We start from the raw sequence: 72,089 nt of genomic DNA, 5'->3' as shown, positions 1-72,089 counted from the left end.
TCAAGTCCTACTTTCAACAGAAACCTCCCCAAGACACCAGATGGCTTTGCCTTCTTCTGGAAGCTGGCTCTATAGGAGCCAACTCATTCTTTCTCATGTCATTTCTCATATTCCTTCTAACTCTAAGTTGATCATCTCCAACTTGGGGAGTGTCTCTGTATGGGCACTGGCACTGCTGTGTTGACAAACTGGCTCTTTCAAAATAAAGTCCTAATTTGTAGCATTTGTCTATTTTCATGGTAGAAATATTACTTTTGTGGCCAATTTCAAGTTAAAAATGATGTAACAACCTGCTTGAGAACTTCCTGAATTTTTAACAACCTGTTCTCATGAGGCAACATGAGCTTATTCCAACACACCACTGGCCCAACAGAGATTGTAAGTAAGAATCTTTTATTTCTTTTATCAATCCATGTCACTACATTGCAGTGTGCAGAGCAGGAACACAAGTGAGCCCTTGATTGACCGAGCCTCATCATGACTTGATAATCTTCTATCCCCAAATTCACATGTTGAAACCTAATCCCAATATGACAGTATTTGGAGGTGGAATCTTTGAGAGGGAACGAGGTCATAAGGGTGGAGTCCTCATGATTGGGCCTAGTGCTCTTACAGAAGAGACCCCAGAAAGCTCTCTCATCCCTTTCTGTCATGTAAGGACACAGTGAGAAGGTAACCAGCCATCTATGAACCAGGAAGGGGCCTGTTCAAGTCTGCTGTGCTTGATTGTGCTACTTTGATTTTTAATGCACACATACATACCCATGAAAATATAATCAACTTTAACCTTCCATGTTAGCATTTTAGAAAGCAGAAGATACTCCTAAAGCTAAACTTTAAGCAGCATGAATTCCATCTCAAACGGGAGTTTTCCTGTGGCCTGTGGCCCATGTCCCATGGCCCATGGCCCATGCCCATCTGTGATTTACTCAAGGATTCCTTCTCAAAATACTATTCATGGTGATCTCTGGGAATTGACCATTAGGTCAGAGGAAGATTTTAGAGACCGATCTATTATTAGCAAGTCAGATATGAACTTCACAAAGCTTTAATAAATTAAAGAACCTCCTCTGTTGGGCTCTTTCTCTTTTTAGTTGTCTTGCTTACCTTTCCCCTTTGTTGTGTAAGCTTGCTTTGCAGGGCCATGCCAGTGGTGGCTCTGGGACAAAATGTTCCTTTTCTAGGCAGAGATGTTTCATCTGGAGCCAGATGTGACTTTCCTTTCAACCATAATGTAAGCATGAAAGTATGAAAATTAAAAGCACAAATAAAGTTTTATAGCTTTCTCTAGCAGCATCAAAAGCCAGGAAGGGCAATATCAGAATGTAATCATTCATTCTCCTTTCCTATTAACTTGATTTCAATTTCTCGTCCAGAATAAACATTTGACACATTTCTTCATTAGTGTGGAGCTGGAGAAAGTGCAATAACTTTGGCTCAGATGGGTTAATATTGCTTTACCCTGACAATTCTGGCTTGGGGAGTTTGGTGTTGGGTTTATGATTCCTACTAGGCTATATTACAAAGATTAAATAAAGAAGGCGATGAGGTTGCTGAGTGGTGGTTCAAAGTGGGATCACCCGAGAGCAGACATCACAGGTCAAGGCTGGGGTGTGCTGGCAGAGATGTGTTCAAGACAAAATCGTGGCATCCACTGGCTATACTCACTCACAATGGCTTCCACCACCTCACCCACCAGAGACCCAGTGGCTCCTGGGAGAACTGCTGGGACAGACAGAAGGGTTGGAGAAGCCTAGACTCTAATCATGAGGAATGCATACAAGTTAGCTTACTGACAGGGTGAAGAGAGCCTTAAACTGGTGGCTGCCACCTTGCTGAAATCCCCAGTCCAAACAGGGTGAATACCCTGGCCCTGCTCACTCCACACCACAGCCTGGTGGGAGATTAAGACCCACTGGGCCATGGGAAAAGACCTGGACTGGCTACACCAAGACAGCTAGCCTGGAGGGTGTGGGGTGTGATCCAGGTAATATGGTGGCAGCCATTGCCAGCACATGCTTGAATGGTGCCACAAGAGACTTGGTATTTCCTCTCCCAGCCAAGTGAGAGGGCTCCAGCCCCAGGCACTCTACATCACAGTTTAGCACTGCATCTAGGGCAGAGAGGTCCTGGGAGAAGACTGCTACAGAGGCAGCCCAGATCTCAGGTGGCAGTACAGCCACCTCAATTCCTGTTCTGACTCCCCAGTTCCAGTCCAGTGATTTCTCTGGCCCTACCCACTCCTCATGACAGACTTGAATTAGATCTAGGACAAGCACAACAGGGAAAGGGTTGTGACCTTGGGCTACATCTGAGCAGAACTGCAGACACCTACACAGGTGATGCATAAGTCCTCTGTGAGCACATTGGCCTCACTTCCTTGAGCAACCTCCCCCACCAAGGGGCAAAGCATACATTCGAGGGGGTCAGAGCCTGATAGAGCTTGCCCCTCAAGGTTTCTACTCCAACAACTGGGGAGCATATATCCTGCAGCAGGGCAGCAATTGCCATGGAGCAGAGAGAGAGAGAGGAAGTCCTGCCTCACACCCTGCACAGGCTTCAGGTGCCCCAACACCAACCAAATCCCCTATCAAGGGGGATAATGATAATGGCCAGCATTAAGTGATGATGGCCAGCACACCCCAAGGAAATAACACAAGACTGGTGTCTGTGTCAAAATCAGACCTCACACCAAAGACACTGGATAGACACAGTCTATACAGGGACGCTCCCATATAAAAACACTCCTCCTAAACCACAATGGATAGTTGTTTCTCCCAAATTCATAGAGATATAAATAGAGAAAGTTAAATAAAATGAAAAGGCAGAGGAACTAGTGCCAATTAAAAGAGCAAGAGAAATCCCCTGAAAGAACTAATCATGAAACAGAGCTCACCTCTCTACCAAATCCTGAGTTTATAAAGGTGGTAATAAAAATATCAACTGAATTGAGAAAAATTATCAATATAAATGCAGATAACTGTAACAAGGAACAAGAAACTATAAAGATGAACCAATCAAAAATATGTAATTCAATTTCTAAGGCAGAAAGCAATAAATAGCCAACTAAATGACACAAAAATAAATAAGTGATCTGGAAGATAGAACAATGGAGATCTCCAATCAGAACAGTAGACAGAAAGACAACTGAAAAAGAAAAATGAAAGAAACATATGAGATCTATAGGATAATATAAAGTGTGACAACCTATGCATAATAAGAATACCAGAAGGAGAAGAGAGAGAGAGAAATATATCTAAAATGTATTTGAAGAAATTATGGCTGAAAACTTCCCAAACCTGAAGAAGAAAAGAAGGAAAGAGAATTCAGATACAAGAAGTACAGAAGGTCCGAAACCAGATAAACTCAAACAGGCCCACACCAGGACATACTATGATTAAAATGACAAAAGTTAAGGGAAGGATTCTCAAGGAAGCAAGAGAAAAACAATTATTTACAAGGGAATCCCCACAAGGCTATCAGCCAATTTAACTTTGCAAACCAGAAGGGAGTGGTATGACATATATTCAAAGTCCTGAAAAGGAAAAACCTGCAACCTAGGATACTCTACTCAGCAAGATTATCATTTACAATAGAAGGAGCAATTTAATAAAAAATTTCTCAGGTAAGCAAAAACTAAAATGATCTTTCCAACCGTCTCTGCTATATTTCTACTGGGGTGGTTCACTGACACTCAAGTGCTGCACTCATTGTCCTTTCCTCCAAATCTTTATATTGTGGTGAGTAATGCTGTCATTATCCCAGCATGCAGAAGTAGGACCTAAATATTATTTATTCCCACTAGTCTCTCTCCCTTGTCTCATTTCCAGTTAGGTACCAAATCCTGTATACCATTATTTTGAAACCATTCCTGACATCTTTGTTATTATGAAAGTAATAATAACTTTATTTTATATAACTTTACCTTACCCTTGTACTACTGTGGTTGCCTGATAATGCACTTCCATTCTTTCCTGACCCAGGCGAATTCATCTTTCTAAAGCTTCCCCACAATGGGTCACAATCTCCTTCCTTTCTTTAATACTTAACTTTGTCTCAGGATATGAACTGAGTATTTTTTAAACACAAAATCTACCCTTATATTAAAAGGTCTTCTCTAAACAGAAAAGAAGCACAAATGTATGAGAAAGGTAAAATCAAAATAGGAAAGGCAAACATATAGTAAAGATTGAAGGTCTCTTAAATAAGCACGTATATAGATGAAAATGATTTTAAAATGGTAAAACTGATCATAACTACAATTAACAGTAAAATGATAACATAAAGTTTTAAAATAGGACATCAAAATCACAAAATACGAGAGAAGCAATTATAAAACTGTAGATATTTTACAATGTGTTTGAACTTGAATGACTATCAGTTTAAAGCAAGTAGATATAGTTATGGATTAACATCTACAAACTCCATGGCAACTACAAATCAAAAACATACCATAGATTTACAAAAACCAAAAACAAGGGAACTCAGCATACTACAAAAGAAAATCATCATCAAACTACAAAAGGAAAAACAAAGAGAATAAGAAAAGAACACAAAAAAACTACAAAAATAACTGGAAAACAAGGATTAAAATGGGAATAAATACATACCTATCAATAACTACTCTAAATGTCAACAAATAAATGCTCTGATCAAAAGAAAAAGAGTGACTGATTAGATAAAAAACAAGAACCTGCAATTTGTTGCCTACAAAAGAGTCACTTCAAGGTGAAAGACACATACAGATTGAAAGTTAGGAGATAGAAAACAATACTTTATGCAAATGGAAATGACAAGAAGGCAGGAATAGCAATACTTGTATCAGACAAAACAGACTTTAAAGCAAAGGCCATAAAGAAAGACAAAGAAGGGCATTATATAATGATAAAGGGATCAATATAAGAAGAGGATATTATACTTATTAACATATATGCACTCAATATAGGAAAACAAAATATCATAAGACTATACTATGAACAGTTATATATCAATGATTTGGACAATCGAAACAAAATGGGCAAGTATCTAGAACAGTCTGCAAAGACTAAGTCAAGTGAAATAGACAATTTGAACAGACTTAACAATAGAAGTGGAATGGAATCTGTAATAATAATAATAATAAAACCACAGCAAGCAAAAGCCCAGGACTGGATGGCTTTACTGGGGAATCCTACCAAGCACACAAAAAACTTATATTTATCATTTTCAAACTACTCCAAATAATCGAAGAGGTGAGAACACTCCCAAATTCATTCTATGAGGCAACCATGGGCTTCCCTGTGGCTCAGCTGGTAAAGAATCCACCAGCAATGCCGGAGACCTGGGTTCGATCCCTGGGTTGGGAAGATCCCCTGGAGAAGGGAAAGGCTACCCACTTTAGTATTCTTGCCTGGAGAATTCCATGGACTGTATAGTCCATGGGGTCGCAAAGAGTCAGACATGATTGAGCGACTTTCACAATTCACAATCATCCTGATACCAAAATCGGACAAAGACACTACTAAAAGAGAAAAAAATAAAATTACAGGCCAATATCTTTGATGAATATAGATTCAAAATCCTTAACAAAATAATAGCAATTCAAACCCAATAACACATAAAAAGAATCATACACTACGATCAAGCTAGATTTATCCTGGGTCACAAAGTTGGTTCAACAGATGCAAATCAATCACTGTGATACACCACCGTAACACAAGGAAAGATAAAAACAAGACTATCACCTTAATAGCTGCAGAAAAAGCTTCTGCAAAACTCAATATCCATTCATGATAAAAAACTTTCATCAAGGTGTCTACAGAGGGAACATATCTCAACAAAATAAAGGCAATTTATGACAAACCCACACACAACAAAATGGTGAAACGCTGAAAGTCTTCCTGTAACAGGAGGGAAAGGGGCAGGGCACAACTTTCGAAAAATGACATAGCCCAAGGACAACATAAACTGATTAGAATCCAATGGGACCAAGATGGCAGAGAAGACTCAACCTTGATCCTGAATCAGCAAGTGAAATGACACACTCAGAGGTGCCATGACAGTTCCAAGGCTCTGTTAAAAGACCAAGGAGCGGGTGGTGGCCCAAATCCAGGAAATCTCCACCCCTTCCCCAAAATACTTGGAATAGTCCTACCGCTCACTAGCACATGAAATTACCCAGCCTATAAAAACTAAGTATCCCACATTTCACAGCCACCGCATTCACCCTCTGTGATGGTCCATACTCTGTGGAGTGTGCTTCTCTCTGTATCTGAATAAGTCCACTTCTTACCTATCATTTTGTCTCTCACTGAATTCTTTCTGCAATGAGATATCAAGAACCTGAGCTTCATTAGGTCCTAAAACCAGGTGCTGTGGGTTTTGGCTGGGTTTGAGTTCCAGCCACTTGGGTTTGAGTCCCAAGCAGGGTTTTGGCTGGGTTCGAGTCCCAGGCACGTGGGTTCAAGTCCCAATCTGTGGTAAACGGTTTCATTCCCACTAAAGTCAAGAACAAGGCAAGGATTGTCACTCTCACTTCTTCCGTTCAACACTGAACTGGAATTCCTAGCCATAGCAATCAGTCAAGAAACAAAAGGTATCCAAATTGGAACGAAAGAGATAAACCCGTCACTATCTGCAGATGACATGACAGTCTATATCAAGAACCCTAAAGTCCTCACATAAAACTGTTGGAACTAAGAAATGAATTCAGCGAGTGAGCAGGAAAGAAGGTTAATGTTCAGAAATTGGTTGGCTTTCTATACACTAACAATGAAATATTGGAAAGAGAAATTAAGAAATAATCCCATTTAAAATTTCATTGGAAAAACACCTAAGAATATATTTAACTAAGGAGATGAAAGGCATTTATGCTGAAAACTATAAAACACCAATAAAGAAAATTGAAGATGACTCAAGGAAATGCAAAGATATCCCATGCTGTTGGATTGAGAGAATTAATACTGTTAAAATGGCCATATTACTGAAAGCAATCAACAAATTTAGTGCAATCCCTATCAAAATACCCATGACACTGTTATAGAACTAGAACAAATAGTCTTAAAAATTATATGGAACCACAAAAGACCTAGAATTGCCAAAGTAATCCTGAGAAAAAAGCCAAAGCTGGGGATAACACTTCCAGACTTCAGACTATATAACAAAGCTACAGTAATCAAAATAGCACAAAATAGACACATAAGCATCAGCACAAAAATAGACACATATTTCAGTGGGACAGATTAGAGAGCCCAGAAATAAACACATGTACCTATGGTCAATCTATTTCAAAGGTGGTAAGAATATACAATGGAGAAAAGACAGTCTCTTAAGAAGTGGTGTTGGGAAAGTTGGACATCTACATGTAAATCAATGAAATTAGAACATTCCCTTACACCATACAAAAATAAACTCAAAATGGTTTGAGTTTCTTTGACACAAATCATAACAATATTTTCTTAGATCAATCTCCTAATGCAAAAGGAAGTAAAGCAAAAATAAACAAATGGGGTCTGACCAAGATTAAAAGCTTTTGCACAGCAAATGAAACCATCAACAAAATGAAAAGACAATGTACAGAATGGAAGAAAATTTTTGCAAATGATGTGATGGACAAGGGGTAAATATTCAAAATATATAAATGTGTATACAAATCAACATCAAAGAATGAACAACCCAATACAAAAACTGGGCAGAGGACCTAAACAGACATTTTTCCAGGAAAGCAGATGGCTAGCAGGCACACGAAAAGACAACACCACTAATAAATTAGCATTAGAGAAAGGCACATCAAAACTACAGTGAGGTATCACCTCACACTAGTCAAAATGGCTACCATCAAAAAGTCTACAAACAATAAATGCTGGAGAGGGTGTGCAAAAAAGGGCCCCTGCAGACACTGTTACTGGAAATGTAAATCGGTGAAACTGCTATGAAAAACAGTATGGAGGCTCCTTAAGGCAACAGAAATAGTACTACCATATAACTCAGGAAGTCTACCCCTGGGTATATACCCAGAAAAGAGCAAGACATCTCATTCAAAAAGAGACATGCACCCCAGCGTTCACTGTTTACAATAGCCAAGACATGGAGCTCTTTTATAACATAATCAAGTTTCCTTGGTGACCTGCATGGGCTGCACTTCTACCCCTTCATGCTGGGGGAATGCGCATGACCTTCAAAACGTTTCAAATGCTTCTCAGCACCAGCTGTGCCCTGAGCAGAGCCACGTGCCCTGGTGGGTCTGAGGCAAATACATGTTTTCTGGGCTGAAAATCAGAACTGTCTTCCTCAGTGCAACTTCTAAATACGTGGGCATAGAAGAGATGAACATAAACCCTTACACATGCTTGGTCACTTCCGTCTCAGCCCAAGGGTGGCTCCGCTGGGTCTGCTATTGGGCCTTAATGTGCTACCAGTTTAAGAGAAACAGCACATCTACACCCTGGGCGCTGGATGGAGACTGGCCGTGTCAGGACGCTTCCTCTTCTTGGGGTCAGCTTTGGTAGGAGTTTGGGCCTTGTCCTTGAATGTGGCCTCCCCCTAACTGCCCTGGCCATGACCCAGCTTGACCCTGCCTGAGTCAGCCCCCTCTGCATAAGAAAGGAGATTGCAGCCAGTGAGAGGGGTGTGGGGTAAGAGACTCAGCTAAAGGTTTCTTTACCACAGTGTAGACACTGTGGTTTTGTAGGAATCACGTCCAGGTTTGTGTGCGTTTGGTTTTATGAAAAACCCAGGGCCATTTGCCCAGGAGTGAAATGAGTTGACCCAACTCAGCCACAAATGATATTTTGGCTAAAGATAAGCTCCTGTAGGGAAGAGGGAAACCTTCCTTCTTTAACTTTAAAGGCTCTCGAAGGTTTATGTGGTCAAAGAGGAAGAACACTGGACACCTGGGTTCTGCTGCTCCTCTGCCACCATTGAGCTGTGTGACTGAAAGCCGGCCAGTTCGCCTCTCTGTGCTCCAGTTTTTTCACTTCTGAAATGAGTGGTGGGGGGAATGGATGACCTGTCAAAGCCCTTTCAGCTCAAACATTCTATGATTTTACACAGGGCTGTCTACGTAATTTGCAGGGCTCAGTGCAAAATGAAAATGCAAGGCTTCTTGCAAGGCAAGAATTTCAAGACAGCAAGAGCAGAACATAAAGACAAGCATAGGATCCTTCTAAGCACCGGCCCGTGTGCCTGACCAGATGGTGTGCTCAGGAAGCCGGCCTTGAGTCTATGGATGACCCTACACTACCCTTTTCTGATGGAGCATCTGCTTAATACAGTGGGAAGAATATGGGCTTTGAAGCTGGAAAGACTTGGTCTTTACCAGAAACTAACACAACGCTATAAATCAACTATCCTTCAGTAAAAACAAAAAGAAAGGCTTAGTCTTTAGTCTTGGCTCTATGCACTAGTGTGTGACCTTGGGTTCCTCATCTAGTTGCTCCTTGCCTCAGTTTCCTTGTATGTAAAACAGACAAATCACACCTACCCAGAAGGAAGGTTGTAAGCATGTGTTGGGATTCAGTAAACAGCATCACCAGTGTTGCAAGGTACTGTTATTCACATTAAACTGAATTCCATCTGAAGGAGGGTTTCATGGAGCTGTTGCTTTCTAAGGCAAGGTTATGTGCTGCTAGAGAGACTGTCAGATTCAAAACAGACTTTCTTTTGGCCAAAAAAAGTCACGAGTGTTTTTTTTTTTTTTTTTTTTTTTACAGTAACTGCATCTGCAGTGCTGTGCTCCCTGGACCACACACTCTACGATTTAGGAAGTCATTCCATTCCCAACTGTAAATTATCTCCTGGGCCTGTTACTTTTTTCACTCAGCTCTCCATCCTCCCACTCGTTCCCCCTACTATTCAGGACTGCATATGGCTTTTGAGAAAACCACTTGAGTTCCACATTTGTTTCACGGCTATTCTTGTTCTCATTTGCTGTTACTTCACATGTATCCACACGTGCAGTTTTCCTCTAATCTCTCTCCTGAGGCCTCTCTCTGCTCTAGTTAATATACTGGAAGCCCAAGTCAGCCTCCGCCAGGGGAGGATATCATTCATTCACATAACCAGCCCCTCATTCATTCACTCACTCATTTTTTGAGCACTGATTGTGCTGGCCATGTTGCCAGGCACTAGGGATACAGAGATGAATAATGACCTTTGAGAAGCTTAAGAACTGATGGGGAAGAGAAATGAATGAAACTTGAAATACAACAAGGTAAATAGTTTCATAAAGGTTGCAGGTCTGGGGGTAGGGGGAGTATGACTCCCATGAGTTCAGTTTCCACCTGGGTGAGCCACAGAAGGAAACATTTGAGCTAGGTTTGAAAGGTAAGGAGTTTTCCAGGAAAAGATACAACCATCTGAAAGGAATCCTCAGAACTCACTGCTGCTTTGCCACCCCTTCCCTTGTCTCTAGTCATCTCCCTGACACAGGTGCCTCAGGATTGTCCCCAGGTAAGCCCAGCTTCATAGACTGGGCATGCCTGGGTGCACGGTCTCACCCCTTGCTCTGATGGATGAGAAAGTATGGAGGTATGAAGGAGGTATGGAGGATAAGAAAGTATGAAGCCCCTCCACCCTCCTGTTTGCCCGAGTCATGCAATTCCTCACTCCTCCCCACTATCTCTCAGAGGAAGAGGTCTCTTCTCCTCCCTCCTCCGAGACTCTAATAGCATCCCACCTCCTCCAAGATTTTATTACGTTTTCGCTCTCATAACTTCAAAATCTCAAACTCTCAAGCTCCTTCCCTTTGTCAACAAACAGATTCCAGTCTCACACAACCTAAAAACAAACACAACCTTTCTGAACCTTGCTATGCCCTCAAGCTATTGTGGTAAACTGCCTTCCTCTTACTGATACACTTGTTGAGGAAATCGGTTTCTTTTATCTCAGTCATTACATTCTCACTGCTCTTTCACTCCTCAGTTCAGTTCAGTCCAGTCACTCAGTCATGTCCGACTCTTTGCGACCCCATGATCACAGCACACCAGGGCTCCCTGTCCATTACCAACTCCCAGAGTTCACCCAGACTCACGTCCATCCAGTCAGTGATGACATCCAGCCATCTCATCCTCTGTCATCCCCTTCTCCTCCTGCCCCCGGTCCCTCCCAACATTAGAGTCTTTTCCAATGAGTCAACTCTTCGCATGAGGTGGCCAAAGTACTGGAGTTTCAGTTTTAGCATCATTCCTTCCAAAGAAATCCCAGGGCTGATCTCCTTCAGAATGGACTGGTTGGATCTCCTTGCAGTCCAAGGGACTCGCAAGAGTCTTCTCCAACACCACAGTTCAAAAGCATCAAGTCTTCGGTGCTCAGCCTTCTTCACAGTCCAACTCTCACATCCATACATGACCACAGGAAAAACCATAGCCTTGACTAGATGGACCTTTGTTGGCAAAGTAATGTCTCTGCTTTTGAATATGCTATCTAGGTTGGTCATAACTTTCCTTCCAAGGAGTAAGCGTCTTTTTAATTTCATGGCTGCAGTCACCATCTGCAGTGATTTTGGAGCCCAAAAAAATAAAGTCTGACACTGTTTCCACTGTTTCCCCATCTATTTCCCTTTCACTCTGCACCTCCTACTAATCTGGCTTTCAGCCCCTCTATCCCACTGAGTCTCATCTCTCAAGAGGCAACAGACCACCAGATCAATGAATCCACTGACCTATCTCCAGTCCTCATTCTCACCTACTCACGCAGCACTGAAACCCTAATGTGATTTATTCCAGGGCATTGTGCTCCCTGCCTCCTTCCTTCCCCCTTTCCCCCAACACCCCCTCTTCTCTTGTCACAGACCCCTACTCTTAGTCATCCATGTTGCCTCTTGGCCTCAGCTATAAGACTGACTCCCAAACCCTGCCACTGGGTTCCCCTGCTTCTCTAAGCCTCAAGCTCATCTTTCTAACTGTCTCTGCTATATTTCTACTAGGATGGCTCACTGACACTCAACTGCTGCACTCATTGTCCTTTCTCTGAATCTTTATATTTTGGTGAGTGTTGCTGTCATCATCCCAGCACCCAAAACCAGGATCTGAATATTATTTACTCCCATTTTTCTCTCTCCCTTGTCTCATTTCCAGTTAGGTATCAAATCCTATACACCATCATTCTGAAATCACTCCTGACATCTTTGTTATTATCAAAGCAATTGCTTTACCTTACCCTTGTACTACTGTGGTTGCCTGGTAATATACCTCCATTCTTTCCTGACCCAGGTGAATTAATCTTTCTAAACCTTCCCCATGATGGGTTGCAATCCCCTTCCTTTCTTTAAACACTTATATTTGTCTCAGGATATCAACCAGTATTTTAAAATAACTTCTGATTTTTCTATTCAATTACACAAATTCTTGATTAGTGCCTGGTATGTACAAGTCCCTTGATGAGCAGCTGCAGAAAGAAGAAGATAGAGTCTTTGCCTTCAAGAAGCAGAATCCAGCTTTAAGAGAAGACCGTTGGGAATGAGACAGAGAATGAGAAGAACTAGAAAGGAAGAGAAAAAGGCAATAATGAAATGAGAAATTACCATGAATGTTTGAAAAATGGTGAGTAATCCAGATTTGCTGAAGCACAGAAGTCTAGTGAGGTCCAGTCTAATTTAATCTACTTGATAAGCATGAAAATCCATGTATTCCTTTAGGAAATATAGAGTAAATGGTATAACTTAGGACTTCAGCTTGTTTGAGTGCTGTGTGTATTTGGTGGGGCACGCACATGCTGTGCTGGGTAATGTAGACATATGGACCTTGCTCTTAAGAAACTCACTCTCTTGACAGGAGGGGATGATTGCAACTCCACGTGGTAGACATCATTAGTACTAGTAGTGAAATTGTGTGCAGTGCCTCTGGCAGCCAGGGAAGGGAAGGGAAATTATGCTGGCATGAATTGTAAGGAAAATTATCAGAAAGGTAGCATTTGATTACAGCTTTCAAAAATGAGTTTGTCAGTGGAAAGGGGGAAAGTAGGATGTTTCAGGTAAAGGTAACAGGAAGAAAGGTGTGTGTGTGTGTGGTGGGGAGGGTATGTGAAAATGTGTTCATAGGAAGGCAGGTTCTCAGTGGGAGTGGGGGAAGTTAGCCCCAGGTAGGATGATTAATGGAGATGATTTTATCCCCCAGGGGACCTCTGGCAATGTCTCCAGATTTTCTGGCTGTCAGGAGGGTAACAGCAGCGTGGGAATTGGGGACTTCTAGGAAGGAAATTATGACAACCTAGATGGCATATTAAAAAGCAGAGACATTACTTTGCCAACAAAGGTCCATCTAGTCAAGGCTATGGTTTTTCCAGTGGTCATGTATGGATGTGAGAGTTGGACTGTGAAGAAAGCTGAACACCGAAGAATTGATGCTTCTGAACTGTGGTGTTGGAAAAGACTCTTGAGAGTCCCTTGGACTGCAAGGAGATCCAACCAGTCCATCCTAAAGGAGATCAGTCCTGGGTGTTCTTTGGAAGTACTGATGTTGAAGCTGAAACTCCAATACTTTGGCCACCTCATGCGAAGAGTTGACTCATTGGAAAAGACTCCGATGCTGGGAGGGATTGGGGGCAGGAGGAGAAGGGGACGACAGAGGATGAGATGGCTGGATGGCATCACCGACTCAATGGACATGAGTTTGGGTGAACTCTGGGAGTTGGTGATGGACAGGGAGGCCTCATGTGCTGCAATTCATGGGGTCGCAAAGAGTTGGACACGACTGAGCGACTGAACTGAACTGAACTGAACTGAGTGGGTAGAAGCTGGACATGTTGCTACATATCTTACAATACAATAAGAACGGCACAGACAGTTCTTTACAACAAAGAATTACCCCATTCAAAATGCTGATAGTGCTGAGGCTCGGAAACTCTGGGGTATAGAGTATGACAGTCCTAGAAAGAAGGAGCAGGAAATGAGATTGGAAAGATAGATCAGCATTCATTTGTGAAAGGTCTTAAACGCCATATGATATAAGGGAGATTTCTAGGAAGGTAAGAGTTTTATTTTTATTCATTTGGTTGGTCTCCTTTTAGTCAATGGTACTCATTTATAGTACTGTTCAATAAGAAGCAATAATGCTTACAAGTGACAAAGGAACATTTTCTTTATAAAATTCCGTAACTAAACTTTGAGATTATCTGAACAAAGATTTTCTTATGGAAAAGAGTTCATTGCTATGCCTCCCGTTCCTGATTACCAGCTAAATTCCTCTGCCCCCAGCCATGCCTTCACCTCCCATCCCTACGTCCATCCAAAGTGCCCAAAGTTATCCCGAGTCTTCTGGCTGAACTGACCCATGATGCACAAGGGCTGAGCTTGGATAAAGGTGGACTAGGTGCCTCTGAGACTGTAACCAGGAACTGATCACTTTAGCTTACAGTTAGGTACGAGTTTTCCCAAAAGCCTGGCTCTGGTCCAGGACTAATATATGGTGTTTGTGAATAGAAATCTTCTAAGCCATACTCAAGTTGGAAAAACTGAGTTTGTATTATCATTACTTAATTCAGTACCTTTCCTCCCACAATCTTGCATTATGAATTCCTCTCCCACTCAGAGCTGGGTTTTATTACCACTTCATGATCAGGAGGTAGATGGTTGGGCTGGAAATCACTCAGGAAACACAGAACTTCCTAAGCCTAGTTTCAACCTAAACAAAGGTTCAGTTCAGTTTAGTTGTTCAGTCCTGTATGACTCTCTGCAACCCCATGGACTGCAGCATGTCAGGCCTTCCTGTCTATCACCAACTCCCAGAATTTACTCAAACTCATGTCCATTGAGTCGGTGATGCAATCCAACCGTCTTATCCTCTGTTGTCCCCTTCTCCTCCCACCTTCGATCTTTCCTAGCATTAGGGTCTTTTCAAAAGAGTCAGTTCTTCACATCAGGTGGCCAAAGTGTTGCAGTTTCAGCTTCAGTATCAGTCCTTCCAAAGAATATTCAGGACTGATTTCCTTTAGGGAGGACTGGTAGGATCTCCTTGCAGTCAAAGAGATTCTCAAGAGTTTTCTCCAACATCACAGTTCAAAAGCATCAATTCTTTGGTGCTCAGTTTATAGTTGACCTCTAACATCCATACATGACTACTGGAAAAACCATAGCTTTGAATAGACGGACATTTGTTGGCAAAGTAACGTCTCTGCTTTTTAATATGCCGTCTAGGTTGGTCATAACTTTTCTTCCAAGGAGCAAATGTCTTTTAATTTCATGGCTGCAGTCACCATCTGCAGTGATTTTGAAGTCCCCCAAAATAAAGTCTGCCACTGTTTCCTCTGTTTCCCCATCTATTTGCCATAAAGTGATGGGACCAGATGCCATGATCTTCGTTTTCTGAATGTTGGGTTTTAAGACAACTTTTTCACTCTCCTCTTTCATTTTCATTGAGAGGCTTTTCAGTTCTTTGATTTCTGCCATAGGGGTGGTGTCATCTGCATATCTGAGGTTATTGATATTTCTCCCAGCAATCTTGATTCCAGCTCGTGCTTCCAGCTCAGCGTTTCTCATGATGTACTCTGCATATAAGTTAAATAAGCAGGGTGACAATATACAGCCTTGATGCACTCCTTTCCCAATATGGAACCAGTCTGTTGTTCCATGTCCAGTTCTAACTGTTGCTTCCTGACCTGCATCAGATTTCTCAGGAGGCAGGTCAGGTGGTCTGGTATTCCCATCTCTTTCAGAATTTTCCACATTTTGTTGTGATCCACATAGTCAAAGGTGTTGGCATAGTCAATAAAACAGAAGTAGATGCTTTTCTGGAACTCTCTTGCTTTTTTGATGATCCAGTGGATGTTGGCAATTTGATTTCTGGTTCCTCTGCCTTTTCTAAGTCCATCTTGAATGTCTGGAAGTTCACAGTTCATGTACTGTTGAAGTCTGGCTTGAAGAATTTTGAGCACTACTTTGCTAGTGTGTGAGATGAATGCAATTGTGTGGTAGTTTGAGCATTCTTTGGCATTGCCTTTCTTTGGGATTGGAATAAAAACTGACCTTTTCCAGTCCTGTGGCCACTGCTGAGTTTTCCAGATTTGCTGGCATATTGAGTGCAGCACTTTTCACAGTGTCATCTTTTAGGATTTGAAATAGCTCAACTGGAATTCCATCACCTTCACTAACTTTGTTCGTAATGATGCTTCCTAAGGCCCACTTGACTTCACATTCCAGGATATCTGGCTTTAGGTGGGTGATCACACCATGTGGTTATATGGGTCATGAAGATCTTTTTTTAATAGTTCTTCTGTGTATTCTTGACACCTCTTCTTAATATCTTCTACTTCTATTAGGTCCATAGCATTTCTGTCCTTTATTATGCACATCTTTGCATGAAATGTTCCCTTGGTATCTCTAATTTTCTTGAAGAGATCTCTAGTTTTCCCCATTCTATTGTTTTCCTCTATTTCTTTGCATTGATTGATCACTGAGGAAGGTTTCTTATCTCTCCTTGCTATTTTTTGGAACTCTGCATTCAAATGGGTATACCTTTCCTTTTTTCCTTGCCTTTCACTTCTCTTCTTTTTTCAGTTATTTTTAAGGCCTCCTCAGACAACCATTTTGCCTTTTTACATTTCTTTTTTTGGGGGGATGGTCTTGATCCCTGCCTCCTGTACAATGTCATGAACCTCCAGCCATAGTTCTTAAGGCACTCTGTCTGTCAGATCTAATCCCTTGAATCTATTTCTCACTTCCACTGTATAATTGTAAGGGATTTGATTTAGGTTATACCTGAATGGTCTAGTGGTTTTCCCCACTTTCTTCAGTTTAAGTCTGAATTTGGCAATAAGGAGTTCATGATCTGAGCCACAGTCATGTCCTAGTCTTGTTTTTGCTAACTGTATAGAGCTTCTCCATCTTTGGCTGCAAAGAATATAATCAATCTGATTTCAGTATTGACCATCTGGTGATGTCCATGTGTAGAGTCTTCTCTTGTGTTGTTGGAAGAGGGTATTTGCTATGACCAGTGTGTTCTCTTGGCAAAACTCTATTAGCCTTTTGCCTGCTTCATTCTGTACTCCAAGACCAAATTTGCCTGTTACTCCAGGGGTTTCTTTACTTCCTACTTTGGCATTCCAGTCCCCTATAATGAAAAGGACATCTTTTTTGGGTGTTAGTTCTAGAAGGTCTTGTAGGTCTTCCTAGACTGTTGAACTTTAGCTTCTGTACTGGTCAGGGCATAGACTTGGATTACTGTGATACTGAATGTTATTTGCCCAAAAATTTTTTCCCAAAGTACAGGGATGAAAAATGTTATAGGGCAGACCTTTCATTCAGCTCAAAGAACATAGGTTACCAAAGACTCTATACTAGTGGTGTTCAAAACTTTGAGTTTGAAGGACATTTCCAAATACTAGAATTTTCGATGGCACACCTAAAGGAATTAAATGGAACCCATTGTTGTCACCATACAATGTCACCATTGTTGACAGTGGCATTCATACACTGAAGTTAAAAAGATATTATTAATACAACCTGTGTTACCTGAGAGGAAGGTCACAATTGTAAGGTCAGACAATTCTTCTACTATTTCGCTCAGGAAGTATATGTTGCAGATTAGGATTGCCAGATCAAAATACAGAACACCCAATTAATTTTGAATTTTACTTAGTGAACTGTTTTTTTTTTTAGGATAAGTCTTTGTCCTATGATTAATTTATTAATCTGAAATTCAAATTTAATTGTACATCCTCTTTTTATTTGCTAAATTTGGCAACACTACCCCAGAGAGAGTGTGAGATGGGAATCTTCATTTATTCAATCAGTCTCTGTTTACATGGGCTTCTCTGGGTTGAGCAGCTTGCCTCTCTGGTTATGACTGTTGTTAAAGATGCATACAACATGGTCCCTTGACACTACACAACTTTGTCAGCTAGTGTTCAACTGAAGAAATCATAATTTGCTTTCATGCTGGAAGGGGAGAAAGATTTTCTGAAATGGACTCACTAAGAGATATTGGTCTCTGATGTGGTAACTTTCTTAAGTATTCACTTGACAAATACTGAGAATCTTAGGCACTTAAGACAGAATGAAGAACTGAAGAGCTGCTTCTTAGAACAAGGAACTTCACATTCCTGTCTTGCGATGCCTACATGCTCATGGGGAGAGATTTTCAATGCTGATTTTAATATCCTTAATTTTTATCCTAGAGTTGCCCTGAGTTAGATGTGACTCCATTTATTGACTTTACCACTCTTGAGTACATGTGTGCTTAGTCGCTGCAGTCATTTCTGACTTTTTGCAACCCTATGGACTGTAGCCCACCAGGCTCCTCTGTCCATGGGATTTTCCAGGCAAGGATACTAGAGTGGGTTTCCATGCCTTTCACCAAGAGATCTTCCCGACCCAGGGATTGAACCCATGACTCTTACGTCTCCTGCATTGGTAGGAGAGTTCTTTACCACTAGCACCATCTGGGAAGATCACACTTGAGTACCTTGTCAGTGTTTGAGTATATCTGCTTACTGCCTGATCATGTTTTCTTACACATTCCTGAGGCAAAATTCTTGCTATGCCAGAATCTCCCAAAGTAGATTTTATGAGAACAGGCAGTAATAAATACTGGTATAAAAGAGAGAAAGCTTTTAGGAGCATGATCCTCCTGAGAACTTTTTGTTTCTTGGCAAGTGTGCATGTGTGTTTTTCTGAATGTATCTGGATGCACAGATGATGTGTCTCTTGGAAATTTCGGGCATAGAGAGACTATCTCCTTTCTAAGTCAATCCTAATTTTAAAGAACATTTTTTGACCAGTTTAGTCGCAAAAGCAAACACTTGAAAGATTTCAGTAACAATTTTTTGAGCAGGAAAGATGGCCCCTGCTTGCAGCTTGGTTCAGTGGCAGACACTGAAATGTGGCTTGGCTCTGTCCCTTGGCTTAGTACTAGGGTGTTATGTTCCACTAGAGGCTCTGGTACCTTCTCAGAAATGTGCCAAATCAGGCACAGACTTGCTGGCAGCCACAGCAGAGGGATTTTACTGATCCATGCCCAGCTCTCAGGAGGTAACTGGCAAGAAAGAAGAAAGCAAAACAAGCAACCAAATCCCTATACACCTTATAAATTTGACTTGGAAATTTTGCCTCAAGGCTAATTCCACTCTCTTTTTATATCTGTTTGTTGGGAGCTCATTTCTCATTTTTTCTCTAAACTCTTCCTTTTGACTTGGAAATTTTGCCTCAAGGCTGTCAAAGAGTAGGAATAATAATTTCATTTTCTCCAAGACCAGTTCTTGGGCACTGAGTCTTTAATGTAGAAAAAAACATATCTGATTATCAACTTTTTAAAAAAGTCTTGCCATTCCCGGGGTCAAGTGACTCAGCTCCTTGAAAATGAACTTGGTTTATGCCACTCCTGACCAAAGCTAAGCCTTCAGGTCACATGATTTGCTTCCAAGTTAGGGGTAAAGCCTTGAAATCATGTGTATCTACTTTGCTGTAAGACATTCCTTTGATTATTTGAATCTCCTCTGCCAGGAATAAGTCAATTTGTCTCCATTCTGTCTGAAGTTGTAAAGCTGGGATTCCACTGGCGAGTTGGAACGTAGATTAAGTTCTGCTTGGTTTCTTAATGAAGCCAGGAACTCTCAGAGGGTAATCTGGTCACAGCTTCTTGCTGCCCTCTGGTGGAGAGATGAGATATTGAAGAAGCCACTACTGAGAAATTTGATTTCTCAGCAAAAGCTGTCAAGGTGTATATGCAAATGCCGATGGGAAGATAATTACACTTAAAGCTGTTAAGTAATACTCTATTGTGAAGCTAAATGTTATAATAAAAGTATATACTGAATGGAGTTTAAAAGGTTGCTCTATAAGAGTCTGATTTCTCAATAATGGGAGCTTTAATTCCACTATCTTTTTATTTCTGCTTCTTGGGGACTCATTTCCCTTTTTTTCCCTCTAAACTCTTCCTTTTCATCAACCATCACTTTATGTATCTTTACATGATAATTATAAGATTGTTGTAAGGGGTTATTTTTACACATTTCCCAAAAGTGAAAATCAGTATTTGATCAGGAAAAGTATAATCCTTATATCCTCCAGACTTTAAACTGGGATTTATACCTATACATTCAGATCAAAATCCAAACCAAAACTCACTTCAGGAATTCAAATGAAACATGTTAGTCTTATATCTTCCGAAAGTTCTAAGTACAAGTGAGAGGCAATCTCCTTAAGACTTTTGCATGAAGTACTTTTTAAAAATATGCTTTCTTTTTACAGACCTAAAAATGCCAACATTTTCAAAAAGTATGATCAGGTGGAAGCATGCTTTTTAAATTAAAACCTGTGATAGGATGCCTTTTATAATCAAGGAAAATTTTTGGAGACTATAGTATGGCTCATTAACACAATATGAATATGTATGCATGGCCTTTCAAATGTGTTCCAGTGACTTCTAGAGCTATCATGTTTCTTGAATTGAGAAATTCTTAATGCCAGGCTAGTACTTGGTTCTTATTGAAAGGCTTTTTATTCATTACTTAATTCATTCAGTATTTATTCTACAATATTTACTGAGAATCCATGTGCCAGCAGGAGGGAAGATATACAATCCCTGCGTGAAGTTGCTTACAGAACTCATGACAAACGTCTCAAGAACAAAGGAGACGGCGGTCATAGTCAGTACCATAAGAGCGGGAGGTAGAGAGAAAGTAAGATGGAAGTTCAGAAATGGAAGAGGTAAGTTCCAGCTTTGGGGGGAGGAGAAACAAGGGGCCTCTGAACTAGAAATTAAAGGGCGAATAGAATTTGTACATGAAATTACTCTAGATGACAGAAATTTATTCTAAAGGAAGAATTTTTCTCAGGGAAATAAATTATACAAAGCTAATACGTGCCATTCAGGTGACTTTTACAACGTAAGAATTATTAACAGTTCAGATACTGTCAATTCTTGATCAACCTCTGTCTATGGTGTATGAGAAAATTCTGTTCTCTTCCTCAGAATACTATTCTCTCTTCTAACCAAAAACAGTAAAACAAGAGAGGAGGAATAACTGTTTTGTTTCCTTCCCTCTGTCCCTACCTTTTCCTTAATTCATCAAAGCTATTCATTTGATAAATACTGTGCACTTGTTCTTATGCCTACTTCTGCCAAGTCCTGGAAGGCAGCAGTTAACAAGCACACATGATCCTTTTTATGAAAAAGCTTTTACTAGATGGAGACAACAATGAAGGGATTCACCCTGGGTGAGAAGAGGATCACCTTATCCATTGTAACTGGGGGAATGGAAGATAGGATGGTTGGAGGGAAAAGGGAAATTGTAGGTTTGACATTATTAAGTTGCTGCTGCTGCTAAGTCGTTTCAGTCGTGTCCGACTCTGTGCGACCCCAGAGACAGCAGCCCATCAGGCTCCCCCGTCCCTGGGATTCTCCAGGCAAGAACACTGGAGTGGGTTGCCATTTCCTTCTCCAATGCATGAAAGTGAAAAGTGAAAGTGAAGTCGCTCAGTTGTGTCTGACTCTTAGTGACCCCATGGACTGCAGCCTACCAGGCTCCTCCATCCACGGGATTTTCCAGGCAAGAGTACTGTAGTGGGGTGCCATTGCCTTCTCCGTTCTTCCCTATAATTACAGAAAATTCAGATAAGAGAACTAATAAAGGGTTGGACATTGGCCAGACAAATGTGATGGAAGTGTAACAGGGAGAGGGGATTGATAACACTGGTGTGCAAGGGACTGGGAGTATCTAAGCTATATATAAAGAAGGGTGGAGGTGGAAGGGTACTGATGAGAAGAGAGTAAGAGATTAAGGACTGGTGATCCAGTGTGGCTTAAGATCAGATTTGTAAGGAGTGACTTGAATGAGAAGGTTGAAAAGATAAGACATTATCATCAGAAAGAAATGTCTGAATTTGTGACATCAGATATGGACTAATTCTGGATGGCAGCAAGATTTGGGATATGACTTGAGAGTATGTGGCTGAAGTGAAGCGGATGTGAAGGTTACTGGAGATGAGGACAATGAAGGAACTGGGATGAAGATGACCTGGATGGAGAACTAAAGTATTCAAGATCACTCGTCAGTGAAAGGGCAAGTGAATGGTGAAAGCACCTCCTCCCCACCCTAGAAGTCTGTAGCATTTCCCCCATCATCCTAATCTGACATCACATCTCCCTCAGAATCCTGGGTCTCATGTGATCGTGCCGTATGGCCACCCTGGCCGATGCCCGGAGCCCTGCTTTTCCTCCACTTTTTTGCTCCCATCACACCAGGGGCTCCACTGCTGACAGATTCCAGCTTCCACTTCCCACCTGGTGCAGCAAATGTTTCTAGGGACAGGGAAGGGTACAAGCTCCAACTCTGGCTGCCAGAGCTTGTTGCGGGGTGAGGGTAACCCAAGCTGCGGGAAGGTGTGTTCCTGCTCTTTTGACCTTAATGGTGGAATGCACTTTTCTGTAACAATCCTGGAATCCAGAATTGTCCTCTAGAGAACCAATGGCTGGGACATCATGACTGGTTGGAGGAAACTGGCTTTGGTGGGCTGGTCCTAATCATCTGCTTTACCTTCACTTTATGGGAGAATACATTCAGTTTCCAAGGATGGACTTAGGAATGACTTTTCTAAATTAGGAATTATCTGTGTTGAAATTGTATTCTGGTCCCTAAATACTTCAGAAAACAGAGTGGCAAATATAATGCTATCTATCAATGAACATTTTTTTCTTTACATTTCTATGAGCTTCTAGGAGTTGAGAGAGCTTGATTGTCAGTCATGATGCTAAAAGAGTGCGTTGAGTTTATAATTTAGATACTTTAACATTTAAACATATTATCATGTTATGGAAAAGATTTGTGTTCACTGAACATAATTCTGAAAATAAAAAGAGTAGAAAACTGTACTTTCACCAACCAGAAATAAAAATTATTAATATCTTGGCATCATTTTCACTCCAGATATACATTTCCCTTTGCCCCTTCCCTGACTTGGAGTCATATTGTATACACAGTTTTATCATCTCTTTCATTCATTTAACGTGAGCATTTCCCTGGGTCATTGCCTATCCCTAAAAAGTGATTGTGGCAGATTCTCCTAGCTGTTCATCAAAATTTATTTCCTTCTCCTTGGGCATGCAGCTAGGCTACATTTCCAGGCTTCTTTGCAGTTAGGTGTAGTTGGTGATGCCATCCACCCAAGGGGACAACAGAAGATGAGATGGCTGGATGGCAACACCGACTCAATGGACATGAGTTTGAGCAAGCTCCAGGAGTTAGTAAGAACAGTGAATTCAGCCTGGCGTGCTGCAGTCCATGGGGCCCCTAAGAGACAGACATGACTGAGCAACTGAACTGAATTGAAAAGAATAGGAATGAATGTAATGTGTGCTATTCCTGGGCCAATGCTTTTAAAAGGCGAGTGTGTCTCCTTTATGTTATCTCTTCTTTCAGCTAGATGCAGAAGATGGTAAGGCCTGAGGGGAATTCAAAGTCAAAGGACGGAGGGAGACTACAATTTTGAATAATCATGTGTTGAATACAATAAGGGTGAGAATAAACATCTATTGCATTTGGACTATTATATATTTGCGAGTCTTTTTGTTACAACAATTTTGCCTACTCCATTTCTCGCTGTATGGCTGTACCTTAATTTCTTAAGAGAAATGTTTATTAAAATGTACTAGGTTCTTGAAAATGAACCCAGTGACTGAATTGGGTCTCTCTGGGTCCACACCTCTTTGAAATATGCCTTTACTGCTTTTTCTAACAAAAGCTGGTGTCTGTTTCCGCATTCCTTGAATTTATGCTGCCCTTCTGACTTGTTTTGACCAATAAAGTGTGGTGCGAGTGGCATCTGGGAACTTCTGAGTTCAGACTCTAAGAGGTCTGACAGCATCTGCTTTTGCTCCTCATGGATCCAGCTGCATGTAAAGAAGTTCAGGTTATCCTTTAGAGAGAGTCTATACAGGGAGACGGGTCCTAGAGGATGAGATGCCTTGTGGATAGAGAAACCACATGGAGAAGAAACAAGGACCCAGAAATATTGTGAGCCCTGCTAATTCCATGGGAAAAGGGAGACCCAACCATCCCAGCTCACCTCAGCCATTTGAGCCATGCCAATGGGAGTGTCAGACTTGTGAGGCCTTTGGGGTCCTCCAAAGCTAGTAAAGCCCCCAGCCAACACTATGTGGATGAGAGACAAGACATCCCTTCAGATCTGTAAGCAATAAAGTGACTGAGTCATGAATATGTTGACTGCTAACCATCAATAGATAACTGATACATGATGATTATATCTTTCTAGAGTTTTGTCACTGTAAATGACTCTCAGGAACATCTTTGTACCAGCTTCCTTGTTTATCAAGAGATTCTATGGTGTTGAACTTGTTTAAGTCTGGAAACTGAGTAAGGAGTCATGTCTCCTCTCCATTTGGGTGCTCAAATTAGGTTTCTGGCCACTGCAACATAAATGAAGTACTATATTTTTTTGACTTTTTATTTTGTATTGGGGTGTAGCTGATTAACTGGAGAAGGAAATGGCAACCCACTCCACTGTTCTTGCCTGGAGAATCCCAGGGATGGGGGAGCCTGGTGGGCTGCCATCTATGGGATCGCATAGAGTTGGACACGACTGAAGCAACTTAGCAGCAGCAGCATTGCTGATTAACAATGTCATGACAGTTTCAGGTGAACAGCAAAGAGACTCAGCATTACATATACATATATCCGTTCTCCCTCAAACTCTCTCCCATCCAGGCTGTCACATAACACTGAGCAGAGTTCCCTGTGCTATACAGTAAGTTCTTGTTGGTTATCTGTTTTAAATATAGCAGCGTGTATATGTCTATCCCAAACTCCGAACTATCCCTTCCCCCATTCTTCTCCCCCACAACCACAAGTCCATTCTCTAAGTCTGTGAGTCTGTTTCTCTTTCGAAAGTTAATTCGTTTGTATCATTTCTTTTTAGATTCCATATGTAAGGGATGTCATACGATATTTCTCCTTCTCTGAAGTAATATTTTAATAGGCTGCGGTCTGTTAAATTCCTATAGATACCATGATCAGTTAGCTACTACTAAAGATTCCTGCTGGTCAAAACAATTTGGTTAACATTTTGTCTCTATTGCCCATTATAGTAAATGCCCTCACCTTGCCTCTTATAGTTAATTGTTGCCACTTGGCCTTTGTCATTCTGGGATCCCATCACCTTCACTGAAATCAGGGAGCCAGTTTCAACGGTGGTATCTTTTACCATCACCAGAGCCTACAGAAGACAGTCATCACAGAACTTTGTGAGGACATTGAGAGCCTGTCATTAACGCCTTTCTCAGTGCCTCAGTGGAGGGAGTGACCTCTCAGAGGACGTAGTTGAGGGTGGGTATGCAAGTTGATGATTATATATCTGCTCCACCATTCCAATCTCTCTGAGTCTTTGGATTCCTTCTTCTACATTGTGCCAGGAAAAATCTAGCACAATTTTATCTTCATGGAGCATAGGCTATAGTTGAGTTCAAGTTTCTGGCAACCAAAAAAATCATTAGACACACTTCTAACTGTAAGAGCTTTAGTAACTGATATAATGACTCATATCAATACATTTGGTTTAATCCAGTCTAGAGTTACCATGGGAAACTCTCTGATTCTCTGTGACTTGAGCTGAGAGTTAATGATCTGAGGCTGGCATTTCTTATAGAAGCATCTTTGCTACCATAACAGTCATCTGGTCCCCTTAGGGCCACAGAAGGCATTTCATCACAATCAACCATAGGTATTAAGCATGATGTCAGAACATATCATAGATACTCAAACCCTATTTCCTCTTGGTAAAGAGACCACTACCTTGTTCAAAGCTAAGGGCATGCTCAAATCAACCTCAGAATCCCATTTTGAGGGGCTGTTTCCTAGGACTACTTCTTGTTCCAAGAATCCTGCTAATAAAACAGAATCATACTATTCACCAGAGAGAATATAATGAATTGGTTAAATATTTAAGAACTGTAAAGCACACGTGTAACACTGAAGTAACACAGAGATAATTGCTGAAAACAGTTAAAACCCCTGGAGCTGGAGTAAAAAGAGGATTAGGATTACCAGTTTGGGGTTACCAGAATTTAAACTTTTGGAGGAAGGGATCTGCAGAATTGGGACCCAGATCTTTGACAAGAGAGCATCAAACAGGTGCTGCTAGTACCACTGAAATATCAGTTCTGCAAGTGTGTAAAAATGAGTCAGGGACTAGAAGCAACGGCCATTATTGGGGATGAAGAGCTGCTGCTGGGCGACATTGTCAGGAATAAGAAGACAGGAAGGAACAAGTCCCTTCTCTCTTCTTCCTGCCTTCCCATCTCCCTCTAGTGGTCAATTATCATTATAACTACCAGCTGGTAAAGATCACGTGGTCTTGCAGAATCCCAGCCCCAGCATCCCACAACAATGCATGGGATTGGAGCTGAGAAACCATAGCTGGATGGGCCAAAAAGTATGTGTCTGAATATACTGGCATATGCACACACACACACACACACATGTGCACACATATCCTAAGAGTTTGATACACTCTATTTAGCATTAAAAATAATTCTTTCTCATTACAATAGCAACACAAATTTATTTCCTTTAACTAGAAAATACAAATAAGCTCATAGATGAAAAAAAAGTCCATCTTACTGCTGAGAAGATAATCATTGTTAATACCTTGATTTAGATCCTTCCAGACCTCTTTCTCAATGTGGATATATATTTTTTCATGAAATCACGTTGTACATAGTTTTCTAAACTGCTTTAAAATATTTTAATGTATCATAAAAAATTGCTCACATTGATACATATTTTATTTACAACAGTAGAATCCAAACTGTTCCTAGGAAGTGTCTTATGAGGTACTTCTAGGAGTCTGCACAGGAGGACTTTATGGGAGGGTGCTGAGTTCTCCCTTGCACCCTAAACCACTGCAATTCTTCTTTTATTGTTTTATACATTTGATTTCTATGTCAAGATTTTTATGGGGAAAAATTCCCACTGCCAAAATAGTAGAAAACCACTGACTCGTGTGAATATATCACTTTTCATTTCCATGATTATAACAAAAAAGGATAACTTATCTAAATTTTTTTCCTGAAGTCCTAGAGGGACACAGAATTGATGCTTTTGAACTGTGGTGTTGGAGAAGACTCTTGAGAGTCCCTTGGACTGCAAGGAGATCCAACCAGTCCATTCTGAAGGACATCAGCCCTGGGATTTCTTTGAGGGAATGATGCTAAAGCTGAAACTCCAGTACTTTGGCCACCTCATGTAAAGAGTTGACTCATTGGAAAAGACTCTGATGCTGGGAGGGATTGGGGGCAGGAGGAGAAGGGGACGACTGAGGATGAGATGGCTGGATGGCATCACTGATTCGATGGATGTGAGTCTGAGTGAACTCCGGGAGTTGGTGATGGACAGGGAGGCCTGGCGTGCTGCAATTCATGGGGTTGCAAAGAGTTGGACACGACTGAGCGACTGAACAGAACTGAACTGAGAGGGACACAATGGGACACAATGCATTTTACTCTTACCTGTTTGGCAATATCTTGAAATTATTTTAACCTGTATTTCTTGAATTGCTAATGAGATGAACAAGTTTCTATCTATTTCAATGTAGTTTTTGTCTGTGGCAGTCTTTCTTTGCAAACTCAAAATTTTAAAAGCATGGCCCCATATACTTACTTTCTCCCTAATATACAGAGCTCATGCCTCTCCCTGATATACAGAGCCCATTCCCCATTTAAAGGAAGCTCCACTTTTATTTTTTATTTTTTTGTGGGTTTGGGTCCAACACTTGCTGAATCCAATTTACCAGAGACACTTTTATTACTTTTTTTGAAAATTTTAAAATATAAATTTATTTATTTTAATTGGAGGCTAATTACTTTACAATATTGTATTGGTTTTGCCATACATCAACATGAATCTGCCACGGGTGTATACGTGTTCCCCATCCTGAACCCCCCCTCCCACCTCTCTCCCCATACCATCCCTCTGGGTCATCCCAGTGCACCAGCCCCGAGCATCTTGTATCATGCATCGAACCTGGACTGGCAATTCGTTTCACATATGATATTATACATGTTTCAATGCCATTCTCCCAAATCATCCCACTCTCGCCCTCTCCCACAGAGTCCAAAAGACTGCCATACATCTGTGTCTCTTTTGCTGTCTCGCATACAAGGTTATCATTACCATCTTTCTAAATTCCATATATATGCGTTAGTATACTGTATTGGTGTTTTTCTTTCTGGCTTACTTCACTCTGTATAATAGGCTCCAGTTTCATCCACCTCATTAGAACTGATTCAAATGTATTCTTTTTAATGGCTGAGTAATACTCCATTGTGTATACGTACCACAGCTTTCTTATCCATTCGTCTGCTCACGGACATCTAGGTTGCTAAGGAAGCTCCAATGTTAAATATCCACTGCTCATCCAGAATCCATCTCCCTGCCCTCCACTCTTGGTAATGATCGCAAATTCTTCTTCACTGACACCATAGGAGCTCTCTTTCTGGGGCTCCCTCATCTTTCTGTTGCATGCTAAGTTGCTTCAGTCATGTCTGACTCTTTGTGACCCTATGGACTATAGCCCTTCAAGCTCTTCTGTCCATGGGGATTCTCCAGGCTAGAATACTGGAGTGGATTGCCATGCCCTCCTCCAGGGGAATCTTCCTGCCAAAACTCAAAAATACCATGTCTAAAGCTATCTTTATCTTCCTGGCTCAGAGACTCAAGATTTTGATCTTTAAGACAACCCCTCTACCTGAGCACTTGAGCCCACCCTTGCTTGTCTCCTCTGGGACCTAGTGTGGTGTCTGGCAAACAGCTGATGCTCAAAAACTGCTGAATGAGTACTTCATGGATCTTCCTTCAGCAGTTCTCTCCCCTTCATCCCTTTAGTAGGTCCAGCTTCTCTCACTCGTTTGGCCTCATTTCCCTTAGCCAATTCAGGTGATGAAGTCATTTCCTGTCTGTGATGGTCAGTTTTATGTGTTAACTTGGCTAGGCTACAGTACCCAGTTATTCAATCACGCTAGATTAGGTGCTGCTATGAAAGTATTCTGTTTATATGATTATCAGCTGCAATCAGTTGACTTTTTGTAAAGGAGATTATCCTGCGTAATCTGGATAAACCTGATCCCATCAGTTTAAAAGGCCTTGAGAACAGAACTGTTTCCCTGAGGACAAAAAAGAGAAGAAATTCCATCTGTAGACAAGCTTCAGCTCCTGCCTGAGTTTCTAGTCCACCCTTAGTTATGGCCTGCCCTATGGATTTTAGGGACTTTCCTGGCTTAGATGGTAAAAGCATCTGCCTACAATGGGGGAGACCCGGGTTTGATCCCTGGGTTGGGAAGATCCCCTGGAGAAGGAAACGGCAACACACTCTAGTACTCTTGCCTGGAAAATCCCATGGACTGAGAAGTCTGGTAGGCTACAGTCCGTGGGGTCACAAAGAGTCGGACACGACTGAGTGACTTCACTTTCACTTTCACATGGATTTTAGATTTGACTATCCAATCCCTACAGCCAATTTCTTTCCTATTGCTTTTTTTTTTTGACTGGTGGGACCCTGTCTGATATACTATCCTTAAAATTAGAACAAAACAATACACTGCTTATGTATTCTCACCTTGAGAACCCCATGAACAGTATGAAAAGGCAAGAAGATATGACACTGAAAAATGAACTCCCCAGTCAGTAGGTGCCCAATATGCTACTGGAGATCAGTGGAGAAATAACTCAAGAAAGAATGAAGAGACAGACCCAAAGCAAAAACAATGCCCAGTTGTTGATGTGACTGGTGATGGAAGTAAAGTCTGATGCTGTAAAGAACAATATTGTATAGTAACCTGGAATGTTAGGTCCATGAATCAAGGTAAATTGGAAGTGGTCAAACAGGAGATGGCAAGAGTGAACATCGATTTTAGGAGTCAGTGAACTAAGATGGACTGGAATGGGCAAATTTAACTCAGATGACCATTATATCTAGCACTGTGGGCAAGAATCCCTTAGAAGAAAAGGAATAGCCCTTACAGTCAACAAAAGAGTCTGAAATACAGTTCTTGGGTGCAATCTCAAAAACAGCAAAACAATCTTGGCTCCTTTCCAAGGCAAACCATTCACTATCACAGTAATCCAAGCCTATGCCTCAACCAGTAATGCTGAAGAAGCTAAAGTTGAAAAGTTCTAGGAAAACATACAAGACCTTCTAGAACTATCACCCAAAAAAGATGTCCTTTTCATCAAAGCGGACTGGAATGCAAAAGTAGGAAGTCAAGAGATACCTGGACTAACAGGCAAATTTGGCCCTAGGAGTTAAAAGTGAACTAGGGAAAAGGCTAACAGAGTTTTGCACCGGTTAACGCACTGGTTGTAGTAAACACCCTCTTCCAACAACACAAGAGAAGACTCTACACAGATGGTCAATACTGAAATCAGACTGATTATATTCTTTGCAGCCAAAGATGGAGAAGCTCTATACAGTCAGCAAAAATAAGACCGGGAGATGACTGTGGCTCAGATCATGAACTCCTTATTGCCAAATTCAGGCTTAAATTAAAGAAAGTGGGGAAAACCACTAGACCATTCAGGTATGACCTAAATCAAATCCCTTACGATTATACAGTGGAAGTGACAAGTAGATTCAAGGGATTAGATCTGATAGACAGAGTGCCTGAAGAACTATGGGTGGAGGTTCATGACTTTGTACAGCAGGCAGGGATCAAGGTCATCCCCAAGAAAATAAAATGCAAAAAGGCAAAATGGTTGTCTGAGGAGGCCTTACAAATAACTGAAAAAAGAAGAGAAGTGAAAGGCAAAGGAGAAAAGGAAAGATATGCAGAGTTTGAATTTGAATGCAGAGTTTCAAAGAATAGCAAGGAGAGATAAGAAAGCCTTCCTCAGTGATCAATGCAAAGAAATAGAGGAAAACAATAGAATGGGAAAGACTAGAGATCTCTTCAAGAAAATTAGAGATACCAAGGGAATATTTCACACAAAGATGGGCACAATAAAGGACAGAAATGGTATGGACCTAATAGAAGCAGAAGATATTAAGAAGAGGTGGCAAGAATACACAGAACTATCCAAAAAGTTCTTCATGACCCAGATAACCATGATGGTGTGACAACCTACCTAGAGCCAGACATCCTGGAATGTGAAGTCAAGTGGGCCTTAGGAAGCATCACTATGAACAAGGCGAATGGAAGTGATGGAATTCCAGTTGAGCCATTTCAAATCCTAAAAGATGATGCTGTCAAAGTGCTGCACTTAATATGCCAGCAAATATGGAAAACTCAGCAGTGGCCACAGGACTGGGAAAGGTCAGTTTTCATTCCAATACCCAAGAAAGGCAATGCCAAAGAATGTTCAAACTACCACACAATTGCATTCATCTCACACACTAGCAAAGTAATGCTCAAAATTCTTCAAGCCAGGCTTGAACAGTACGTGAACCGTGAACTTCCAGATGTTCAAGCTGGATTTAGAAAAGGCAGAGGAACCAGAAATCAAATCGCCAACATCCATTGGATCATCAAAAAAACAAGAGAGTTCCAGAAAGGCATCTGTTTTTTTCCAGAAAAGCATACTTCTGTTTTATTGACTACGCCAAAGACTTTGTGTGGATCACAATAAACTGTGGAAAATTCTGAAAGAGATGGGAATACCATACCACCTGACCTGCCTCCTGAGAAATCTGTATGCAGGTCAAGAAGGAACAGTTAGAACTGGACATGGAAGAACAGACTGGTTCCAAATCGGGAACGCAGTATGTCAAGGCTGTATATTGTCACCCTGCTTATTTAACTTATATGCAGAGTACATCAAGAGAAAGGCTGGGCTGGATGAAGCACAAGCTGGAATCAAGATTGCCAGGAAAAATATCAGTAACCTCAGATACACAGATGACACCACCCTTATGGCAGAAAGCGAAGAAGAACTAAAGAGCCTCTTGATGAAAGTGAAAAAGTTGGCTTAAAACTCAACATTCAAAAACTAAGATTACAGCGTCCAGTCCTATCACTTCATGGCAAATAGATGGGGAAACAATGGAAACAGTGAGAGACTTTATTTTTTGGGGGGGCTCCAAAATCACTTCGGACAGTGACTGCAGCCATGAGATTAAAAGATGCTTACTCCTTGGAGGAAAAGCTGTGACCAACCGAGACAGCATATTAAAAAGCAGAGACGTTACTTTGTCAACAAAGGTCTATCTAGTCAAAGCTATGGTTTTTCCAATAGTCATGTATGGATGTAAGAGTTGGAGTATAAAGAAAGCTGAGCACTAAAGAATTGATGCTTTTGACCTGTGGTGTTGGAGAAGACTCTTGAGAGTACCTTGGACTGCAAGGAGATCCAGCTATTCAATCCTAAAGGAAATGAACCCTGAATAAAGGAAGTGAACCCTGAATATTCACTGAAAGGACTGTTGCTGAAGCTGAAGCTCCAATACTTTGGGCACCTGACGCGAAGAACTGACTCATTTGAAAAGACTGAAGGTGGGAGAAGGGGATGACAGAGGATGAGATGGTTCGATGGCATCACCAACTCAATGGACATGAGTGTGAGCAAGCTTCAGGAGTTAGTGAAGGACAGGGAAGCCTGGCATGCTGCAGTCCATGGGGTCACAAAGCGTCAGACATAACTGAGCGACTGAACTGAACTGAGTACACTGCTTGATCCTGCATCTCTCTCTTTAATTGCATAGACTGTCTTCCCTTCTAAGCTTCTAAAAACATTATCCTATATTCATCATCTCTACTCCATCCCTTATAAATTACCCTTTGAGCCACAGTCCCATTTATTTAACTGGTGAATTGGACATACCCTGTGGGCAGCCCAATGGGCAATCTCAAACTCAGTACATCACAAGTTATCTCATGATTCCTGCCACCTACCTAAAATGGTTCTTTTGGGTGCCACATCTCATACTGAAGCAGTTTGGAAGTCATAGTAGATGTTTAAATACCTAAATACTAGATATCTAAATAAGTCATCTGTCCATCTTCAGTCCCAGTGTTTGAATTCAGGCCTTAATCATGTCTTGCTTCAGCTTTTGTAATAGATCACATTATTATGTCCCTTCCTCTAGTCTCATTTTCAAATCCGTTTTCCCAAGTGCGGCTATTCTGATGCAAAGTGATCAAAATTGCCAAGCCTAAGATTTAGTGGCTCCTTTGCACTTTCCACAAGGGATCCCTAATGCAGACGACCTTCACAAGGACCTTTTAAAAAGCATAAATTAGAATCTTACTCAGACCTAATGAATAAAGACCACCCAGGTTATTACAATCAGCCAGGTTTGGGAACCACCTGCCTCCAGGGTAGATGCAAATTCTGTCTGTGATCTGACACCCCTACTCCCAGCTTCATCCCTCAGAATGCATCATGTTCTAGCAATACTGATTCAGCGAGGACTAATGGTTCTTCCAACCCATGTTGTTACCATCTCTCTATCAAGAATGTCTTCTTATCTGCTTGGGAAAGTTCTACCTGTCCTTCAAAACTCTACTCAAGCATCATCTAGTGTCTTAGTAAATATCAACAAACTAGTAAAATTGTTTATGCTAAGTATGCACAGTTCTCTGTATATAAATTTTCACCTCAATAAAGCTGTTAAGAACTTACTGAGGTCCTACTAAACACCACACTCTGACCTAAGGACTGTGATAAGCTACAATGGTAGAACTACCTTCAGTAAGCTCACATGTCATTGGAGGGGACGTACAAATATACAATATAATACAGTGAGGTAAATTCCGTGAGTCTATAATAGGCTAAATAATGCCCCAAACAAGATATCTGCATCCTAAGCCCCCAGATCCATGAATACATTTGTTTATATTGCAAAATATTGTGTAGATATTAAGTTAAAGATTATGAGATGAAGAGAATATCCTGGGTTATTTTGGTGGGCTCAATGTGATCACTAGAGTCCTTTTAAGATGAAGGCAGGTGGAAGGGTGAAAGGAGATTGGGAGATGCTATGCTACCAACTTTGAAAATGGAGGATGGAGACATGAGTCAAGGAATGCATGTGGCCTCTAGAAGGTGAAAAAAGAAAATGAGTTCTCCAGTAGAGACTCCAGAAGGATCCAGCCCTGCCAACTTTAGTCCAGTGAGATCCATTTTGGACTTCGGGTCTCCAGAAATGTAGTTGTGTTGTTTTAATTGATCATATTTGTAGTCATTTGTTACAGCAGCAATAGGAGGCTAATACAGAGGCCAACACATGGCATATGTACATAAAGGAGTCCATAAAGAGAGTCTCTACATCAAGTTATGGAGTGAGAATGGGATGTTCAGAAGAATTACCCAGAGGTAACGACATAAGATCTGAGAGAGATTGTGTTTCAAGGAAATGACACAGAGCAGTAAGTACAGAGAGCATGCAAAGGATTTCAATTTGGCAAGGCTATTTAAACAGTAAAAATAATATTGATTTTTCTAAGAGTAAATACTGTTTGCATGCCAGGCACTCTTCTAAAGCACTTTTTAACTGTGAGCACTTTACAAGTTTGTATTTATCTTCATTTTTTCTCTAGGAATACTAAGATTTGGAGGAGTTAGTTTAACTATCCTGAGATCATAGAGCTAGCAAAGGGCAGATCTAAAATCAGAAACTTGTTGGTCTGTCTTCACAACCCATTAGCTGCCTCTCTAATGTGGTGGGCTCCTTAAGTAAGGTGGCAACAGGGTGAAGTGAAGTGAAAGTCACTCAGTACTGTCCAACTCTTTGTGACCCCAAGGTCTATATAATCCATGGAATTTTCCAGGCCAGAATACTGGAGTAGGTAGCCTTTTCCTTCTCCAGGGGATCTTCCCAACCCAGGGATCGAACCCAGGTCTCCTGCATTGCAGGTGGATTCTTTACCAGCTGAGCCACAAGGGAAGCCCAAGAATATTGGAGTGGGTAACCTATCCTTTCTCCAGCAGATTTTCCCAACCTAGGGATTGAACTGGGGTCTCCTGCATTGCAGGTGGAAACTTTACCAACTGAGCTTTCAGGCAACAGCATAGCTGAAGTAAATCAAGTGTTAGAAAGATACTGAGGTGAGGATCAGCAGAGCTTGGAATATCTTGTTTTGGACATTGACAGAAGATTGGGTTGATGGAGAGTCAAGCAGCCTCCAATTTTCTGTGATTGTGGTTTTGTTACTGAAATGCAAATTCATGTGCCCAATGAACAGTGAAGCCAAACAAAACCAAAACGTTGGAGTTTGGAGTAGAGAAAGGTTTAGTTTTATTGCAGGGCCATGCAAGGAGATGGTGGTTCATGCCATAAAATCCCAAACCCCCCAAAAGCTTTCAGCAAAACCGTTTTGTAGAAAAGGAGAGGGAGGGGCATGGTTGGTTTCAAACTTCTTGGTGTCAGATCTTTTATTCTGGAGGTCAGTCACGGTCAGGTAAGGAGTCTCCTGCAAACCTCCACCAAACAAACGTTACTCTCCGTTATGACAATAAAGGGCAAAGTCTCAAGACTCAACCTTCACCCTCTGAGGTCCAGACCTTGGCTAAGAGGAGGGGGTTCCTGTGCCTGCTGGTTACCCTACCCAGGAGCGTTTGTCCAGCACCCAGTCTGGGTCCTCCCACCAGTGCTGAAGAGGTAGCTCTCCCTCAGGGCCAGGTCCCCAGATCCTGAACAGCAGTCATCACTGAGGAAGCCAGGAGCCCAGGATACAACTGGCCCTCAGACTTCTCAGGCCACCCAAACATCAGTTAGGGGGCCTAAATCCTGCAGAATTAGCCCATGCAGATGGCTGCTGCTATTATATCTCAGAGAGGAAGACAGGGCAGAGGTTCACCACCACCCTGAGGCCTGGGCCCTGCCACTGGGCGTAGTGAGGGCTCTGGAGCCTGGGGGACACAACCCCCAGACTGTTCCCTGCCTGCCCCTCCCCCAGTTCATCCACTGGCCCAAAGAAGGGTGAGCTGGACCAGCCCCATGGAAGAACAGGATCCGCCTCTTACCTCACTTTCTACCTGAGGACCACACTCCACTGACCCTTGGCTAAATCCTCTCACTAAGGGTCACTCATTGACGGTTATTTGTTGGTGGAGCTCACTGCAACACCAACCAAAGGCCTAGCAAGATCACTAATGGTCACTCATTGATAAGTTATTTGTGGCAGGGGCCCACTATGGCACTAACCAATGACTGAGCAGGACCATTGCAGAGTGTAATGGCACACAGCAACCCCATGTGCTAAGGGCTCCACTCTATTATAGTTTTGCTGCTGCTTCCTTGACTAAGGTCAGTTCAAAGGTGGCTCTAGTGGTAAACAATCTGCCTACTCAGGCAGGAGACCCAAGAGATGTGGGTTCCATCACTGGGTTGGGAAGATCCCCTGGAGAAGGAAATGGCAACCCACTCCAGTATTCTTACCTGGAAAATTCCATGGAGAGGGGCCTGGCTGGTTACAGTCCATGGGGACACAAAGAGAGGGACACGACTGAGGGGCTAAATACACACACACACACACACACACACACCCCATCCTTGACTAACTCTAAGTTTTCTGTGTTGCAAACGTACATTTTGCATAAGGCTCTTTATTCCATTACTTCCTTTTCTCCTAATGGCTGAAGTAGAGATGGGGGTGGATGCAACTCAACTACAGGTCTTACTTTTCACGTCTGTAAAAGGCCCTGAAGTATTTGCCAAACTGATTGCGCCTCAGAGTCCCATGGGGAAGCATAAACACAAGGATAAAGCCTCAACCCATTCGGGGATTCTGTTTGTGTAGTACTGGGATAGAGCGCCCCCAAAATCTCCCAGGTGATTCTGATACACTACCACGTGGATGTGAGAGTTGGACTGTGAAGAAAGCTGAGCGCTGAAGAAGTGATGCTTTTGAACTGTGGTGTTGGAGAAGACTCTTGAGAGTCCCTTGGACTGCAAGGAGATGCAACCAGTCCATCCTAAAGGAGATCAGTCCTGGGTGTTCATTGGAGGGACTGATGCTGAAGCTGAAACTCCAATATTTTGGCCACCTCATGCGAAGAGTTGACTCATTGGGAAAAAACCCCTGATGCTGGGAGGGACTGGGGTCAGGAGAAGGGAACGGGAGAGGATGAGATGGCTGGATGGCATCACTGACTCGATGGACGAGTTTGAGTCAACTCTGGGAGTTGGTGGACAGGGAGGCCTGGCGTGCTGCGATTCATGGGGTCGCAGAGTCGGAGACGACTGAGAGACTGAACTGAACTGAACCACGTATTTCAGGTTCACCATACTTAGTCCAGGGTTCCATGAAAGACTCCGCCCAGGGCCCCAGCCCCGCCCCCGCCCCACCCTTTGCCCTCTACCTCCCCGTGACGTCGGCTCATCTCCCCTCCTTCGGTCCCTCCACTTGGTCTGGCCTAGCTCCGCCCCTTCCACTCCCTCTCCTGCCTCCTAAGATGGCTACGCTGTTGCCGGGCCCGGAGCCGTGGAACCGGGTGAGGATCCCTAAGGCAGGGAGCCGCAGCGCAGTGACCGTACAGAACCCGGACACGGCGCTAGGTGAGTGAGGCGCCGCGCTAGGGGCGCAGGCTTTTCCGGAGGAGGCGTGGAGCCGGCGCACGTGCGCGCGGGGCGGGACTTCCGGAGCCCGCGGGACACTGGGAAGGGCCGAAGGGTGAGGGGCTGGGGAATTTGCGAATGAGGCTCATGGGGGCACCTGGCTTTACAGTTCTTCGCTGGATCCCCTGTGTCTATCGCAGGGCCTGGCAGGGGCACCGAAGGCTCGCGACCTAGCACCGCACCGAAATGGGGGAGAGGGGCGGACACAACTGGTGTCAGGGAAAAGTGCTGCCTGGGAACCCTGCGTTTCACTCAGCCACCAAGAGGCGTGGTTAGCCCTCTGTCTCTGCCGCGCTCTGCCCCTGAAGGGCTGCGGGTCGTCACTCAAGCACTCTGCAGTTAAGCCGCAATTTTCCTGAGTCCCCCGTTCCTTATCTGTAAAATGGAGTTAGTTTTCCCTACCTATCACCAGGTTTTTGGGAGGATCTAAATGATTTCATTTAGGAGAGCGTGCTCTATCAATGTTTGAATGGCACTGCGATTATTAGGTAGGTGGCGCTAGTGGGAAAGAACCCACCTTTCTTTAGGTGGAAGTATGAGGCACAGGTTTGATCCCTGGGTCGGGAAGATCCCCTGGAGGAGGGCATAGCAACCCACTCCAGTATTCTTGCTTGGAAAATCCCATGGACAGAGGAGCCTGGCAGGCCGCGGTCCATAGGGTCGCACGACTGAACTGACTTAGCACGCACACAGGTCAGTAAGAACTGGGTTGAGGGATTGAATCCTGGCTTTTCCCTCTGCTGGAGCTGGGGTGAGCAGTGGGGAATGTAACGTTTCTGGGCCTCGCTTATTTTCAATTGGGAATAACAATAGTACTTTATTCATAGAGCAGTTCTGAAAGAGTATTATAGAGTAACAGTATAAAGTATTATTAATATAAAGTAAAAGGAGTATTTGGAACAGTGCCTGATACAGTAAATAATGATCAGTTCAGTCCAGTCCAGTCGTTCAGTTGTGTCCGACTCTTTGCGACCCCATGGAATGCAGTAAGCCAGGCTTCCCTGTCCATCACCAATTTCCGGAGCTTACTCAAACTCATATCCATTGAGTCGGTGATGCCATCCAACCATCTCATCTTCTGTCCTCCCCTTCTCCTCCTGCCTTCAATCATTCTCAGTATTAGGGTGTTTTCAAATGAGTCAGTTCTTCGCATCAGATGACCAAAGTATTGGAGTTTCAGCTTCAGCATCAGTCCTTCCAATGAATATTCAGGATTGATTTCCTTTAGGATGGACTGGTTGGATCTCCTTGCAGATGATAGCTGTTATTAAGTATTTATAACATCACATTCCCCTCTCCAACCATCCATCCTGCCCCATTTACAGATTAACGTTACCCCTTCCTCTGTTCAGAAATACTTTTAACAGGATTCCTGTTAGGCATGGAAATTCACCAAGTCTCTCCCCACCCCCAGGGCAGCTCATTTCTGGCCTCAAATAGTTGGGATAGTAAGAAAGTTCTCTGTGTTGTGTAAAGTTTGCCTTTGTGTTACTGCCACTTAGGATGCTACTGCTACCCTTAAGAGGCATAGAGAACGCTATTAACTCTTAAATTCACAGCTTTTCAGACTAGGAGGCTGTTATCTTGTTTTGCTAAATAAGCACCCTGTGTTTAGTCAGATATAATTTCCAGTTGTTAGAGTGATTTCTCTTTTCTAAATATATTCTTAAAGTGGTATTAGAGAAGTATACAAAAGTGTCCCACCTTCAACATACTTAAAGTGGTTCAGTTCAGTTCAGTCACTCAGTTGTGTTCGACTCTTTGCGACCCCATGAACTGCAGCATGCCAGGCCTCCCTGCCCATCACAAACTCCTGGAGTTTACCCAAACTCATGTCCATGGAATCGGTGATGCCATCTAAACATCTCATTCTCTGTCGTCCCCTTCTCCTCATGCCTTCAATCTTTCCCAACATCAGGGTCTTTTCAAATGAGTCAGCTCTTCACATCAGGTGGCCAAAATATTGGAGTTTCAGCTTCAACACCAGTCCTTCCAATGAACACCCAGGACTGATTTCCTTCAGAATGGACTGGTTGGATCTCCTTGTAGTCCAAGGTACTCTCAAGAGTCTTCTTCAACACCACAGTTCAAAAGCATCAATTCTTCAGCGCTTAGCTTTCTTTATAGTCCAACTCTCACATCCATACATGACTACTGGAAAAACCATAGCCTTGACTAGACAGACCTTTGTTGACAAAGTAATGTCTCTACTTTTTATTATGCTAAGTTGGTCATAACTTTCCTTCCAAGGAGTAGGCGCCTTTTAATTTCATGGCTGCAATCACCATCTCTGGTGATTTTGGAGCCCAGAAAAATAAAGTCAGCCACTGTTTCCACTGTTTCCCCATCTATTTGCCATGAAGTGATGGGACCGGATGCCATGATCTTCGTTTTCTGAATGTTGAGCTTTAAGCCAACTTTTTCACTCTCCTCTTTCACTTTCATCAAGAGGCTCTTTAGTTCTTCTTCACTTTCTGCCATAAGGGTGGTGTCATCTGAATATCTGAGGTTATTGATATTTCTCCTGGAAATCTTGATTCCAGCTTGTTCTTCCTCCAGCCCAGTGTTTCTCATGATGTACTTCTGCATAAAAGTTAAATAAGTAGGGTGACAGTATACAGCCTTGATGTACTCCTTTTCCTATTTGGAACCAATGTGTTGTTCCATGTCCAGTTCTAACTGTTGCTTCCTGACCTGCATATAGGTTTCTCAAGAGGCAGGTCAGGTGGTGTGGTATTCCCATCTCTTTCAGAATTTTCCACAGTTTATTGTGATCCACACAGTCAAAGGCTTTGGCATAGTCAATAAAGCAGAAATAGATGTTTTTCTAGAACTCTCTTGCTTTTTCAGTGATCCAGTGAATGTTGGCATTTGATCTCTGGTTTCTCTGTCTTTTCTAAAACCAGCTTGAACATCTGGAAGTTCACGGTTCACGTATTGCTGAAGCCTGGCTTGGAGAATTTTGAGCATTACTTTACTAGCGTGTGAGATGAGTGCAACTGTGTGGTAGTTTGAGCATTCTTTGGCATTGCCTTTCTTTGGGATTAGAATGAAAACTGACCTTTTCCAGTCCTGTGGCCACTGCTGAGTTTTCCAAATTTGCTGGCATATTGAGTGCAAGACTTTCACAGCATCATCTTGTAGGATTTGAACTAGCTCAACTGGAATTCCATCACCTCCACTAGCTTTGTTTGTAGTGATACTTCCTAAGGCCCTCTTGACTTCACATTCCCAGATGTCTGGCTCTAGGTCAGTGATCACACCATCGTGATTATCTGGGTCATGAAGATCTTTTTTGTACAGCTTTTCTGTGTATTCTTGCCACCTTTTCTTAATATCTTCTGCTCCTATTAGGTCCATACCATTTCTGTCCTTTATTGAGCTCATCTTTGCATGAAATGTTCCCTTGGTATCTCGAATTTTCTTGAAGAGATCTCTAGTCTTTCCTGTTTATTGTTTTCCTCTATTTCTTTGCCCTGATCACTGAGGAAGGTTTCTTCTCTCTCCTTGCTATTCTTTGGAACTCTGCATTCAAATAGGTATATCTTTCCTTTTCTCCTTTACTTTTAGCTTTTCTTTTCACAGCTGTTTGTAAGGCCTCCTCAGACAGCCATTTTGCTTTTTTGCGTTTCTTTTCCATGGGGATGGTCTTGATCCTTGTCTCCTGTACAATGTCACGAACCTCCGTCAATAGTTCATCAGGCACTCTATAGTCCCTTATAAATTTCTCACTTCCACTGTATAATCATAAGGGATTTAAGTCATACCTGAATGGTCTAGTGGTTTTCCCCACTTTCTTAAAGTGTTTGGTGTACCCTAAATGACTCTGCAAAGTATTCATATGAAAGATTCTTAAAATCACAATAAAATGTGATATGATATACATTCTAGTTTAATAGATGTTTTCTTAATGATTTCATGGACTTGATATTATCTGTCACCATTTTCCTTCCTTCCTATGTCATTTCTTACATACTTAGAAATGTTTAATTATGTTCTCACAGGTGAAGCTGATTGTGGTGGTATTGATTTCTTTAAAACAGATAAGGAAAGTTGCTTCTTTCAGTGTATTTTTTGTATAATATACTTAATGTAGAAATGCATGTTAAGTCTTATTACTAAATATCTCTGCATTAGACCTTTGCATTGCAGCTATAATTAAAGAATGCTGTCGCATTACATTGTCACTGAAGAGCCGAACCTTAGATGCAGAGACAGATGTATTATGTGCAATCCTTTACAGCAATCACAACAGAATGGGCCGCCATAAGCCCCATTTGGCCCTCAGACAGGTAAGGAAAGAGCCCTGTATTTAAGAGAAAACATTTTTACTTGGTGAAGATGGAGATCACACTGCCACTTAACTTTTGTTATTTAAGGAAATTGAAGTAAATTACTTGTGATTTACTTGGGCTTTCCTGATAGCTCAGTTGGTAAAGAATCCACCTACAATGAAGGAGACCTTGGTTTGATTTCTGGGTTGGGAATATCTGCTGGAGAAGGGATAGGCTACCCACTCCAGTATTCTTGGACTTCCCCTGTGGCTCAGCTAGTAAAGTATCTGCCTGCAATGCGGGAGACCGGGGTTCGATACCTGGGTTGGGAAGAAACCCTGGAGAAAAGAAAGGGTACCCACTCCAGTATTCTCACCTGGAGAATTCCGTGGACTGTCCATGGGGTTGCAAAGAATTGGACACAACTGAGTGACTTTCACTTCACTTTCACTTGTGATTTTTAAGTGTTAAGCCCACAATCATGTGAGCTTTCATTTTTTTTCCCTGAAAGCATTTCAAAAAACAGTCTGTATTAGAAAAGAACTATGTTTGATTCTTTCCCAGTCTTGTTTCTAGTAGGTAGATAATTATGAAAAATTTTAATTATATACAATCTAGAACAAATTACCACGCCTTTGTTTACTTTAAAGATGGAGTGATTTGATCAAAACAAAGTGTTGGATCAAGAAACAATTTTCCTGAGCATAATCAAAATCCCCAAATCATAAAAAGAACAAAGTTGCAATTTATTTATTGTGGTGGTAAATAATCTAATTGGGAATATATTAAATGAGTATATAACAAGTTGTGTAAAGTGTTTTGTGTATCTTTTGAAGTTTAAGACAAAATTGGGTCCTTCTAGCTCAGGGATTACATACACAGAATAGAGCCTTCCAAGTTAAGTTCCATATATGCTCATTTATTTGCTCATTCATTTTATTAATTCTCCAAGTATTTTTGAAACTTTCTATGTGCCAGGCACTGTGCTTTGTGCTAGGTGTATGGCATAATCTCCAACCTTAAACAGATTCATTTTCTTTGGTAAAGTTTTCCACTCACATTACTTAAAGCAAAAAAGATGATTTCTTTACCAAAGAAAGATTTGCGATTATGGTTTTTCCTAAGTTTTCTTCTCTGGAGCAGGTTTTATCTCCTTCTGAGTCTTTAACTCCAAAACCAAACCTGTTATCTCAGATTGAATATACGTATTTCTCCTCCGGGCTTCCAGGTTGTCAATAAGTATAGTCAGAAAAATTTGGTGTTCTCTCTGCTCTCCCATCAGGTTAACTGATCAATTAACACCTTCTCCGCATCTAGTCCCTTTTAGTTCTGGCTAAACTAAATTTTGAAACCTTGTCAATTTTTTGTTGTGTTGTAATTCTGACTGATCTTTCCTCCTTCAGTCTTTCCTCTACTGTGGCATGTTCACGTGTACCAAATCCTGGTTAATCATCCTAAAACACAGCTTAATTTTTAATGGTTCTCCATTGTCCCCTGAATAAAGAGCAGGGGACTTAGCAGATCCTTCCTGATCTGGCCTCTTCAGTTTTCTTAGCTCAGGCTTCTCTGTGGTCTTCATCATCATATATATTGTATTACAAGCAGCCTGAACTCTTTGTGAGTCTTCCTACTCACCACATTGGTTCCCTCCTCTGAGCCTTTGCTTACCTGGTTCTGTATGTTTATAATGCCCAAGCCCTCCATCACTTGATCCTCATGTCTGCAGCACTTATGGACAGTAAAATTTAGTACTTAACAATTTACTGTCTTGTTTTAATAGTTTCACTATTAGAAATCATGTTACTTCAGAAAAGTTTATTAATACAATCTTGAGAATAATCTTACATTTACTTTGGTCCTCTTTATAGCACCAAGCACACACTGGCATATAGTAAGAAAGAAAGAAAGAAAGAGAGAGAGGGAAGTTGCTCAATTGTGTGCAACTCTTTGCGACCCCATGGACTATAGCCCGCCAGGCTCCTTCATCTATGGGATTCTCCAGGCAAGAGTACTGGAGTGGGTTGCCATTTCCTTCTCCAGGGGATCTTCCCGACCCAGGGATCGAACCTGGGTCTCCTGCATTGTAGGCAGTCGTTTTACCATCTGAGCCACCAGGGAAATCCAGTCACTGGTCATAACCTGATCTGAGAAATTTATTTGGCTGCATAAATTTCAAATTTTTAACCAGAAGCAACTGCTTTGGGCTACCGGTTTCTTTACCCTAAAATATGGCATTCTTTGTATTTCTATACTTTGTATTCTGTGTATTTCTATACTTTGTATTCAGTGTATTACTGTACTTTGAAATTTTGAATTTGTTTTCATGTTCACATCAGTGGCTTTGCCTCTGTTACACATAAACATGTGAATTTGAGCTGGTCTTCCCCTTTCAGGTTGAACAGTGTTTAAAACGTTTGAAAAACATGAATTTGGAAGGTTCAATTCAAGATCTCTCAGAGTCATTTTCTTCTAAGTAAGTAGTCTAGTTGCTTTGTAATGGGCTTTGTGGTGGGCTGGAAACCCGGTGTCTTACTGTAACCTCGCTTTAGACTTCCTTCATTATTGTTTGAATATAACCAATTATACCTTAGCTGTACAAATTTTATTTTAATAAAGGGCCCCTGGTATCTGTGGTAACCTCCCTCTGTTGGCTTGTGGGAAGGAACAGTGTGACACTGAAACCTGGGTGATGATAAACTATTTTGAAACATAAGTGTCAGTTAACTTCAGTGAGTCATTATTAAACATAACTACCTCAATTGAGCTTAAAGCAATTCTGTACTTATTATATAAGTGTTTTATATTTAAGAATGAAAGTAACATACTTTTCTATTTTTGTCAAGTGAAAATCAGCCTATAAATACCAAAGCATGTGTCATCCCCAGCCAACCAGTGGTAGAACTGGTGTTGATGAAGATTCTGGGGGCCTGCAAGTTGCTGCTTCGCCTGTTGGACTGTTGCTGCAAGACATTTCTGTATCCTTGAATCATCTAAAAAACGTTTTTCTGAACTTCAGTTGTTTGGATGTATTTAATGGGCTTCTCAGGTGGCTCAGTGGTAAGGAATCCACTTGCTAATGAAGGAGCCACAGGAGATGCAGGTTTGATCCCTAGGTCAGGAAGACCCCTGGAGGAGGAAGTGGCAACCCACTCCAGTATTCTTGCCTGGGAAATCCCATGGACAAAGGAGCCTGTTGGGTTACAGTCCACGGGGTTGCAGAGTCAGACATGACTAAGCATGCATGCAGGGATGAATTTAATAGTATTTCTGTTTGAAAGCTAGGGAGTATGTAGTTTTTCATATTTTCAAAGTAGGAGTTATAATATATGCAAATTCTTAAAATTTTGCTCTTTGGTCTTCTCTTCCTGAGAAGTGCCTGAAATAGCCATTGCCAGGGATTTCTACCTCTATTTAATATGTATTATCCTAAAGGCATTGACAGTTAGAAATTATTAATCTTAAAAGCTAATCCTTAGAAACCAAGTTTATTAATGAAGTCTCTAGCAGAGTGTATATTACTTTTTTTTAAAGCTTCAATGACTTAAGTAGAACATGTTTTAAGGCTTTAACTCCTTCAAGAAAACTCTGCATTCTGTGTTTTTTTTCCCCATAAATGTAACACAACAAAACATAAATTCCTTTGATTCTGTTTCCCAACTTTAACTTGATTCTTCAGCTTGACTGTGAAACATCTAGGTTTGCAAGAATTCATTATTTTAAACCTTGTGATGGTTGGGCTCGTGAGCAGGTTATGGTATGTATGTATGTACCTTTGAAATCCTTCATTTCTTTCTCATTTCTCTAACTCAGACTAGGTTTCTTATTAGTAGTCTTCATATTTGCTTTTCCATGGGATGTTGAAAGTGCAGAAATTCTGTTTTTTCATTTGATCAGAGTTTATTTGGGATGGATTGGGAAGCTAAGTGTTGATAGTTATGTCAAAAGACTAGGCTTTGAATCTGAATCCATGAGATCACTTCCACATTAAACTAAACAAATGAATTCCTAGGATTAGCAGCTGGAATTAAAAAAAAAAAAAAAGGTTCCTCTAATCATTCAGCTGAGCCATTTAAAATGAAGGTGTTCCTGGGCAGTCTGTATCATTCATTTGTTTCTGCCACTAGATTTCTAATACTTAACGGCAATGACCTTCCTTATGTTTTCTAAATTCCTTTCTTCTACATGAACCACTACTGCTTTTTGAGCCATAGCTATTGACGTAAAGAACACTGGTAATACTAGTTGCAAACCAAAGAGAATTTCCCTTGCATCTCACAATATATATTATGGAGCTTATCTGATGGATAATCAGATTCAAAATCTGCCCATTTGTGATTAGCTATAATTTGAATGGAAACAAAAAAAGAAAAAATTCTTTCTAATCCTTAATTTTCTATCTTAATCTGGGTATCTCAAGTACTATTTTCAGTCATCCTGTTTTTTATTCTGCTTGTTTTTAGAGCTAACAATGTTAGAACTACTTATCATATGTTAGTATGGTTATCATGTTAGTAATGTTAGAATTACTAATCAATGTCAAACTGTATTATTCTTCCCTACAATGAAAATAGCTTTGATTTTTTAATTTTAATAATACATGCTTATTTGAAGAAACTTTTAAAAATAGAAAAAATTCAAAGAACCTGAAATTTGCCTAAAATCTTATCCTCTAGATAAAACCACAGTTAAGATTTTGGTGCACATCCTTTGAAATATCTCTCCATGTAGTACTGTATTTGGTTTTATATAACATTTTGTACTTGGATTTTTCTATATAAGCTGGACTAAATCTAGCTCTTTGCAAGTATCCACTGTAGCATTTTTTTTTTTTTAATCTATAGTGGCAGACTGATAAGTGTTATTTTCAGCTTTGAATCTGTTATTACATAATCTGCAAATTACAATTACTGACTAATTCATGAGCTCCTACTTCTTTCCCTAGGGTTCTGTATAAAGATGTTTTAAAAAGGCTGGTTTCCTTATATGAACCATTGTTTGGATTACTTCAAGAGGTCTCCAGGATTCAACCATTGCCTTACTTCAAAGGTTTTACCTTTCCTTCTGATATTGTTGAATTTTTAGGAGAGCCCTATTTTGAAGTCTTTAAGAAAAAAATGCCTACAGCTTTTGTAGCTAAAGGAGTAACTAAACTGCTAAATAAACTATTTTTAACAAAAGAGCAATCACAGAGGTCAGGTGAAGAAACTTTACTTAGAATTTCTGAAAAAGCTAAACAAATGAAGATCAATATACAGAATAACATGGATCTTGGACAACCAGTAAAGAGTAAGAAAATCTTAAAAGGTAATTTGCTTTGATATGGCTCATACTGTTAAACTCTCTTAATTTTAACTCACATTATCTTTAGAGAAGTATGGTATTAATAATGTGTTTTCTAAGCTTGAGCATGTTAAGTTATTTCTTTCTGTTGTAGCTTCATAGTTCTTTGCTTGCTTAACTCCCTTTGTTGTCATGTACTTAAGAATTTGTTGATTTGAAAATAGTATGCCTAATTTTTTTATCTGTGATCTATCTCCACAGAAAAGTCATCAGAATTTGATGTGAGAGCTTTCTGCAAACAGCTGAAACAAAAAGCTATTCAGGTTTGTCTGGCTTATTTTAATATAGCTTATGATTTTTGCTAAGTGTAGATGCCACTTACCAAGGACAGAGGCTGAATCTTCTGGTTTTGTCCTCGGCTCTAGGCATAGTGCCATCTTAGTTCTCAGTCTGCTTCTGAATGAGTAGAGGCATTTCCAAGGGATCTGAGTGCATCTAGTTAATTCAGTTAATAGAATGCCTTCAGAAACATTTTACTAAGGGTTTTGCTAGAATTTTAAAATGATCCTAGGATCCACCATAGGAGTGGATTATACTGCAGCTTAAGAATATGGGCTTCGAAGTCAGACAGATGGTTTGCGTCCTGGTTTGTAGTAATTTGTGACCTTATGTAAGTTTCTTGACCTGTCCATACCTCCATTTTCTACAAACAGTATGCACTTCGTAGGGCTGTGCCAGTTTTAGTACATATGAAGTATTGGGCACAGAGTCTCAAGTGTGGTAAGCACTTACTTGATGTTAGATGTTAGGTACTTCCATCGTCACTACCATCATCTTTTATCATGAGGCTTCTATTTCTTTCTATCAGCGTTAGAGCTGTCAGTGTTGACCTCTCCTCAGCCAGTGTCTGTAAACTCTGTGTGTTCTGGATCTGACACGGATAAGAAGTTCTTTTACTCTCTCTCTTTTCAAAGTTGTTTTCTTCATGGGCTTTCTCCCATTCTATTCAAAAGTTCTTTTCTAACAAGTCAGTACTTTCTTGAAGGTTTACAAGGATTCCAGCTTGCATTTATATTTTGTCCAGTTTACAAGTTCTGGAAGAAGATGTCATCATCACCATAATACTTATACTGCATTTACTCTTTGCCAGGCATTGTTCAGAACTCTTTATATGTGTAAATTCTTATAATCCTTGCAAAAGTCCTATGAGGTAGGTGCTGTTCTTCCTATGTTTCAGATGAGAAAATTAAGGCAAAGAAAGGACAAGAAATTTGTCCAGGCCAGATAGCAAATATGGGGCAGAACTGGGATTTGAACCAGGCAGTTTGGTTTCAGTCTTTGTCATTTAATATTATTTGTTGTTGTTCAGTCGCTAAGTTGTGTCCGACTCTCTGCAACTCCATGGGCTGCAGCACACCAGGCCTCTCCGTCCTAAACTATCTCCTGGAGTTTATCATTACACCAGTCTCCAAATAGTTTTATCAGCTCTCTCAATAACTGTAGCTCTGTGGCTCCTGAAACTTTCTGCAGTCCATCACTTGTTCCTATGTGAGCTGGTTCCAGCATCCCTCTTATTTATGACCAATCACTATTTTATTTTTAGCATTTAGCACCAATATGCTTAGGGTGTTTTTAGGTCAAACTTTTATGGATCACCAACACAAAGATTGATAGGTCTCTACCTTCTACTACTATTACTTGTTCTTCTCGAGAATGAGAAATTTGCAAGAAACTAAGTTTTGAACAGAAGATGGAAGCAGACCTAGTAGGTGGCATATTTCAGTAAACAGTAGTAGTTGATAAAATGCAAACTTGACTTCATACAGAAAAATGAAGTTGAAGAGACAGAGGTGCCACATCAAAAGATGGTTGAATTGGAATTGGAAATATTGCTCAGTTAAGCATTTTTAACATACATTCAGCAGTCATCTGCATTTCCACATTTATCAATAACATTTATGACCCTTCCTTGAGGAGGTGATGAAAAACAAGCTGTGGTAGTCCAGCATTAGAGGAAAAGGGCTTTTCAGTGATTTTGTCTCCCACCAGTTAGACTTTGATCCATACTTAATTATGTGGAGTTTTATTCTTATGTGTAGGTTAAATGGGCTTCCCTGGTGGCCCAGTGGTTGAGAATCCACCTGCCAGTGCAGGAGAGGCAGGATGGATCCGTGGTTGGGGAAGATCCATGGAGAAGGAAATGGCCATTCCGGTCTTCTTGCCTGGGAAATCCCATGGACAGAGGAGCCCAGCGGGCTGTAGTCCATGGGGTCACAAACAGTCAGACATGACAGAGAGACTAAACAACAGCAACACAGGTTAAATAAATATGTATGTAAATATTTATATTGTTACTTGTGTACAACTGAATTTAGCTATAGATGGGATCAGTTGTAGCACAGAGGGGGATAAATTGTATTAGTATCAGTGAATAAAAATTTTTTTAAGCAAAAGGAAAGGAATTCCCTGGCAGTCTAGTTATTAGGACTCTATTTCCACTGCAAGGGGGCACCATTCTGATCCCCAATGCCAGGTGGCACAGTCAAAAAAATTTAAAAAGACAAATAGAAAGCATAGGGAACTGGAAAAAACTTTTTCCTTCTTTTAAAAAGATGTATTTTCAAATGTTGATAGTGTGTGAGTCAACTTCTCTCTCTCGTTATATGTCTGTAACAGATCCAATAATTTTCCTCATCATTCCATATTTCAGGAGAAGAGCTTTGAGTTTAAATATTCTCCATCCAAACTAAAGGCAACCAAACATTCTTCTCAGAAAGCAATAGGAACTCCCTGTGTAAAAAGTCTTGTGCAAAGATTCCGAGAGGCTGAGAGTTTCACACAACTTTCTGAAGAAATCCAAATGGCAATTCTGTGGTGTAGAAGCAAAAAACTGAAGGCTCAGACTGCCTTTCTGGGTAACAAACTTCTTAAAAGTAACCGGCTTAAACATGTGGAAGCTCAAGGCTCTAGGTAGGTATAGTATAAAAATTATATTCCTTTACTTCTTCTGTTATCTTTCAAGGCAAAAGTATATATATTCAGCCTTTTTAATGTCCAGTACCCTGGGGACTAAAATTGGGGTATATACTCAAAGTGCAGTTTTGTTAGCTATTTTTATTGGGCAGAGCTAAATATATATATCATTGGGAGGAAGTAAATTTGGTCAATTGGATTTACTCTTCACCATTCCATCCTTTTATTCAAAAAGTATCAGGTGTGTCTGTGGTATGCTAACCTGCAGATACAACTATGTGTAAGACAGATTTAATCTTCATGGAGTTCTGCCTCTGGTAGGAGAGATGGCCTGTCTGCCCGCAGCTTCAGTGGGATGAGGGTGTGAGAGCAGAAGATGCTTCCTCCTACAAGGCCACACATCAGAGTCAGCGTCAAGTAATTTCCATGCACAGGAGCTAGACTCTCCATGTACCGCTTCATCCTTTTGTGGTGCTTACATTCACAGCACTGCTTAAGGATGGTTATCTTTGTGAGCCAATATTGCTTGAAACAATACATGAAGTTAGATATTTTAGGGCTTTATGTTTTTACTGAACAAATAATAGATGCCTGTGGTAACAATTTGAGACACAAAGGGCCATAAAGGTCCTCATTCCCCCTTGACGGGCGATCACTGACCACTTTTTGCGTATCCTTCAAGAAACACTCTGTGCATCCACCATAATTTCTTACTATATTTATGGACATGTATCTATTCAGGGCTTTATAATGGTTTCCATGGATGTCACTTGGTCACACCTTCTTAAATTTTAAAAATTTATGGAAAGACAATACCTGTTTTAGTAAAAAATATGATATATACTGAAGGTTTTATAGCAGGTTTTGACTGAAAGCTGTGGGAGAAGTTAAGAATTTTTACATTACACTCTAGAGTGGAAGCTCAGCCTAAAATGGAGCTGTTCTGTTCAAGATTCTGTTTAAACTCAGGGGTAGATGAGGCAGAGATGCTAATTAAAAGTTAATCCAGAGGGTAACAAACTGGTGGTTATTTGATTAAGCCATTATTCTGCACCCCACAAAAATGCAGTGCTCTTTCATTCTGCCCTGTTTTGATGTTTTAGTAACACGTTATATTTGTACCACATTTTAAGTGTACTTAATGTCCACAATAACTGTGACACAGGTGGTGGTATTCACATTTTATAGATGAGTTAATAAGAGGATTTTACTTAGGGAATTAGAGCTGGAGATCTTGAACTCAGTGCAGATCCTCTGATTCTTCTGTTTTTTCATCTATTTCCATTTCAGTTGGGAAGTCCACCTACCCTCTCCTCACTTAAAAATTACCACTTACAGTAAGACAAAATTGGTTTGGAAACAGAGATCATGGATTACTTCGTTAAAATGGGATTCCTCAAAGTTCCATGTTGGTTTAAAAAGGAAGAGGGTACAGGGGGAGGTACAGACTCATGCTAATCGTTTGCATTCTGACCATCACAGTGAGGCAGTTAGCAGGGCACCAGTGCGCCTTGTGGCAGGGTATCCTACTCAGAAGCAAAGTACCTAACAACCAGCCATTTGAGTTTGGAATCCCCAGATTTGAAGATAATATGAATGCTGTCGTTTTGCCTATGCCGGCATCCCTGTCTTCTCATTTTACATAAACTCCCTCTTCACTTTGATTCCTTTTTCCTTGTTCATTTTCTGTTACTATATTGAATATGAAGTTGTTACTCCAGAAATGGGGTGATGCATCCTAGTAACTTTTCTATTTGTAATTCATTTTTTCCCCAGTTCCAATCCTATTACATTGTGAATAGGTTAGCAATTATCAGGAAGTAGCTCTGGCACTGAAATATGGCAGTATCTCACCATTCAGCTGCCTTGCTAGTTGTAGGAACTACTTTACTGTGGAAGTGTAGCGGGGACACATTTGCTCACAGTCTAAATCAGAGGGAAGCTGTGCTCTGAAAACGCAGACTGGATATGAAGCTCCTATTTCCATGTTTTTCCTTATGATTCTGGAAATTGTACGGAGGCATAGGACATATATTTTAGTTGGAAATTGGTAAAAAGGAGACAAAATTTTTGAGAATGTTTTTATGCATCTTAACAATCTAATTTCTTCTGTCCTTTAAAGTTTGCCAAAGAAGCTACAGTGCATAAAAACATCTATTTGCAACTGCCTTCTTCACGGCTTAGGTATGAAAACTTCAAAGCATCATCTGAGACAAAGAAGATCACAGAATAAATTTTCACTGAAAGGAAGGAAACAGAGAAAGTTGCAGTCGACTCTTATAAAGGAAATCCAGCAGCCCCCTCAAGGGACTCAGAGTGCTACGGATGTCATTAAAGGGAGACTCTCAGATTCTACTGTTCGTAGGACTGATCTGTACCCTAACAATAAGCAAGTGAATAGGAGAGTTTCAAATCCTGTCATACAAACTAAGGAGACACAAACTCATGAAAAGCTTACAGAAAGCAATGAAAATAAGACGGATTCTTGGACAGTGATGCAAGGAAATAAACATAATACATCAGGAAGCACTAAGGAGACAGATGACATTGATGATATTTTTGCTTTAATGGGAGTTTAGAGGCTCATATGTGAAACTTTTAACCAGTTGCTCCAGTGTTCTGCTGCTTTAAGTAGAACAGCTGAGATGTGGAAAGATCTGAAGTACCACTTGGACTCAGAGGAGCTGCTTTAGTACAGCACTGTACAGCAGTTCATTTTAGTTCAATAAACGCTTACCATAGCTTTGTGTCATTTAATCGACAAATATATGACTATTAGTCAAGTTTTTACTTAAGACCTGAGTAAATTAGGTTTGTAAAACTTACATTGTGCCTTAGGTAAATGGGATGCAGGGGTGGGAATCACCTAGAAGGTCACTTTGACCTTAATGGCTCCACTGTAGCTAAGTGCTCTTCTGAACACCAAGGTTCGTAGCTTTTAACAGCTGTACTGCCTGTCTTCTGTATGTTAGAACTGATCATCAGTTTTGCCACTAAGTGTATTAGCAGGCAATGGTTACAACCATTATTTCATTTGTTAACCTTATCTCATAGGAGGGCATATTAAAATGCTTTTGGAATTATCCAAAAGTTTGTTGGGGACCTTGTTTATTAGGGTGCTAATTGATTGATTCCAAATATAAATTTTTTTCCAGAAAGGATATAGAGTGATTGATAGTTATACACAAAGTAGAACTAGTTGAGAAAGTTAAAAAACTAAGGAAACACAAAACCAATCAACCTAGAGAGGCTAAAAATAGATTTATAATTGGTGCTGATGCTATCACCTGGTATTTGTATGTTGCTCATACAATTGCTCTGAGAAGGTAAATCCTACATATTTTCAAATAATGATGCGAAGTTTGAGGTTTCGTTCAAATATTCTAGCTTTCTTGAATTAGGTTAATAAGCTATTTTTCAAGCAGGTTGTAGGCTTAAATTTTATGTTTATATATAGTAATTTATACAATGCCCTAATATATCCTGCATCTTCCTCAGTCATCCTACCATTTTTAAAGTTTCCTTTTTGTTCTTTATCTGGCCTTTTTCTTTCCTCATCTGTTTTCTGTATATTTTCCACTTACTTACTATACCATTGGTTCTCAAACTGTAGGGATGTCTTGAGAATCACTTGGTGGGGTTGTTTAAAATGCCGATTTTGAGTCCCTTCCAGAGATTGATAATCATGGCTAGGGGACAGGATCGGAAATCTGCATTTTAATACGGGGCTCAGGTGATTTTGATGCAAGTAGCTCAAAATGCAGTTAGATAAACACTGGTTTAGCTCCCTTTCCTGAAGCCTTGCTAAGTCAATCTCTAGTCACTTTTTATTAGTTTATATTTCTCCTGGTTTCCTACCAAGTGGTACAGCTACTTGGTACTTTAAAACATGGACAATACCGAGGAAGTCTCCTTCATGACAAGTCTAGAAGTAGCCATTAGCTTCTAAGATTCAAGATCCAATCCTGCTTCTGCTTTTATGTGCATGTGACACTAATCATGTGTAAATAGCAGGCTTCTCTGGGCTCAGTTCTCCATCTGAAGTGGTATTACTGTGCAATAATCATAAACCTGTACAGCTGGAAGAGACTTTGGAGATCACCCTTTATTGTATACAACAGAGTGGTTCAGTGAATTGTCTAAGGAGGTGAAACTGGATTAGACTAAAAGCCTAGCATTTTTTTCCTATTTAATTAATGTTCCTTTGGAGTATGTTTATCTCCTTTTCCCACCTGCCCCTTAAAATTCTGGGAAAAACAGTAAAGAGCTTCATGTGTCCCTAAGTTGGTAAAAATAAGGAACATGGTATTCTATTTTTTTTTCCAAACAAATTCACATGTTTTAAGTTTTAAATTTACAAAACCATAACTTACCCAGTAAATTAGAAAATAATCGTTAGCATCATCATAGTAAATACCAATTTAATCCCTTCTGGTGGCATTAACACACTCGGGTCATTTGTCAGAGCAGTGTGGTAGACCTCTCACGTGTCACTTCAAATCTTGGCCTCTTACTGCAGCCACTACTATCATAACCAGTCTCAAGCAGGACTGGACGACCTCACCTTGCCTTCGTGCCTCTGACAAGCTATAGGACTGCTTGGCATTTGGGTATACACAACTTGCTAATCCCCCTTCAAAGACAACTCAGAGGCACATTTCATAAGGTTCCACAGATCCCTCAAGATCAAGCCCTAGAGCTATGTTGTTTCCAAGTCAATGAATCCTTGATTGGCTTTCCTTCCATCTGTTTCATTTCCCCTTCATTCCTGTTCCCTGGAATCACATCCCCAATAAACTACTGGACACAAGCTTTTGTCTTGGACCCTCCTTTTAGGAGAACAAAAGCCAAGGCTAAGACAAACTGTACAGTAACACTGGCAGGCAGAAAGATGCCTTTTAAGATAATTTTGTTGTTACTATCAATATATATTTCACTTGGTGAATGCCCATATTAAAAGTTTTTTTTAAATCACTGCTGGTTAGAATAAACCAGTAGTATTAACTATAAAACTGAAAACATATTCAGAACTGAATTTTCTAAAAGTCAAAGTTGTTTTATAGCATTAATTTTTTATCCAATGCTATTGCTATAACATTTTAATATACAGCCTCACTCTGAAAAGCTAAACCACTTGTATGACTAGGTCAGTAACACCTTCATAAAAATATTTTCCACTAACATTAGTCCAAAGTAAGGCTTTATCTTTCCATTCTGAATCCTAATGGGAAGACTCCATTTATAAACTATCCCATCAACTGTTTTTTCTTGCCCTGTGCAAATCAACTTTCATACCTAAAACTTTCTTCTTTGGTCTTAACCTAGATAAAATGTTACTTCCTCCATGACAGGATGTATTCTGTGATAAATCTACCCATGAGTTTTGCTATATACTTGAATTGGTTTTGCTTTACAAATATATAGAATAAATAGATGTTCTTTTCATATTTTAATCTTCATAGCTTCTGAGGTAGAGTTACAAAAGAAGTTCAGAAACATCCAACGTATAATAAGTATCAGAACTGGAACTTGAATTCTGGTCTTCTGATTCTGAACCCTGTGAAAGTGACTGACCTCAGTCTGAAATAAGTGGTATTTCCATTATGGACTGATTGAAATTTTATCAAGAATAATTTTTGTTATATTCAAATGATGTCTCCAAAAAAATGATAAGTTATAGCCATACATATAAAGACCCTGATGCTGGGAAAGATTGAAGGTAAAAGGAGAAGAGGGTGGCAGAGGATGAGATGGTTAGATAGCATCACTGACTCAATGGACATAAATTTGAACAAACTCTGGAAGATAGTGAAGGACAGGGAAGCCTGGTGTGCAACAGTCCATGGGGTGGCAGTCAAGACACAACTTGGTGACTGAACAACAACATAAGAATTTACCTTCAACCCATCTATCAGTGCTTAACAAAAAAAGTAGCCCCTTTTTACCTAGTGCATTGTAATATTTAAAAAAATAGAGTAATAGATATTCCTTTAAAAGACAAAAACCCAATAATATGGCAAACCGTCACCTACACACAGTAGGGGCTACCCTGATGGCTCAGACAATAAAGAATGTGCCTGCAATGCAGGAGACGCAACTTCAATCCCTTGTCAGGAGGATCCCCTGGAGAAGGGAATGGCTACCCACTCTAGTATCCTCGCCTGGAGAATGCTGTGGACAGAGGAGCCTGGCAGGCTACATACAGTCCATAGAGTTACAAAGAGTCAGACACGACTGAGTAACTAACACTCTATCATCTACACGGTAGGAAATAGATTTTCATTTTATGGACTTCTATATGGTCTTGTTTGTCAGTTTGTTAAAAACTGCTGGTATCTCTTCTAATGAACAGCATAACTCAATCATGTATAAACCTTTCTGCCCCTATAGGCACAAATTCATTCTTCCTTTGGACATATGCAGGTTTTAAAGCTGAAGTGATCCTTCTGCAAGTTACAGATACACAACATTTAAAACAATGTTGAAATTCTGTCTTTAACTGCAGTTGGCACAAACAATTTTGAATCTTCAACTAAATTAGAAGCCAGTAGTCTTAAGATTTCCTGTTATATCTGCTATAAAGCATCTCAGCAGATGGATTCCAGAATAGGTCATAGCACTGTGAGGGGAAAAAAAAAAAAAGATCATTTTCTTCCTTACTTCAGAGGTAGTAACAGATCTGAATTCACCTAACTTAAAATCTATTTACAAACTCCTGTGAGTTCTGGGTGTGAAACAGGATGTCTTAATTTGTCATACCTTTCCTCTCTTCCTCAGCACCTCTTGTAATATTTTAAATCTGGTGATCACATCATCTGATCTCTTTCCTTCATGATTCTAAAAACTTTGTATCTGCTATTTTGCTTTTTATTTTCCAGACCAAGTTATTATTATTGTGGTATAACTGACATACAACATTAGTTTCAGAGATACAATGATTCAATATTTGTACATATTGCAAAATGATCACCACAATAAGTCTAGTTACACCTGCCACCATTTATAGTAAACAATTTTTTTTTTCTTGTGTTGAGGACTTTTACAAAATACTCTCTTAGCGACTTTCAAATATGCAATACAGCATTACTAACTGTGGTAACTATATTGTATATTATACCATCCCCATGGTTTATTTTATAACTGGGAGTTAGTACCTTTTGACCTTCACCCATTTTTCTTACCCCCAAGCTCTACCTCTGGCAACTACGAATCTCTTCTCACCTGAGCTTGTTTTTTAATATTCCACATGTAAGTGAAATCACACATTACTTGCCTTTCTCTGACTTATGTCACTTAGCATAATGCTCTCAAGGTCCATTCATGTCTTCTCAAATGGCAAGATCTCCTCCTTTTTGGTGGCTGAATAGTATTCCATTTGTGTATACATGATGACCCTTGAAAACTGTGGATTCAATCTGTGTCTATCCACTTACATGTGGATGTTTTACAATGGTAAATACCACAGTGGTACATCCAGTTGGTTGAATCCAGGGATTTGGAGGAAATACGGCTATGGCAGGTCAACTATAAGTTATACTTGGATTTTTGACTGGGCTAAGGGTCAGAACCCTTAACCCCTCACATTGTTCAAGGGTCAACTGTACAGTACCACATCTTCTCTGTCCATTCATCCACTGAGGGACACTTGTTTTCAAATTCTGACTATTGAAAATAATGCTGTAATGAGCATGGGGGTACACATATCTTTTCAAATTAATGTTTTCATTTTCTTCACATGTATATCCAGGAGTGTAATTCATGGATCATATGGTAGTTCTATTTTTAGTTTTTTGAGCAATCAATACTGTTTTCTTTATGGACGGCACCAATTTACATTCCTACCAACAGTACACAAGGATTCCCTTTTCTCTATATTCATGCCGAAACTTATGTCTTATCTTTTTGATAACAGCATTCTAACAGGTGTGAGGTGATACCTCACTGTGGTTTTGATTTGGATTTCCATGATGATTAGTGATGTTGAGGATGATTTCATGCACCTGTTAGCTATCTGTATGTCTTTGGAAAAATGTCTATTCAGATCCTGTGTCTATTTTTTAATCTTTTTTTTTTTTTTTACCATTGAGTTGTATGAGTTCTTTATATATTTTGGATATTAACCCCTATCAGAAATATGACTTGCAAATATCTTCTTCCTTTGATTAGGCTGACTTTTCATTTTGTTGATAATTTTCTTTGCTGTGCAGAAACTTTTAGTTTAATATAGTCCCACTTACTTTTGGAGTCAGATCCAAAAACTCACCACTTAAGAGTGATGTCAATGAGCTTACAGCGTAATTTCTTCTAGGAATTTTATGGTTTCATGTCTTACATTCAAGTACTTTTCCATTTTGAGTTAATTTTCATGTATGGTGTAAGATAGTAGCCTAGTTTCATTCTTTTGCATGTGTTTGTCCAGTTTTTCCAGCACCATTTATTGAAGAGACTGTCCTTTCCCCATTGTATATTCTTGACTTTGAAAATTAACCACTCATATATGCATGGGTTTATTTCTGAGCTCTCTATTCTGTTCCACTGACCTATATATCTGTTTTTATGCCAATACCATACTGTTTCATTACTACAGCTTTTGTGACACAGTTTGAAATCAGGAAGTGTGATACCACCAGCTTTGTTCTTTCTTAAGATGGCTTTGGCTATCCAGGGTCACCTGTGGTTCCACATAGATTTTCAGACTATTCTGTTTCTGTGAAAAATGCCATTGGAATATCTTCTATTTTGCTTTTTATTTCCCAGACTAAAATTCTGATCTCTTTAATTTGTTCTTTTTGTGACAAAGATTAAATGACCATAATAATACAGACTTTTCATGATTAAAAAAAAATCACTGTCACCATTATTGTGTCTATTATTGATCTGTCTTACTGTATCTATCCATATCCATATCCATTCATCCATTTGTCAGCATGGAAGTGAAAACATGGTTTCTTGGGATACACAGACTTTTATGAAGACACTATGACTTTTATGGATGCAGGTATGGTGTATATGCGGAGAAGGCAATGGCACCCCACTCTAGTACTCTTGCCTGGAAAATCCCATGGATGGAGGAGCCTGGTAGGCTGCAGTCCATGGGGTTGCTTTGACTTCACTTTCACTTTTCACTTTCATGCACTGCAGAAGGAAATGGCAACCCACTCCAGTGTTCTTTCCTGGAGAATCCCAGGGACGGGGGAGCCTGGTGGGCTGCTGTCTATGGGGTCGCACAGAGTCGGACACGACTGAAGTGACTTAGCAGCATGGTGTATATGGGGGCTTCCCTGGTGGCTCAGAGGTTAAAGCATCTGCCTCCAATGTGGGAGACCCAGGTTTGATCCCTGGGTTGGGGAGATCCCCTGGAGAAGGAAATGGTAACCAACTCCAGTATTCTTGCCTGGAGAATCCCATGGACGGAGAAGCCTGGTGGGCTACAGTCCACGGGGTCGCAAAGAGTCGGACACGACTGGGCGGCCTTTACTTACATGGTGTATATGTGTATATAAACAGGTAAAATATTCTCTGCTGTGTTGCTAATTCTCTTTGATAAAGCTGCCTCCATACTGATTCTCAATTATAACTGAAGTTACACATGTATGGTTTAAAGAAGAGATACAAGTTGGATAGTCTACACACTAACTATGGCACCATGAACTCATTTGCAACATTTTTGTCAATTCATGATTTTCTCTGTCCTAAGAATCAGTTCTCATTTGCATGAAAACCACAGAAGCAATTATATTGTGCCTACTTATATATTTCTTCCATACCAGTTATAAAAACAGATTGATCCCCGCATCAAACTTTAGGGGCCTTTCATCAGTTTTATTTCTCTAACTCAGTTGGGGTAGAGTTCAGACATGAAGGTGAGCACTTAAAACTGTTGCCACCAGGCTTAAAGGCCAAACCTTGCTGGACTACATGTCTACCTACACTTCCACCTTTCTCCTACCAAGATCATACAGGAAGAGGAGGAAATAAAACCTGTCTTATTTTATAATAAGTATTCTATAACTAGGTCGAATTCCCTTTTGGAGGATGTACTGGGGCTTGGTCAAGGAAATAAAAGCAAGGAGTATAAATAACTCTACTATCTGAATTGGGTTTTGAGAACTATAGTCTGACAACTTCCTGTATGTGGTCAGTGTGGTATCCTGAACGTTGAAGTTCTTGAAAGCTAGCACCTCCTGTGTGTGTCTCAATTCGTAAGACCTTGAGAACTGCGTGGCTTCTGCAGTACCTTAGTCACTTAGTCAGTATGGTGGCACAGTATTCAAAGGTCATGCAGCAGAAAATGTCAGCCTATCTAAAGAAGCGAACACCTCTAAAAAGTACTGAGAATCTATTAGTCCAGCTTGTTGGCCTGACCTTGCCATTGACTGACTTTTGGGAAGGAAAGAAACTAATTTTATTATGTGGTTAATATGTGTACATCAGTCACAATATATTTTATTTAATCCTTCTAACCACATTTTTCCTCAAAAAATGAAATAAGTTGCTTTAAAAGCTATTGCCAAGAAGTAGAGGAACCATGCAAAACCATGGCTGTCTGACCCTTGAGGTCCATGCTCTTCCTATATCAGCAAATGCTTCTCTGAAACTCCCTTCACTTCTCTGACCTGTAATGTATCTGTGAAACAGAGATGCTTACTTTGTGGATCAATTAAGTGTTTAGAATGATCTAGTGACATAACCTGGAGAAGGAAATGGCAACCCACTCCAGTGTTCTTGCCTGGAGAGTCCCAGGGATGGCGGAGCCTGGTGTGCTGCTGTCTATGGGGTCGCACAGAGTCGGACACGACTGAAGTGAATTAGCAGCAGCAGCAGCAGTGATATAACCTCCCCCAAGACCATCTGTTTTCAGATGGCTCTAGTTCTTAATGTCAAGCCACAATAGAACTTGACTGAACTGAGAGTATACAGCTTAAAGCAGTATGAGACTACTGTTTGATCACTCCCTTGTTTTGAACACTATAATTCTAACACTGTAGCTCAAGACAACCTTGTCAGTTTTTCCCCAGCCTCATTATATTATTAAACTCAGCCTAAATGGCAACCCACTCTAATATTCTTGCCTGGAGAATCCTATGGACAGAGGAGCCTGGTGGGCTACAGTCCACGGGGTCGCAAAGAGTCGGTCACGACTGAGCGACCTTACTTACTTACTTACAGTCAACTAAAACTTTTTTTATTCCCAATAAATGCAGCTGTTAGGCCATAATTTGCCCATCTTGTGTTTATTTTACCTTTTTAGCTGAAGTCTCACTTCCTTCTTATTAAACATTTAAAAGAAAGCAATTATTTTTCTGAGACAATGCTCAGGGCTCTAAGAAGAAACAGGATTTCATTCCTGCCCATAGGAGTTTCCACTGTATCTATCAGACACAGACAAATGAACAGGATAAATACTTAAATGTAAGTCAAGGGGGAAAAGCATTTTGTAGAAATGAATAAAGACAGACTTCGACTGCATATTCATACAGACAATTGTGATCTGGATCGATAGGAACTAGAATGACTGCTTAGAGGAGAGTTTCATGTAATTTCTTGTAGGAACTATCATAGTGCTTTCCACAAAGAAGTCAGAGTCAGAAAATCACACAGGAATGGCACTGTGTTTCTGCTATAATACAGGTTACATACTGTATCCAAAGTGTACACTGAAAGTAAAAACTCACGTTTCATTGCTAAACCACATCTAACAAAAATTGCTGGCTCAGGAAATAACCATCCTGTCTGCTGCTGCTGCTGCTGCTAAGTCGCTTCAGTCGAGTCTGACTCTGTGTGACCCCATAGACGGCAGCCCACCAGGCTCCCCCGTCCCGGGGATTCTCCAGGCAAGAACACTGGAGTGGGTTGCCATTTCCTTCTCCAATGCATGAAAGTGAAAAGTTGCTACCAATGCTTAATTCTAGCTTATATGAAGCATTTCTTTCTTACATATGGTCCTTTAAAAACAAAATTCTTATCCTTTACAGCTTGATGTGGTCTAGGGTTGAAATAGGCTGAAGTAGAAAAATCATGAAGACACTACAGGGAAGATTCATCAAGAATCTGCAGACAGAAGAAAGAATAGAAGGGAGGAAAAAAAGTCTTGATAAAATAAAAGCCAATAAATTATGGTTAAGTGCAGAGTCTTCCAAACTCCTCTAATCTTAAAAGGATACCTCAATTTCAGAAACACTGATTTAATGCTAAAGGTTGTTAGCACATAAAGTTGTATGTCAGCATATAAAGACAATTCAACTCTTACCTTACAGGGAACAACTGAGGAAAACATCCTTGTGTTTTAGTGTCAACAAATTTCTGGATCTGAAGCACTTGTTTTAAAAGATGTCCCTTGGAAGGTTTGTCAATTTTTGTTAATACCATCTGTAGGAAAACAAATATTTAAGCATTAGAAATAAAGTACAGTGGACCTTGAGCAACATGGGGTTAAACTGCAAAGGTGCACTTATATGCAGATATTTTCAACAGTAAATACCACAATATTACATGATCTGTGGTTGATTAAATCCATGGATATGGAGCTGCCAATATGGAGGAACCATCAATACAGAAGAACCTTGAATAGGAAAGGCTGGCTGAAAGTTAAACTTGGATTTGCGACTGAAAGGAGGGTTGGCGCCCCTAATTCCCATACTGTTCAAGGGTCAACTGTTATTTCTTAATATACAGTTTTATACATTTTAGTTACAAAATTTCAATAACAACTAGGTGACCTATGCAAGTTTCTTAATTTCTCTGTACTTGTTTCCTCATCTATAAAATAAAAGCAATACTTTCTAAAGGAGCTGCTGTAAAGATTAAATAAATGAATGTATGCAATATAGAAAGCATACGCTATGTGTTTGCTGTTTAACCACACAGGGCCATATATCTTGGATTCAAGACCAGTGAAAAGAACCCTGGGGCCATATTTGCCATTGCTATACACCAAATGTTTCATGTGATCACTATTTATTTTGTGGTCTAAGACACAGAAGTATTATTAGGTTGATACACATAAAACTGCTGATTTATAATCATTTTTGAAATACTGAATTGTTCTACCTTGTATGTTAAATTTAAAGAAAAAATTAGAAATCAGGCTATTTGTAGGTTGTAGCCACTGTAGTTATATTCCAACTTAAATAAAGTTATACTCCAAGTAACCCTAGAATTTACTAGGGTTAACAGCAAATATAATACTTTAAATAATTTACTTACTCAAAGACAATTATATACTAGAAAAAGGTCAAGGCATGATGATTACAAAATTAATTAAAAAGTAAAAACCTTGATGTATTTTTCAGAAGTTTTCCTGGGAAATTTCTATAAAATTAAATTTCTTGACTAATCATTTATGCTAGTTATAAAAATATATACATGATTAAAATAAAATATAATGATTATAAATCAACTGTACAGCATAAAAAATATTAATGGCAGAAGGAGTGAGAAGCAGAAAGTACAAGTCTTTCTTCATAAAGAGAAATATGCTGATACCTAATTCCTCTATCACAACTTCTTTTACAAAGAAAAAGGCTAATATTTTCTTAAAGTTAAAACTGAGGAAAAAATATGATTTCACAAAATGATATCCATGATATCAAATTAGGAGTAAATTATCAAATTATCAATAAAACTGGTTGGGGAAATTTTGGGCTTTTTTTTTTTACTATGTAGACTATGTGTATCAACCTTTGGTTCCTCATAACTATAAATTACCTCTAATATTTCAAAGGGCATTTGCAAACCCCAAGAATTCCATAACTCCACAAATACAAACAGCTTTTTGACTGGTAACATGGTTTGATTTGCATTAAACTGCAAAACCACTACATTTTAGTGGTTTTCTGACATTTTTTGAAACCAAATTATAAGTTCCTCTCTGAGGAACTTGAAGATTGCCATTTAATCTGAAAAACATACAAAACAGAATTGGTAGGATACCAACCTACCAATCTGTATTCTATTCTAGGGTAAACAACAGAAAGAACTGGTAAGATATTCTCATAAGAAATTTTCTTTTCCTTAAGAATATAAACATCCTACCTTTGTGTGATGGAGCCTACTAAACTTTTGTGATGTTCTTAAATTCCAAATTAGCAAATTTTTCAGTTGTAGTTTCATTTATATTCTGATAAGTACTATCTGTCAAGCTGCTGTTAAAGAGCTACTAAGGAGTTTTAGCAAATATTTATAGTTATTTAAAAAAGAAAAAACAAACAAAAAAAACAAAACAAGGAAAAGCATTTATAATCACTACATGAATAGAAAACTTTGACTATAATTTTGAGAATTTAAAAGCTAGGAGAAGGAAAGGGAATAAAAGTACCACAGAACTTATTTAAATATTAATGGCTAATAATTGAAAAGACAGTTTAAAAGGTACTCCTTTATCTTTTGAGGAAGAGAGACCTACTCATTTATTAAAAAGACAGACACACAGGGAACTCATATTTCTGAGTGCAACCATGAGTCAAAAGAAATACTTACCACATAAGGTAATGCAAATTCTTCACACATTTCTATGGCAATATTGTCTGCTTTTTGAATTCCAACAACACTATCCACTAATAAAAATGTTCTCATCAAACTGTAGGAATGCAGAAATGAAGATTAACAGCAAAGAAAAATATACTTATTCATTTCCCCCACCCCAACCTTCACTACACTAAGAAATTGTCTTTTGAAAAATTATCAGATCAAAATTTAAAAATTTCTTTAGGCAAAAGGAATTCTCAATTTACCATGAAGTCCATCCTAGTTCCAATAGGTCTCAGTGTTGGTTACGTTCAATAGCTGGACTCATTAATATTATTTCAATAGCATATACTGAACATACGACTTTCTGCCTAGAACTGGATACAAAGATGAATGAGCCCCTTCTTCTAAGAGACTGAATTCTAGCAGGAGAATGAAACAGGGACCCAGTTAACTATAAGTTACCATAAAAGTGTCTAAGTCTTCAAATATTACTTTAAGACTAGTAGATAACAAAACCAAACACATTACATTTTGTATTTTCTTATGTAAGTATTTTATCTTAGCTTCTATGTAAAGATACAACAAGCAAATTACTTATAAACATTTTTTAATACTTCAAAAGTTTAACATTAATTTTTCCATATATTCAGCAATGCTTGAAACATAGACCTGCTACCTGGCTACCTATGGAGACAAATAAAAGTAGTATTTATTGAGGCTGTGATGTCAGAAGTATTTTAAGAATAACCAGAATTTACTGAAGTTTATTTAAATCTGGTAAACACCACATTAACCAACAAGTTTCATTTTTAAAAACAGCCAACTAAGAGTTTGGTATAAAAAATTAATAAAGTCTGCTGCTGTACTACTTATAGTCTCAATATAGGAAAACAATTGAATTTAAGTTTAACCTAATTTACAGGAAAAAACACTAAGCAGACAGTGTATACCTTCCTCTGAAATAGTTCAGAATATTATGAGAATAAAGTACACTTTCTAGAAAAGTTATTTGATAAAACGGAAGGGTTCATCATGTGTAGAATGTTCTATTCATGAAAACATGTTTAGGGGTTAAATATAACAATTATAAGATAAAAAAAGCTTCTTACTTCTTTCGTTCTTTTAGGTAGGTTTCTACCATGTCAACGAAATCTTCAGGTGCTCTATAGCCATAACCTGGCATGTCCACCAATGTAAAGTATTTTCCAACTTTGTAAAAATTAAGTTTCTTTGTATGGCCCTGATGAAGTAAATGTAAAAATAAGTTTCTTAAAACATGTCTTTTATATATTTCATGACTCAAAATATTTTCTGTTCAATCAATAATTACTTATTAAAAGCATAAAAGTATTCTGTACATAACCCTATGCAGATGACGATACAGGAAAAAGAAACAGAAGAGAAGCGGCTGGATATAAACTTAGATGATTCTACTTCCTCCTTCCAATTCATTTTTTTTTAAGAGAATCTATATGATTTAAGAACTTCAAATTCCATATTAGAAATACACAGGCAAAATTTTCAAGTTTTCCTATTTCATTAGGTCTCTCTCAGTGAAATCATTAGTTCTCTCTCAGTGAAAAAGTTATACTGGTCTAAATAGTATGGCTGCATTAGTCAATATTCTCTGATGAATAATATATTTCCACTTTAAAGAATTATCTCCACTTTATATGAATTATGGCACAAACAGGATAAATTAAATGCTTACTGTCATACAGGTTTTCATAAAAACTAGATGCAAAGTTTGATACTGTAGCTAGACTATTACTTGCCTAAAATCAATTTGCATGTTTTATTAGATGGGTTTGGTGCTTTCATTAAGCCATTTTTTAAAAAAGCATGTACAACTGTAAAGTACCTGTGCAACTACAATTAATGTAAAGATGATCAAAATAGTTTATTCATGTGGTTTTCTGTCCATGGACATTTATTAATTAGAAAAGGAAAAATTATGACAAACAATTTTAAAAGTCAATTGTTCAGAACTCAGGAAGGTTTTATAAATGATGCTTAGGTTCCCAAGGCAGCTTGTGTGTCTATCTATAGGAAAATAACCTTAGAATTACAGATTAGAAATGTCAAGAATATAGTTCTTCCATTGTCTTCTCACAGCAGAAAGGAAACACCCCTACCTAGAAGTGAGAGTTGAACTACGACAGACATTTGATGAGGCAGGGCACAAGGGAGTAAGGATAGGAGGGTTAACAAGTGACTACAATCATCAGCGGTAGTATCAGGGAATCAACTATGTGAAGAGACTGGGAGCAAGAAAAGATTAGTGAAGCCTCAGGGAAGGGCTCTAATGTAAGGAAATTCAGGCAGTGAGCCCTGGGTTGCTAGGAACATTTTGCCAAGGATAGATAATAAGGTGAGGGGAACTGGGGTGAGGAGAAGGTTCCTTAAATAGTGGTAGAGTCTGTATTATGGAAAAGGAAGCAGAGGAAATGAGAAAATGACAAAAATCTACCACAGCAGACGGACAGGGATATTAGGCACATAAATTTGGCCCTGGGTAAACTGGGAAGTGCCTGATTCGTGTATATATATGAGTTGGCTAGGTATAAAAGATTATAGGAGGAAAAAAAATACACTTGAAAGCTGTTTCCTTTAAAAATCAATATAAAACTAGATGAGCATTCTCATAGAAGCAAATATAGAATGACAATGAAATAACTCTTGAGAAAAGACTGGACCAAGGATAATTTCTTCAAGATACTGGCCAGGTTACTAAAATAACTTCCGTTTTCTTCAGAGAAATATGCAGGCATTAATGAAATGTCTTACATTAGCACTTGTTTGAAAGAAATCACTTTTCTAGGAACTTAGCAATTATGGTTTCTAACCTCCGCCCCTCCCCCCCATATTTATTATTCATCTTAGTCAATTCAGAGGTAGTTCAGATATGTTTTAAATTTTGACATACCGGTTTTTTGGAGACTCTAACTTCAACCTCTGGGGCAAGTGAAAACAAAGCCTTTATTAGAGAGGATTTTCCAACATTGCTTCTGCCTATAAAACACACCTTATACAAGCAAAAACAAGATAATTGAGTACTAGTTTATACGTGTGTGTGTATGTGTATATATATATATATATATATATATATATGTAATCATATACTGTACTGGGTTGGCCAAAAAGTTTATTTGGGTTTTACTGTACCAGCTTACAGAAAAACACAAATGAACTTTTTGGCCAACCCACTATTAACTGTAAAAACCTGTAAATACTATTCAGTCTTGACTAACCATAAAAAAGTAGCTTATGGTTAGTCAACCTTCAAATTCTAATATACAGCTGTTATATATTAAATGATTTCAATGTGGCAGGTGCTGTTTTAAAAGCTCTTGTTATTTTCTTATTTACTCTTTACAATATCCCTATGAGACAGATAATATTATAAATTATCTGTCTCATAAACTGTAAAAGTTTTCTCACTTTACAGGTGAGAAAACCTGAGGCAAAGAGAGGCTCAATACCTGGCCCAAAATTATACAGCTAGAAAGTGAAGAAGCTGGAAACTGAACTCTAGACATCTATATCTGTACCTGTGCTTTTAATTACACATGCCACTCAAGAACATCTGCAACATTTATTAAGAATTCCATATTTTCAAAGCTTTTTGAAGTTAACAATTACATGCGTTTCAACAAAACTGGCTCTAAAGTCATTTCTCCACAAACTCTCAAAGTACACCATTAAAACATTATAATTATTTCTTTCTCTTGACCTTTCTTGTTCCATTTAAACTTTTCTCCTTTAGTGTGAGTGTAGAAAGCAACAAAATATTTCTGAGACTAACCCACTCCAGTGTTCTTGCCTGGAGAATCCCAGGGATGGGGAAGCCTGGTGGGCTGTCGTCTATAGGGTCACACAGAGTCGGACATGACTGAAGTGACTTAGCAATAGCAACCATTAATACACATGGCTTGGCTTTTTAAAAGTATTGAAGAAGGTACAACCAATCAGTGCTTCTAAATGAGGGCGGTAGCGCCCCCTGGGGGTGTTTTCGAAATGTGTAAGGGCGTTTTTTATTAACATGAGGGCATTTTTGGTTATTAATATAACTGGGTGGCATTTAGTGAGCAGGAGCCAGCAATGTTATTTATTTTGCAAAACTGTGGTCAGTCCTTCAAAATAAACTGATTTGGATGCTGTATAAATTTCAAATGTCCTACCGGATTAAATCGGATAATATAGATTAAAAAAACTAAATTAAAAAGAAATTACACAAAAGTCCAGTAATTTAAAAATGGAAAAGCAATGCTGTCACAAAATCATTAAGTGATTTATGTACTCTTAAATTATTGTAGAGTTCGAGTGGAAAAGTTCCAGAGCAATGGTGCCGTTATCACAAATAACGGAGATCCGGCGTGCTGCGATTCATGGGGTCGCAAAGAATCGGACACGACTGAGCGACTGAACTGAGCCTTCTTTTGACAGACAGAACAAAATATTAAACTATAGGACATGCATAAAATGCACACTCACTGAATTCCACTGAAGCTGTTTTAGAAAATCTTACAGATTATTGCCATCTATATATGATTTTTTTTTTGCACATGATAGGAAATTCAGATTGAGTGAAAATTATGTACTGATAAGGATCACTTCATTTGTAAAACTACTCTACTTTTTGTATTCTTCACTTTTTCCAGTTTGTCTCGGCATGTTTTCCCTACTTCAATTAAAAACAAAAATGATAAATGTTTTAATCGCCTTCTAAAGTCTTTCATATTCACTACCAAAATAATTGGGCTTCCCTTGTGGCTCAGCTTGTAAAGAATCTGCCTGCAATGCTGGAGACCTGGGTTCAATCCCTGGGTTGGGAAGATCCCCTGACGAAGGGAACGGCTACCCACTCCAGTATGCTGGCCTGGAGTATTCCATGGTCTGTATAGTCCATGGTGTCGCAAAGAGTCGGACACGACTGAGTGATTTTCACTCACTTACTCACCAAAAAAATTAAACCCATATCTGCTTATGTTACAATAATGATACCGCGTCCATACAAAGCTAGTAAATCTCTCTGGTTTGCTGATAATGCAGGCAGGCATGCTAAATTGCGTCAGTCGTGTCCGACTCTGTGTGACCCTGTGGGCTTCAGCCTGTCAAGCTTCTGTGTCCAGTCCAGGCATGAATACTGGAGTGGGCTGCCATGCCCTCCTAGGGGATCTTCCCGACCCACGGATCGAACCTGTGTCTTTTATGTCTACCTGCATTGGCAGGAGGGTTCTTTACCATTTGCATCTCTAGTTGATAATAGGTTATAGCAAAATCACAGCCCAAGCCCTCAGTACCCGCAGGCGGCTGGGGCGCTCACCTCGGGGCGGTGAAGGTCCGGGGCGTGGTCGAGACGCACCGCCGAGGTGAGGTACTCGATGCGGTTTCGGGCGGAGGCCGTGAAGAAACTCTCCGCCCGCGCGATGTCCTCCAGGCTCGGGTGGAAGATATTCAGGTGAAGGTCTGGCCTCGAGCCCGGGACGAAATGCTCATGGAGTTCTTCCAGCGGGAAGACCAGCTTCGTCAGCTGCTTGCTCGGCAGCCGTAGAACCTCCGTGAAGGCCTGGAACGCGCTGAAAGCTCGTCTTCCACTCCCCAGTTCTGGTCCCATCGCAAACAGCCTGCCCACGCTCTGCCGCAGCCGGTGCGCTGCCATTTTCCTCTTTTAGAAGTCACACCTTGGGACCTCATTCCCAGAGTCTGAAATGCGCGTGCGTGACCCGGCTCCCGCTAAGCCTGCTGGGAATTGTAGTTTCCAATGGCCTCTTTGGTTCCCGCAGAGATTCTTTGTGTATCAAGAGCTGGAGACAGGTGTTGACCGCAGCGGGGGAAAAAGTGGCTGGGTGCTTTTCACATTCTGGCCCTGACACCTGTGCCTTTGACTTGTATGTCGCTTTGGGGAGGTTGTTTAACTTTTTCAGAGCTGAAAAAACATATCGGCTGTGTAAGCCCTGAGGCCCAAGTGAAGAAGAAAACGTGCGAAGCCCTGATGGATTTCAGGGCGGTTTACTCTTCACACTTTCTGGTTGTTGGAAAAACACTTGAGCAGAAATGAAAAGGGCGGGTGAGAAATGTTCAAAAAGCACCTGGTTTTCAGGGTGCAGACAGTTCGTACTTCATTCCACCTTCTCTAGAGCTGCAGGAAATGTCATTAAAATTTAGAGATTTCTTACAGAGTAAAAAAAAAAACCAAAACAAAAAAAAACAGTTTACACAGGTGTTCAAGAGTTGTTTCATTGAAGTTACGTAGTGCAACCCACTCCAGTGTTCTTGCCTGGAGAATCCCAGGGACAGGGGAGCCTGGTGGGCTGCCGTCTATGGGGTCGCACAGAGTCGGACAAGACTGAAGCGACTTAGCAGCAGTAGCAGCAGTGACATCTTATTTCAGAAGTTTCTTAAAGTCGTTCAAACTCTTCAGTGCTGGAATGGGAGATAGAGCGACCGTGATAAAATGACTATCTGAAAGATATTTCTACCTAAAAGACGATGGGTCTTCTAAAACCTTAGCAGCAAACAGCATAGCAAGGTTAGCTCATGATCTCTTGAGCGATTCCTCAGGTTGTTCATTGACTATTCAGGGCAGTTCTTGAGTTAATGTCACACAAAAATTAGTGAACAAGATCAACAACTTTGACTTTGTTGTTTCAGGCAACAAAGTAGCCTGAAATTACTGGCCGGCTAATTTTTCTGTTGATTTTTGCTTTAGGCTTTAAGGCTTTCCTCCATCTCCTAGACGCACGCCTCCATAAGAAAATACTTTTTGTAAACATCTAGACGTTTTGGATATATAAGTTACCATGTTTGTAATTTAACTCAAAATACTGTTCTAAAGCCTTAAAAATTTTTAAACAATGTATTTGAAAGTCTTTCTGTATCAATACATACTTAACATAAATGATTGTTTTTAATGGAGGCATATTATTCAATTTATTTCCTTATGTCTTATTGATCACTAATTAGGTTTTGGTTGTTACAACAGTGCTACAATGAGCCCTCATAAAGAGATATTTTTTCACACTTGTGGAAGTAGGACACATCCCTAGAAGAGGACTTGATTGGTGCATAAGTTGTGTGCATTTCTATTTTTCATATTTCTGTGGAAAAATTATCTTTTAAAGAAATTGCAATGGAAGTGAAGTAAAGTCGCTCAGTTGTGTCCAATTCTTTGCGACCCCGTGGACTGTAGCCTACCAGGCTCCTCTGTCCATGGGATTTTCCAGACAAGAGTACTGGAGTGGGATGCCATTTCCTTCTCTGGACTAATTCCTAATAACAAAATATTATAGCATCAAAGTAGGCATTATAAAAGCAGGCTATTATAATGTTGTGTAATCATGCCATACATTCTTGAACAAATTAAAAAAACATTTTTTAAGTTCATATATTCCTGATTATTAAAGAGAATAAATATACTTTGTAAAAATCATGTTTTGTATTAGATTATTCACTTTAAGATGATTTATAATAACTGTTTAGTTATTGAGAACATTGACCTTTTATCTGTCATGTTTTTAAAATATTTTCCCCAACTTTTTAACTTTTGACTTTTTAATAGGATTTTGATTGTAGATTTTTAATTTGTAAGTGGCCAAACTGAATAGTCTCGTAAACATTCT

General features: G+C 39.9%; 2 protein-coding genes across 10 annotated transcripts; one reads left to right on the top strand and one right to left on the bottom strand.

The window, feature by feature from the left end:
* The first annotated feature begins 37,234 nt into the window (after positions 1-37,234).
* Positions 37,235-52,750, top strand: NEPRO (nucleolus and neural progenitor protein). Of its 7 annotated transcripts, none has more exons than XM_027520116.1 (9): positions 37,235-37,411; positions 41,609-41,763; positions 44,139-44,218; positions 44,589-44,720; positions 45,422-45,499; positions 46,688-46,791; positions 47,287-47,348; positions 49,736-49,995; positions 52,121-52,750. In XM_027520116.1, exons 1-9 carry the CDS (start codon positions 37,309-37,311, stop codon positions 52,575-52,577), a joined length of 1,431 nt encoding a protein of 476 aa, XP_027375917.1. In that variant the 5' UTR covers positions 37,235-37,308; the 3' UTR covers positions 52,578-52,750. The 7 variants fall into 7 exon arrangements, with proteins under 7 accessions (XP_027375917.1, XP_027376078.1, XP_027375996.1 ...); XM_027520277.1 differs by having other exon boundaries at positions 45,422-45,507; positions 46,688-47,049; positions 52,121-52,577; XM_027519889.1 differs by having other exon boundaries at positions 37,242-37,411; positions 41,624-41,763; positions 46,688-47,049; positions 52,121-52,577.
* Positions 52,751-54,083: 1,333 nt separating this feature from the next.
* On the bottom strand, positions 54,084-70,194 carry GTPBP8 (GTP binding protein 8 (putative)). Of its 3 annotated transcripts, none has more exons than XM_027520367.1 (6): positions 69,794-70,192; positions 67,394-67,492; positions 65,577-65,707; positions 64,477-64,576; positions 62,249-62,367; positions 54,084-56,617 (listed from the first exon to the last, which is right to left on the bottom strand). In XM_027520367.1, the coding sequence occupies exons 1-6, from the start codon at positions 70,127-70,129 to the stop codon at positions 56,536-56,538; spliced, it is 867 nt and encodes a 288-aa protein (XP_027376168.1). In that variant the 5' UTR covers positions 70,130-70,192; the 3' UTR covers positions 54,084-56,535. The 3 variants fall into 3 exon arrangements, with proteins under 3 accessions (XP_027376168.1, XP_027376302.1, XP_027376232.1); XM_027520431.1 differs by lacking the exon at positions 54,084-56,617 and adding an exon at positions 61,842-62,049 and having other exon boundaries at positions 69,794-70,194; XM_027520501.1 differs by lacking the exon at positions 67,394-67,492 and having other exon boundaries at positions 55,955-56,617; positions 69,794-70,193.
* Between the last annotated feature and the right edge of the window lie 1,895 nt (positions 70,195-72,089).

The sequence above is a fragment of the Bos indicus x Bos taurus genome, chromosome 1, assembly GCF_003369695.1.
Source record: "Bos indicus x Bos taurus breed Angus x Brahman F1 hybrid chromosome 1, Bos_hybrid_MaternalHap_v2.0, whole genome shotgun sequence".
Taxonomy (NCBI): Eukaryota; Metazoa; Chordata; class Mammalia; order Artiodactyla; family Bovidae; genus Bos; species Bos indicus x Bos taurus.
The sequence above is the reverse complement of the archived record's forward strand: the minus strand, read 5'-3'. Positions and strand labels throughout refer to the sequence as shown.

What these genes read in the sequence shown, in the direction of transcription:
- NEPRO (XM_027519874.1), top strand. Translation starts at nt 37,309, where the DNA reads ATGGCTACGCTGTTGCCGGGCCCGGAGCCGTGGAACCGGGTGAGGATC. An exon ending in TGAAACAAAAAGCTATTCAG is followed by an intron (nt 47,349 to 49,735) that starts GTTTGTCTGGCT and finishes TCCATATTTCAG; the next exon opens with GAGAAGAGCTTTGAGTTTAA. An exon ending in GTGGAAGCTCAAGGCTCTAG is followed by an intron (nt 49,996 to 52,120) that starts GTAGGTATAGTA and finishes TGTCCTTTAAAG; the next exon opens with TTTGCCAAAGAAGCTACAGT.
- GTPBP8 (XM_027520431.1), bottom strand. Translation starts at nt 70,129, where the DNA reads ATGGCAGCGCACCGGCTGCGGCAGAGCGTGGGCAGGCTGTTTGCGATG. An exon ending in TACCTAAAAGAACGAAAGAA is followed by an intron (nt 64,577 to 65,576) that starts GTAAGAAGCTTT and finishes GCATTCCTACAG; the next exon opens with TTTGATGAGAACATTTTTAT. An exon ending in CCTCAGTTGTTCCCTGTAAG is followed by an intron (nt 62,050 to 62,248) that starts GTAAGAGTTGAA and finishes TTCTGTCTGCAG; the next exon opens with ATTCTTGATGAATCTTCCCT.